This window comes from Lutra lutra, chromosome 14 (genome assembly GCF_902655055.1).
Source record: "Lutra lutra chromosome 14, mLutLut1.2, whole genome shotgun sequence".
Classification (NCBI taxonomy): domain Eukaryota; kingdom Metazoa; phylum Chordata; class Mammalia; order Carnivora; family Mustelidae; genus Lutra; species Lutra lutra.
The window spans coordinates 62,095,395-62,151,504 of NC_062291.1; the positions used below are offsets into that span (position 1 = coordinate 62,095,395).

Here is a 56,110-nt window from a genome sequence, read left to right on the forward strand (position 1 = left end):
GCTGGCAGGCTGGACGCTGGGTAGGGACAGGAATTTCACTGACAAAAATAGGACCAAGTCTCCCAGTCACTCTAACCACCCAAAGCTCCTCCAACCCAAGCCTAGGCAAGGATCCCGGCCCTGACCCCCTCCCCCAGAAGTCTGATCCAGGGCCTTCCATCCCAGGAAACCTGCCTCAGAAAGGCCACTGGTCTGGCAGCCCCATGGCAGTTGGGGGTGAGGAACAATTGTCCCAGGGGACAAGGAAGTCAGCTTTTGAGGGAGACAAGGGCCAGTCTGGGACAGGAGGAGCAAGGGCAGAAGAGTGAGGGGAAATGTGAGGTGAGACTGAAGGGGGATCCATAAGCAGTTCCTACTTCCTTCCTAATAACTGATTTTAGGGACCATAGGAGGAGCAGGGGTGGGGGAAAAGACTGCTTGGGACTGAATTTTTAGGCATCAATGACCAAGACAACACTCTCAAACCAAAAAGTCTCTTTATTGATCAGTACCATACATGACTCAAATGGCCCAAAAAAAAAAAAAAAAAAAAAAAAAAAGAAAAAAGAAAAAAAAAAAAAAGGCATTACATTTAGGGTGGGACATCCATCTTCCCCACCCCTTCCCTCAGCTCCTGACACAATACCCTCTCAACAGTGGCAGCTGGAGTGAAGGAAACTGGGTGCGGGGGGGCCCAGAATCCAGAAAGAAGAGTAGGGGAGAGAGGTGGTGCTAACACTTCTGGAAGTGGCCACAGGAAAAGGCAGCGAAGCCACAGAGCTGGGCCCAGACCCATGGGACCCTACTCCTGGCCTCACCCTGGGCCCAGAGCCTCCGAGTGTCCAACTGTGAAACAGAGCTGAGGATCCTGGCTGCTTCCCCCCTCCCTTCTACGAGGAAGGGGATGGAAGTGATATTGGAGATGAAGACCCTTTACTTCAGCTGGTGACTAGAGGTCTATTGTTCCCAGGTGGGCTTAGGGTTAGGACACCCTCCGTGGCTCCTTCTTCTCGGTGGAGGACAGGGGAGGACTAGATACACAGTCTGAGGAGCTGGGGGGAAGAGAGTACTGGAGAGAGTGGGTGAGCCCCACCCCCTCCGTCCCATGCCTGCCCAACTGAGACAAAACAAAAAAACAGCAACAAACACTGCGCTCCCTTCCCTCCACACTTCCCAAGGGAGGCCGCCTCCCTTCCCCCCATCCAAGACGGCTGCTCTAGTGGAGGACTTGTAAGAACATACACACCATGGGGGAGGGGGATGGGGATGGAACAGTGGGGGTCACAAGCACTAGGACAGCAGGCCAGAGTCCTGGATGATGGGGAGACAGAGACAACAGCAGGGGGTTGTCACAAAGATGAGGCCATCAATGGCCTCCTACCCCAAGGCATGACTTCCCCAACTCCAGTCACACCAGAGGAAAGGGAAGAGAGATGGCAAAGTATGTCCTTGGTCTGAAGCTCTCCAACTGTAAAAAATGGCAATGCACACCTCCACCCCCACACTCACCTCCGCCTGGGCCCCAAGCCCCACATCTGCCAGGAGTAGGGAGGTAGCTGGACTTTTCAATAAGGGAAAGAGGGGGTACATGAATGATTTTTTTTTTTAAACTTACATTTTTAATAATATTATTTTTTAAAAAACTTGGGAGCTGGGATAGGTGACTGCAGGGAGGAGCCAGAGCTTCAGCCCTCTACTACCAGCCACCTAGGGGAAGGCTTAGGAAAGGGGCACTCAACCACGCCCCATAACTTTAAGTCCCTAAGGGTTGTGGGATAAACAACCCCAGGCTTGAAGGGGGTGGGATCAGGAGGATAGGAACCCAGAACCTGGGGTGAAGATGGAGGCAAATGCCCTGGGGGATGGTCAGGACATTTCTGAGAGGCCCAGGGTCCACGCAGGCATCCACATGAGTAACCCCTTCCCCCAAAAGGCTCTGCAGAGGCCAGGCCCAGCCCAGGGCCACTGGGGGGCAAATCTTGGCACCTGCCCCCAGCGAGTCCAGTTCCTCCCTGAAGTGGGTGGATGGAGGCTGCCCATTTTAGATGCTCAGTCTCTTCATTCTGTCTTCTGCTCCCTGGGGCTGCGAGGGGTGGGGCAGGCAGGCAGAGCACTGGGTGGCCATGGCAAGGCCTTTACTGGGAGGCCTGTGACGTGGGGTTCTCCGATTTGCTTTCTTGGCTGGATGGAGGCTTGCTGTTCCAGGGGCTGTTGGCGCCCAGGGCGGGGGAGTTGTTAAAGCTGTCCTCGTCGTCAATGCCGTTGGCCGCGTCAAACTGGGTGTTCTCCAGCCGGGTGATGAGCCTCTCGTCCTCGTCCCCGAACTCCCCGCCCATCAGGGTGGGCTCCCCCACCACCATCACATCCTGAGAGTGGCGGAGGTCCCCAAACATAATCGGGGCAGGGGCTCGCCCGGCCCAGGGCAGCAGAGAGCCCCAATACCCACCCAGGAAACTCAATACCCCCAAGCCCTTCTCACCCCAATTTAAAACCCCAACTCCTCTGACACCCTCAGTCCCTGGAATCCTTCCCAATGAAGGATTGCAGAGCGTCACAGCCTTTAACCCACAAACACTAGGTTCTAGGAGAAGTCAATCTACTCCCCTTGCTCCCTAGTTCATCTCCCCCAAACTTCAGAGGGCTCCTAAACTTCGTCCACATGTAAGACAGAGGAAGCAGATAGCAAAACGCCAATGGGGAAAGTGTGTGCATGTGCATATGTGCATATTCTAGAATTGCACACGTTCAAATTCGTGTGTCCCTCTGTCAGTGTGTGTCTCTCTAATGATGTGTGTGCCTCCAAGCTGTCTCTCCTGAACATCCACATTCTCACGGCTGTCTCTGTCCCTTCGTGTCCTATGTTCTGAGTCTGTGATCACAGCCATGCCATGGGACTGACAAGGACTCTCATCAGTGACAGGAGCCAGCCCATGCTGGCAGAGTACACCAGGAAAAACTGTCTTTGCTTCTACGCCTGCTAGTGAGCTCAGGCTGGGGCAGGGTCAAGGGTTAGGGGTCAGCAGTAGGGCAGCCCAGAAGAGAGAAGAAAGCCGAGATGCTTACAGGTACCTGGCTGGAGAGGGCGAAGGTGCTGGCTGGGCTTTTCTTCTTGCTGTTGCTGTTGTTGGTGTTGCCGCCCCCAGAGCTCATGGTGCTGCCCCCTGACATCTTTCGTTTCCGCCGCTTGCTGGGCTGCTGCCGTGCGGGCTCCGCTGTACCAAGAAAAGGAGATTTAGGAGGGGAAAGGCCTCCAGTCCCTTGCTCCCCATTCTGGTCCCTAAAGAGCTTGAGCCTACCCTGATCCCAATCTCGCAGACCCAGGAGTGAGGAAGGGGCTTTGCGAGGGGACGGAACCAGGGGCGGGGAGTGCCACTGGGTCCCAGTAAGAGCAGGGGCAGGTGGAAGGCACTTACCGGGGGGTGCTACCATGCGCTGCCACTTCTGGAAAAGGCAGGTCTTGAGGCAATCACGGGGGCTGAGGCTGTAGGTCTTGTGGCGGGACATGAGCTCCTGCATGGGCTCGAGTATCACACAGAGCTGAGGGGAGACCACGAGGTGGCTTGTCAGGAGAGAGCTGACGAGGAGCAGACACCCAGTGGGATGGGCAGAAACTGCGCGGATCAAGGACTCACTCGGAGGTAGTTGAGAGTGGAATTGGACAGCCCACACCGGGTGATATTTTTGGAGAGCTGATCCAGCATCTGGGGGTCCTGGGCCTAGGTGAGGAGGAGGAAGAGAACACTAGCACCTGGGCTGCACCTGCTCATCTGACCTATCACCTGAGCCTTGTGACGCTCCTGAGGGAGAAGAGGAGCTGCTATGAAACCCATTCTTCAGATGGAGATACTCTAACCCTCTGTCTGAGGTCATGGTCATACAACGCCAGACCCTGTTCCAGCCACCCTCCCCAGTGCCTGCCCTCAACCCTGGCAGCCTGGGCGCCACCTGCGACTCACATGCATGGCAAGGATGCTGCGGGGGATGAGCTCGCGGTGCTGCCGGATGCTGAAGTGCCACGTCTTTATCCGCATCATGTCGTCAAACATGAACTCTAGGTACAACCGGCCCTCCACACACACCTGGAGACAAGCTTGTCACGTCCCTGCCCCCTCCCCACGTACCTGAAAGTGCACCTGTTCTCCCATTTGCTCACAACCCTCCCACTGAATACACTTCTGCCACTTGCCCCTGAATCTGGGCGCATAACGGACCAAGCCCACGTGCTCACACACCTGTCAACCACCCCCCCACATACACACGCACAGCAGCAATGCCAAATAGACCCTTGTCCTCTTCCCAAGTAGCTAGTGATACACTCATCTGCTATAAGCTCAATGAGGGCAGGTTCTCTTTCACTGGTGCACCCCTGCGGCCCAGAAAACCGTCCGGTGCAAACTCGGTAAACGCCTGATGGATGCTGTGCATGCCTACCCTCCCTTCTCGTCTTGGCACTTCCCGTTCTGCCTCCCTGGGGAACAGCTGAGCATATTTTGGGAGAAAGGAGGGGAATCAAACCCAAGTGCTTCAGTGTTCCACATCCAGCTGGGCTGCTGACCTGGGTGAACATGGGTTTGCCGTGCTGGGTCACCATGCTGCCTTGGTCACAGTCGAGGGACACAAAGTTGCTGTGGAATGCCTCCTTGGGATGCTTAAGCACATAATACAGCTCCGTAGCACCCCCTTCAAAGATGCTGCGGAAGTAGCGTGGGATCAAGGTCCGGCCAATGGCTGTAGAGATGGGACAAACTCAATAGAACAGAAGGACTTCCAAAGGGGTCAGGCAGATGCCATCATTGACAAAACAGATCCCCGGAGACAATACCTACTCCCAGTCCTTAGATGGACACAGGAGGTATTACTCTCACAGCAGAACCAGCAGGACCCCCAGAGGCCACTCACTATATCTCTTTGGTCCATCCTCCAGGCAGAAAGTGATGGTTAACATGGCATCATCCTCAAAAAACTCAGTTGTGAAAGCATCCCACCAGAGATTGTCACACTCCTAAGGAGCACAGGGCAGGATGTTTGTATGTTTGTGTGTGTGTGTGTTAGAAGACAACCCACAGGGGTTCCCAGATAGTCCTCCCCCTCCCAGCCCTCTTCCCCTGGTCATACCTCTGTCCAGTTTTGAAGCCGTTTGTTAAGCTCAAATATTCTGTAGTCAGTTTGGTTGCCATATGGTGTGTGCCTCCTGGGGGAAGTGAAGAAGTGAGGTCAGTAGGAAAAGAGCATTCCCACCCCACCCCCCACTTCTGCCTTCAGCGAAATAATGGAAAGCACCTCCCTCCTTACTGGACTCCACTTACCCAATCCCAGGCTCCAGGTATGTAGGCGGGTACATGGGAGTTGGGCTGTGTAAGGGAAGAGGCTATGAGAATGGGGTGGAAGACAGGAATTATTGGGGAGTGTCACTCCCTCCCCCTTTCAGGCAGGATCCCATCTGAAGAAGAGATGGGAAGTGGATAAGACTCACCCCACATCCCGATCTAGCATGGTGCCGGGATGGAAGGGGGGGAAGGCGTTGCCGTTCGGGGGCTCCTTCGGTGAGTACAGCTTGAACGACTTTGAGGAACAACCTAGAAGGCAAAGGAAGAAAGGGTCCCCTGAGTCCCAGGATCTTTCCTGGAAGTCTCCTAGACTGTGCGGACAGGGACTTGTCTTCCAGAGCCCCCAGAGCAGGTGGACTGGGGATGGGGATGACCCAAAGGAACACGTACCTCTGCTTCTAAATCTAGCTTCGATTTTGTTTTATCATGAAACCAGAAGTACTCAGCCCTAATAACCAAGACCACATTCCTTCATATGGCTGAGTCCTAGATAACAGAACTGAAACTGGGAAGAAATGTCGATACCACAAAATAAATGAATATCCAAACATTAGAATCTAATTTTGATAAATCCCCTTTTCAGCTATATTATATTGTTCAATCATCACAGCCACCTGTGAGGTAGCAGGGTCAACTATAAAAATCCCCATTTTACAGATGAGGCAACAGGCAGCTCAAGGGGTCTTGCCAAAATCACAGAGCTAGTAACTGTGGCAGAGCCAGGACTTGGGCCTAGATCTGATTCCCATATCCTGTAGTATTTCCACCCCTCTATTGCTCTCTAGAGACCAAGCTGGGGGAGGGGATACGGGTGTGTGTGTGTGTGTGTGTGTGTGTGTGTGTGAAATTTGCCAACTCCCTGCCCCTCCTCCCCACCCCAGGGTCTCAGGAGGGCAGGGGATAGAAAGATAAAGGGGAGTGGGTGTCTGCTGGGTGCCTCCCACCAGATAACCAGTTGGGCCTTCTGCCTCCTCCACCAACGGACACTCCCTTATCAGCCCAGCCCCCTCCCCCACACCCACCGTGGGTCTAGTATTGTCTCCAAACCAGAAACCCAAAGCCTCAACCTCCTTTCATGTCTGAGACTTGCAGTGGAGAAAAGAGACAGGCCTCCAATGGATTCCACTCTACTTACAAACCTAGACCTGGGAAGGAACCTAGGCTCAAGGGGCCCCATCTAGGAGGCAACTGGTAACTAGACAGAGGTCTCTGCTTATGTTCTCTATGCATGGGCACACGTGTCCCCTATCCACCTCAATGAGCAGCACACTATTCCTGGTGTACTATTTCCTGGAAATCTTACATTCATAGTTGGATATGAACCAGGCACCCCTACAATCCTATCTTCCCCCTCTCTACCAGATAGGAGGGGAAACTGAGGCACAGGAAGGAAGGTCCTAGCCCCTAGGTGCTTCCTGGCATCCCTAGAACTTGATTACGTTTGGAAGGGTGACCATATTGGCTGTATCTAACCCCCCTCCCCATATTAGATGCAAAATCTATTTTGTTCCTTAGGGGAACAGACAAAAGAAGACCCTGTGCCAACATGCATCATTTAATTATCTCTCCAGGGCCCCCTCCTCACAATATGGGCAAAAGGAGGGTCCCAAAGGGGCCTACACTACACAGTTCCTGAAGGTGCCAAGACTCAGAGCCTGTGTGTGCCTGTACACGCGTGTGCCTCATCCTGCCTAGCAGGCTTCCACCCTCAGCTCGCCCTGACATGCCTACCAAGAACTGGAACCCAGCAGCCCCAGGCAGGACCAGGGCTCCTGCAACAGGCCCTTGCCCAGTGCATGATCTCTCACAGGCCATATCCACATGCTCCCAGCACAGCACACAGCCTTCACATGCCCGTCTGGACTGAATGAGGAGCCTGTATCCTTAGGAAAGAGACAGTCCTCCCCGCCACCCCCCTCACCAGTCCCAAGTCTCCCCACTCCGTAGATGGGTAGACTAAGGCCACGTAAGAACCCCCAGCTCTCAGAGACTACCAAAGGCCAGGTCTGGCCAATGAACCCAAGAGTCTAGATTATAAGACCTGGTCCTTGCCCCCTTCCTAGGCCATCCGTTCCCCAAAGCATCACCACCTCTGCCCCACAGTTTCCGGGCTACTTGATTGTGTCAGCTCAAGACCCTCAGAAGATAGGAAGCACACCTGGGTTCTCCCTAATTCTGAAAAAAGTTCCAGAGCTTCAATTTCTCTCACCAGAGACCTGGCAGACATTGCCTGGGGCTGGGTAACAGTTCTGAAGAGCTAAAGCCCAAAGCTCTGAGACCTCTATTTATACGTCCAGTGAATGGACACAAACAAACTCAGCATCTCTTCAGAGCCATAGCAACTCCCAGTAGCCCCAGCACAAGGGCTTGGGAGTGAGAAGAGAAGGGGAGGGAACATCACCCAGACCATCTGTCCCTGTTGCTGCCTGTCCCCAGCAGCAGGGGTAGAGGGAGCAAAGAGGGGGTGGGGGTGAAGGGGATGTGTCATCAGCCTTGGAGTCAGACATAGCCCCCCCTTCCCAACCCTGCACACACACAACCTCTAGCAATCTGGGAGCCCTTAGGAGGAGGAAGAAGAGAGATAGAGCCCAGAACTAGTAAAGTTTTCTCAGGATGGAAGCTGCATCCTGGGGCTGAGGGGGGCACCTCCAGCTGGGCATTTCCATGGTAACCAGCCTGACCTAAGGGCAGGCCCCCTCCCTTTGGGGGCTGACCACAGGTCAGCAGGCCTGAGAGCCCTGGCCTCTATGAGCTGGGGCACCTCTCCCCCAGCTAGCATACCAGGCCGGGGCCAGACCCAGGATCTTCCACCCACTCCCAATAGGCTTGCAGGGTGCCCAGACTTACCTGGGAGAACTGAGGGGGCCAGGAGAGGTGTAGGGAGCGGCTGGAAGCCCAGAGGGGCCTTGGCAGGGGTGAGGACTGAGGGGGCCAACTTCAGCCGCTCATGTCCCGAGTGGGACAGGCAGGCCTGGCTGGGAGCTCCACTCTGCCGGCTGCACAAAGACTCGCACGCACAGCCTTGGCCCGCCCAGTGGCGGCCACAGCCCCGAGGGAAAGTTACAATGGCCACTGGGCCGGGGGCCGGGGGCCAGGGGGCCGGCCTGGGGGGCGGGGGGCCGCGGGGAGTCCGGAGCCTTCTTTGTTTGCAAGGTTTCCCTCAACAATGGCTGCTCCGCTCTTTCCTCTCTCCTCCTCCTCCTCCTCGGCTCTCCCCGCCGCCGCCTCTCGCTGCCTCTGCCTCCAAGCAGCCCGCCCGCCCTCCCCAGGCCAGCAGGCCCCTCCACTGGGGCACCAGGAGAGGCAGGGCCCGGAACTCACACTCACTCACACTTGCACACGCACAGACACACGCAGCGCCCGCCGGCTCCCTTCCTTTTCTCCCTTTCTATCCCTCCCTCCCCGCTCCCTCTCGGATCTCCGAGCCTCTCTCAGAATGAGGCCCCAGGGCGGGCGGAGGGTGGAGCTGCCCCCACCGGCCCCGCCCCCTCCCTGCGAGGAAAGGGGAAGAGGGAGAGAGGGAGGGAGGGAGGGAGAGACCGAGGCAGGCAGGGAGGACTGCTGAGAAAAACAAAAGAGAGACAGAGACCGAGAGAGACAGAGGGAGAGATGGAGACAGAACAGATTGGGCCTGGAGAGACCTGGATGGAGGGGAGGTGTGTGAGGCCAGGACCTGAAATGCCCCCAAACCCCAGCTCCAAGCCTGGTGATCGGGGTGAGCAGGCTAGCCAGAGCCAGTGGCAGGGATGGAAAAGGGTGCTCTCCTCTCTGAAGACTCCCAGTATCTTCAAACTGCCTCCCCAACATCCCCCAAATCTCTCTTCCTCTCCCCCTGTGATCTTCCAGGTTGGAAGGCTGGCCGGAGCTGCCACTCTGGGCTTCTGCCCCTGGTGAAATCCCAGAGCAGCTGGGGGGAGCCTCTAGGGGGTTATTTTTGACAGAGACACACTCTGCTTCAGTGGGTAAACAGTGACTGGAGGGAGGGGGACATTCCAAGCTCCCTCTCCCCAATCCAGCTAAGTTCCTAACCCCCTTCCCTAACCCCCACCACCAGAGTCTCATGGGTGCAAGGGAAAGAGGCACTGTCACAGCTAGGGAAGGCCAATTTGCTCACCCAGCAGTCCCCAGAAAGGACCTAGTGTGCTGCTGAGTCCTACCCTCATCCCAGGGGGGAAAAAATGGTATGTGGTTACTGAAGTAGGGCCTGCTTTCTAATGCAAGGGGGAAATCCCAAGACAGGAAGTGTTTCTAAAACTTGGATAGTGGTCCAGGCCCTACTACCTGGACAGATAGGAAAAAGGAAAAAGGAAACACACACACACACACACACACACACACACACACACAGGAGGGGGTGAAGCCATACAGACCTCCTATTGCTTTGCAATTTGAGTCTCTGCTCCTTATTCCTTGCCCTGCCCCACCCCCAAGCACACTCACACAGCCCCTGGCAAGGTTTCTCATGACAAACACCCTGGCTGACTTGCAGTCCTACTGCACCTGGCTCCCTGAACACCCTTCACAATGAATAACACCTCTTCCTTTCACCTAAATCAGAACCTGATACAGACTTCGACCTGCGACATACCTCAAAAAACAAATAAACCCAAACCCAAGACACACACACATACACACAGTCTATGACAGCCCTGACTTCTGTACACACTGGGACCTGTGACACATGCCCTTTGACCCCAACACACACCCCCCCAAGCTGCATTATACCCCCAAAACCTGTGACAGACTATTATATACACAACCTGATCGTCTATTACCCAGGGACTTACCCCATACACCACCCTCCCTGAAACCTGCATACCATTCTCCATCATGTTCTGACCATAGGATATGCTCCAGCTTTCACAAACATACTGAAAACTAAGACATTCAGCCAGACCCTGAAACATACTGCCTACCACCAGGAACTAAAATATTCCACTGACTCCCAATAAACAGCCCAACTCTGAGATGACCACACTTCTCCCCTAGTGACAGGACAATTCCTGTCATTTGTTTCATGCCTTTAAACTTCCCACAAAGTGCATTCATAAGGCAGTACCTCAAGAGATCCCTACTGAATACAGGGCCAAATACGATGCTAACTTGAGCAGATTATAGTGAGAAAGGAGGGCCTGAACTGGAACCCTGGACTTCTAGCCCCACTCATACAAGCCCAGCCCTGGGGCACAGCAGCCATTCCTATTCCCTTCCCCCTCCAAGGAATGGCCACTCCAGGTTCCAAATGACTGTCTACATGAGGAAGAGGGATGGGTGTGTGCTCTGGCTTCTGCCCCCAGTTTAGAGCTCAGAACCCCCACCCAGTTTGTCTCCTCAAATTTCAGACAGGCCCCCAAATACCAAGAAGTATCAGGACTCTGGCCCATCACTCAAAAAGGGGCCCTGCTCCTGGTTCCCCTTCTCTAGCAAGTCTGCTCCTTTCTCAGTTCTGACTTAACTCCCCCACTTGTACAGAGGCAAAAGAGGTCCAGCTAAAGAAACAAAAGTTGAAGTTAGAAGGCCCTAAAATTGGTGGTGCAGGGAAGGGGAGGGTGCAGTGGGGAGAAAGCACAGAGCAGCAAAATATGACAAAGGTGATGGAGAGAAGAGCACCCTCCTGGAGGTGGAACTCTGAAGGGCAGCAGCCTGTCCCAGCCCACAGGATAAGGTACCAGCACTGCCCCCTGCCCGGGCCCCTGGGGCTCCCTGACCCAGGCCTCCAGTGTGCCTGCCCCCCTTCCTTTGTCTGTGCCCGGCCTCCCCGTTGGCCTGGCGCTCTGCCATCCTCCTCTCCTGGCTCCCAGCCGCCACCACTGCTGCCTCCTCCCCTCCCCCTACTCCTCCCTGCCTTAACCCTTCTGAGCCACATGCTGCCCCAGACAGGCCCAGGCTCTCTCAGCAACCTGCCCTGCCCCGGTGATGCCCCTTAGCAGAGGTTCTCCCTGCTCCTGACCAAAGCTTCAGAAGCTATTACCTACTCCAAAAGCATTATGGGAGCTGGGGGGGTAGGGGTGTGTACGTCTGTATCTTGTGGTGTTTCCTTCCGCGTTTGCATGTGTGTGGGTCTGCGTGTGCTCTGGCTTCCCTCAGTCACATGTGTGGGGCATGTGCTGTCTCTGCTGGGCTGGGGGAGGAGGAGGAGCCGGGAGACAGCAGAGCACAAAGGAGAGACTCAGACAGGCAGGCAGGCAGCAGGCAGGCGGCCTGCCAGGGCACCTCGGCCCCCACCCCAGGCCTGCTCAAGTGTGGGGGGTGTATCTGGGCCTGGACTGTACATGCTGCCATGATGCCCTTGTGTTCAACCATGTGCTCCCACCCATCCAAACAAGCCTGGTCCCCTCCTTTACTCCAACTCCCAACATTCCCCACCCCCAGGCCACTCCAAGGCCCCTCCCCATTTGGTTCTCCTTGAAGTCTAACCTCCAACCACTCTCTGTGCTATCAATCCAAAAGACTTCTTCACATTCAGGAAAAAAAACTCCCCACTCATAGCCATCTTTTGCCCCCCTTTCCTCCAGCCAGGAGTGTCACCCAGACACACAAAAGGAACATGTCTTTTGGGGCATTGACTGAAGCTGTCCCCCACCACACACACACACCCCTGTGCATGGGTCCTCTTCCCATCCCCATGCTGCTCCCAGGGAAACTGAGGGGGAAACTTTATCCTTTCTCCTTCTGGACCCAGGCACCCTGCCTCAACTTTAGTACCAACCTCTCATTTACCTCTAGCCTGACAACCCTTCCATACACACCTCCTACCCACTATTTGTAGGAACTATGAATCAAAATTTAAGACTCAGCCCTCTAGCTTGTTCAGAGCCTTAGTTTCTGCTAAGTTCCTGTGTGGTGATGGAGGATGAAGGCCATGGGGAGGACTCACAGTGTGTATGGATCTGAATGGATACCCAGCATAGGGCAATTATAAAGAAAATACACATATAAACATGCACACCAAGCTGGTAGGAGGAGGAAGGGCCAGGCAGAATTCCAGCTTGGTGAGCTCTTCCCTTTCCTCCTCTCCCCCACCCTCTGCAGCAGGAGCCAGGGGTTCCCACACCCAGATATTCCAGGATCCTCAGGCTCTCTCTACTAGTCCTCCCTCCCTTAAGGACTCCCCCATGGCCCTTAAACGTCAGCCTCAGCAGGCACTTTCAATGTATGCCCAGCCCAGCTTGGCCTGTGTCACATGATTTTCAAGGAAGCTTCAGCACTGGCAGCTCCCCTTGGGGATTGTGTGTGTATGTTTGTTTGTGAGTGTGTATGTGTGTGTGTGTGTGTGTGTGTGTGTATGTGTGTGTGGTGTAGTGGGGATTCAGTTGTGGAGTATGGGGCTCCCCAGAGAACAGGGCTTGTGGAGAAGCCAAGGATCCAAACCAGACTAGATGCTGGGACACCTGACTTTCAGAAGAAAGCTAACTCCAGCCTGGGACAAGAGGAGGTCCTGCACATAATTCAAAAACCCAGAGTCCTGAGGAGGAGGATAAACAATGTTCTGAGGACCTCTGAAGACCACCTCTCCAGTGACATAGCCTCTCTCTTTCCTTCTGGCAGTGAGGCAGAGCCTTCCCCCTCCCCAGGAAAAAACTCAGACCCAGGCTGTCACTAGCAAGAGCTGGTAAGTGTTTTGGGGAGACAGGGATCTGGGCCTGAGTCCTCTTCCAAGTTCTCACTCTGGGGTCAAGTATTGCTCCCCTGAACTTGACTCCCACAAATCACTCTATTTCCTAACTTGCTTGTAGCCACCATATTACCCCTCCCACTAGGGTGAAGATGCCAGACCCCGAGGGCCCAATTATCTGCCCCCCCCTCCCCAGGGTACCTCTTGTCTCTCAGGAAGGCTAACCTCGCCTGGCAACAGGCAGGAAAATTTGGAAGGGGGGGGCAAGATGGGCCCCAATCAATCCCTCCCCCCAAACACAGTCCACAGAAACAGCCTGGAGGGGGGTATCACAGGAAAAGTAAGAGGGAATAGGCTGCAGGGAGGGGGGGCAACCCAAACCAGCCAATCACAACTCTAAGATGACCTGAGGGGGGGGTCAAAAGTCCAGACTCACTTCTGATTGGCTAACACCCTGGAATTCTGGGAATTTCAGCCCCCCCCCAAGCCCCTCCTCAATTAGCGTCCCCCACCAAAACACACACACACACACAGCCCCCCCCCCCCGCCACGGACACACTGACTACCCCTAGCACCCCCTTCCCTGCCTCTGGGCTTCTACGTATCTGCATTTGAGAGCCCTCCCCCGGACTAAGGCCCCGCATACCCCTCACAGCCCCGGACCTCCGCCATGCCATCGACGCTCCCCACACAAGTTCTAGCCAAACAAGGGGTGAGGGATCTGTCGGGAGGGCTTGGGAGGGAGGGGCCGGGCGGCCGCGCGCCCCACTCACCAGGACAGGCACAGCCCACTGACATCTTCACATCGCCCGCCGCTGGGGGCCCAGCCGAGTCACGGTGCCCGCCCCGCGCGGGGACAGGCCGGGCATGAGCCGCCGCCGCCGCCCGCGGCCCCGCTGCCCTCGCCGCCGGCCCGGCCCGGCCTCGGCCCGGTGCTGGCGGCCCCTGGCTGCAGCGAGGGGCCTGTCAGGCGCGGAGCAGACAGGAAGGAAGCCAGGCAGGAAGGCGAGCCGCCTCTGCGTGTATGCGCGCGGGTGTGCGTCTCCGGAGTGTGTGTCCGTGTGTGCGCGTGTGCGTGTGCGTGTCTGTGCGCTCCCGCCGCCCTCCCCGCCGCCAACGCCGCCGCCGCCGCCGCTCACCCCCTCTCCCTCCCGCGTTCGCTCGCGCTCTCGCTGTCTTCCGCGCTCGCTCTCCAGCCTCAGGCGGGCTGGGCCGGGCTTTATTAATATGCTAATTGCCTGCTAGTGGGAGGGGAGAGCAGTGTCAAAGTGACCCGGACGGGCGCGCAGCGAGCGGCGACGTGCGTGCGCTGCGCGGCGGGCGGGTGGCGAGGGGCCGGGAGCGTTGAGGGAACAGCATGCATGTGACGCAGCTTTTAAAAAAGGAGACGGAGGCTGAGACCCCAGAGGGGAAGGGCGGGGGGAGAAAGAAGAAGCGAAGCCTAGCGTTCGGTGTCCGTCCTCCGGGTGCCGCCGAGTTGGAGCGTAGCTGAGCCGGAGCGGGAGCCGGGACTGGGGGAGGCGGAGCCAGGGTGGGCCGTGAGGTGTAGCTCTCCTCTCCACCTCGGGCGCGCTCGGGGAAGGAAAAGGGACTGCTGACACCCCCTTCCTCCCCCTAGCTCTTGCTCTCTGAGACCCCAGTCTTATTCTGGAAAGCCTTTAAATCCCATCCCCTCCCCCCCGACCTGGGCGGGGAAAGCACTCTCCTAATTCCTGTAGCAACCCAGCTCACCTCCTCCCTAAATTAACCACCCCTCCCGTGCCTGCTAAACCAGTTAGGACTAGAGCCAAAAGGGTTAATTAAGTGGGGGTCCCCCCTCCCCCGCCTAAGGGCTGGGATCTGCATTTTGCTGGGGGGAGGGGGGCAGTGGAATGACCGCCAGGTTGGGCTGGGGAGGGGGTAATCCGCAGGCCTTCCTTCCCCATTGCGGGCTCTGACTCATCAGTCAAGACACTCTCCTCCCTTCCCCCTTTCTCCATCCAGTCTGGGCCTCCCCCCCACTCCCCCCTCGCCTGCCGGCTGCTCTCCTTTGGGGGCCTCGCGACTGGGGAGAACAGGAAGGAGACCCCTTCAGTGACCCCTACCCGTAGGGGCTGAGGCGTTGGTGGGGGGGTGGGAAGGATGAAAGTCTGCCTGGTCAGTGTAACGAACACTTCTTCCCCAAGGAGGAGCCTCCCAACCTTCAGGCACTCCTCAAGGACTCCCCAGCCCAGCCCTAGGAAGGGGGGGGGCCTCCATCTCCATCCCTTCCCAAAAGCCCAGCCTTAGCAGCCTCATAAACAGGAAATACCTATTAGCAGGGAAGAGGGAGGGGAAGGGAGCTGTTTGGGAGAGCTGGCCCTTTTCCTTCTGGGGGGTCCCCAGCTGCCAGCTTAACCTTTAACGTGGGCTCTGGAAGTAGACACTGGGGACCTGGGCTGGTGTCCCCTCTCTAGGGCATCTGGCCCAGACTGGGTAGGAGATCCTCCTCCCCTTTGTAATTTGGGGGAGGGGATGCTTGATTGCCCTCACTCCTGCCCAGAGTTTGCACAGCTGGCTTGACTAGGTGGGGGAGGGTTGCAGATGTGGACGTTCTAGTGTTTATGAGACCCCCTTCTCTCCATCTTTGTTTTTGCTGAGGGAGCATGAAATGATGGGGAGACACATAGTCTGGGGATTGAAAAGAGGGCCTGGGGGCGCCTGGGTGGCTCAGTGGGTTGAGCCTCTGCCTTTGGCTCAGGTCGTGAATCTCAGGGATCCTGGGATCAAGCCCCAAATAGGACTCTCTGGTCGGTGGGGAGCCTGCTTCCCCCTCTCTCTCTGCCTGCCTCTCTGCCTACTTGTGATCTCTCTCTCAAATAAATAAAATCTAAAAAGAAAACGAAAAAAAAAAAAGAGGGCCTGCCTAGAGAGGCAGACCCCCTCCACCTAGAGAGGGTGGAGGAGGAGGAGCTGTGATCATAGCCACACTCTTAAGGCCTGCATTCCCAACCACCTTGTGGATTCCCCCACTCCAGGGGTGGGAGGGGAGGGGGAGCTGTAGAGACCCGACTGAAGCCATGCATACTTAAGCAGGTGTTTCTTTGGCAGCATCCCCTGCCTGTATCTATCTCCTCACATTCCCCCAGGCAGAGGTCAGCACTAGAGGGAGTAAGGGGAATCTAAAACAACAGAACCCACACCTGGAATTTGGGATACCGAGTTTTGAATTCCAGCTTTGCCCCTCTTTAGAGCAAATGACGAGACAACTGACTTCCTTACTCTGAGCTCTGGCCTTACCTTCTGTAATTGGTACCTGCAGCTTGGTGAGAATCAATAGACAAGGTATGTCCAGTCACCTAGCCTAATGCCAGCCATGTAGTCAGTTCTCAGTATACTTTAGCTCTTTTCTGCTTTCAGTGAGGTTATCTCTTATTTCTAGAGTGTCAGGAGTGGGCTGGATTGGACTGGAAGACTAGACATAGTGTGGAGGAGAGGGACTGCTTGCTTTGAACCTTTTCTTTCTCTACTGTCCATGAGATTGCCTTCCCCCAATCTTGTGACCTCTTACCCCTGAGGCCACTCATTCCAAACAACTAGCTTGGCCAGATTCCATGGTGATCACCAAGCACCTGGGTGGACAAAGGGGCTTACAACCCACTGGATAGGGACTTTGCCTTCTGTGAATGAATCTGAAGTTCCATTCTAGATTACACATATGGAAGTTGGAAGTCAAGAAAGAAGCAAAACTGTGTCGAGCATACAGTTTGTACCCGGCACTGTGCTAGGTGTTTCATACCTGCGATTCCACTTACTTTTCATAACGACCTTAGGAGGAAGATACTCCACTGAACAAACAAAAAACCGAGATTCAGAGAGATTAATAAATTTGAACTTGTCTGTAAAACATTCTTCTCCTTCTTCTTGCCTACTAATAAGTTAATGCCTCCTTTAAACCTCAGTTTCCAGCTTCATCTCCCTCTGGGAAGGAACCCCCACCCCCACCCCAGGTGATCTAGCGGCCCCGTTTTCTTTAAGGAAATACCATCTCAGTTCCCTTGAATGGATGATTAAGGTAAATGGTTTAAGTCCTTGAGGAAGCAGACTTAAAGAGGTTAAATATCTTCCTCAAGGTCACACAGTTAACAAGTACTCAACCTAGTGCTCTTCTCCCTGGTTTACTTTTAGTTATGGACCAGACCTGGGGAAGGAGAGAACACCTTGGAGCAATTTTCAGAATTGTGGTACTGGCAAAAATGGGAAGTTAAGAGCTGCCTGGCAGGTGGACCTGGGGTGTGGTAGGGAGGCAGAGAGCCTATGTAGAAGGACTTTAATATAATGACATGTCCAAGAGGATGGCAAGCTTAGCTGATTGGGATGGATGGATATGAGCACCTAGTATTTTTTTTCTTTTTGAGGTGAAATTACATGCCATATATTAATCATTTTAAAGTGAATAATTCAATGAACATTCCAGTATTTTTTAATACCAATCATTATCGTAAGATGGACTGTAGACATGGGATGAAGTAAAGTAGGAGGTACTGAGGAGAAGAGGTGAGGTGAGGAAAGGAAAGAGGGAGGGGAGCCCTACAGAGAGGCAGGCAGCAGAAGCAACTAGGTCAGCTTGTTCCCAAAAAGAGGTGGGCTCCTGCTTCTAGCTCCTAGAACCTGTCCCATCCAACTCCCTCTCTTGACCTTGACTTTGCCCTGCTCTATTTTCTCCCACATTTCTTTACCCGTGAAACACCCACAAATATTGGCATCACTCTCTTTCAAGGACGAATTTTCTTTTTCCATTGAGGATGTAGATGACTTATGTCTTAATGACTATATCCCTAGCACCTAACAGAACGCCTAGAACCCGGTATATGTCCTACAACTTTGGTAAGTGATATAAGAATTTGGACAGGATTTATCCTCCTCTGCCCGAGCACATGATGCCTTTCCCTCTTGTCCATTTACCGTCATTATCACCATCACCATATACAACCACCACTTCTTTGTCTGCCAAAGCAGTTTTCTAAAGTGTGTAAGAAACTCCCAGGAAGGGGCGCCTGACTGGCTCAGTCTGTAGACCATGCAACTTTTGATCTTGGGGTTGTAAGGTTGAGCCCCACATTGGGTGTAGAGAAATAAAATAATAAGAAAAATCATAAGAAAAAAAACCACTCATAATCTCCCAGGAAACCTGTTAAATATACAGAAGTCCCCACCTTCGGATAGAAGAAATCTTTCCTGAGAAGGAAGAGGATCTGAGTAGTCTGCATTTTATTTATTTATTTATTTATTTATTTATTTTTAGTAGTCTGCATTTTAAAGAAATTTCTCTGATGATTCTTATGCATGCCTATGTTTGGGAACAGTTCCTTTTTTTTTTCCTAAAAGGGTCCCTGCCCTTCAGAGCATTCCCACCAAGTGGATGAAACCTATTCATTCATTTCTCCTTCAATAAGCACCTGCTTAGTACAGTCATGGAACTAAGGATCCTCACTGAGTGCCTCTGCCCCAATGGATCAACCCTTCCTTAGTCTCAATTTTTCCCTCAATAGAAGGGGGATAGTAATCTTTGCTTTTCTACTTATTCCGGGGATATTGCAAGACATATGGCAGCAAGTGGAAGACTAAACTATTCCTTAAAACTAGGTTTTGGGGGGCACCTGGGTGGCTCAGTGGGTTAAAACCTCTGCTTTCGGCTCGGGTCTCGATCCCAGAGTCCTGGGATCGAGCCCCACATCAGGCTCTCTGCTCAACGGGGAGCCTGCTTCCTCCTCTCTCTGTCTGCCTCTCTGCCTACTTGTGATCTCTGTCAAATAAATAAATAAAATCTTTGAAAAAGAAAAAAAAATTGGTTTTGGGGGGCACCTAGGTGGCTCAGTGGGTTAAAGCCTCTGCCTTTGGCTCAGGTCAGGGTCCCAGGGTGCTGGGATCGATCCCCGCATCGGGCTCTCTGCTTAGCAGGGACCCTGCTTCCTCCTCTCCTCCTCTCTCTCTGCCTACTTGTGATCTCTGTCTGTCAAATAAATAAATAAATAAATAAAATCTTCAAAAACAAAACAAAACTGGGTTTTGGGAACTAAAAATTAAGCGCCAAAAGAGAAAGTGCCTGAAGGGCTGCAGGTCCCCAGCAGAGTAACTACAGTCCAGGTATATAAATTATCTAATGCGGTGGAATAAGTTATCCTCAAACTTAGCATTTTAAGACAATAAACTTCTGTTATTTCACTCAATTTTTTTCCAGTCAGGAATCCAAAAGTGGCTTAGCTGGTGTTTTAGCTCAGGGGCTCTCACAACATTATAGTCAAGCTGTTGTCGGGGTCCACAAGGTTTGACTGGGGCTAGAGAATCTGTTTCAAGTTCCCTTTCATGGTTGTTGGTAGGCCTCCGTTCTTCAGTGGCTGTTGGACAGAAGCTTCAGTTTTTTTGCTTCGTGGACTGTCCATAAGGCTGCTCTCACAACATGGCACATTACTTTCAGAGAGAGAGAAACAAGAGCACCTGGGCTGAAAGCCTTAGTCTTTTGGTAACGTCATCTCAGAAGTGATAGATCATCATTTCTACTTTATGGTATTGGTCATACAGATCAATCCTGCTACAATATAGGGATGTGGGAGGGGGCTAAGAAGAGTGTGAATAAGAAGAAGCAGAGATTATTGGGGGCCATCTGAGGGTTTCCAAACACACCATGTCTGGTCTTCAGCATTGGTTACAGGCCTAGAGATTCAATTTAAGTAGTGAATCAGAACATACCAGATTCAGGAGACTGACTCACACAGATTAAATACACGTGAAACATTATCTTGGTAGACTCTCCCTCTTCTCTGGAATGCTTTAGTTAAACTCGTCTTCCTTTGAAACACAACACATAGGTTATGGGTTCCCACTTCACAGCCTATGTGCTGACTGTTCTTCTGACCTCAGAATGCTCTTCGAATGGCTAAGTCCTCTGTGTGCTTCTGGTCTTACTTCACATGTCTCCTCAAAGGCCTTACCTGTTCACACCATATAAAATTGTTCCCACTTAACCTTTTACACTCTCCATCCCAAATATTTTTTTTTTTAAGATTTTTATTTATTTGGGGCGCCTGGGTGGCTCAGTGGGTTAAAGCCTCTGCCTTCGGCTCGGGTCGTGATCCCAGGGTCCAAGGATCGAGCCCCGCATCGGGCTCTCTGCTCAGCAGGGAGCCTGCTTCCTCCTCTCTCTCTGCCTGCCTCTCTGCCTACTTGTGATCTCTGTCTGTCAAATAAATAAATAAAATCTTTAAAAAAAATTTTATTTATTTATTTGACACAGAGAGAGAGAGAGTGAGATCACAAGTAGGCAGACGGAGATGGGGGGGAGCAGGCTCCCCGCCGAGCAGGGAGCCCGATGCGGGGTTCGATTCTAATACCCTGAAATTATGACCTAAGCCGAAGGCAGAAGCTTAACCCACTGAGCCACCCAGGTGCCTCTAAAAAAATTTTTTTTAATTTTTTTAATTTTTTTTTTTTGTTAAGATTTTATTTATTTATTTGACAGACAGAGATCACAAGTAGGCAGAGAGGCAGGCAGAGAAAGAAAGGGGGAAGCAGGCTCCCTGCTGAGCAGAGAGCCCGATGTGGGGCTGGATCCCAGGACTCTGGGATCATGACCTGAGCCGAAGGCAGAGGCTTAGCCCTCTGAGCCACCCAGGTGTCCCCCCCAAATTTTTTTTTAAATTAGTGTCTATGTCCAACGTGGAGTTCGAATGCACAATGCTGAGATCAAGAGTTGCATGCTCTACCAGCTGAGCCAGGTAGGCAGGTACCTCTGAGGTTTTCCTTTATGGCTCTTGGAAATGCACCTGCCAGGGGTGCCTGGGTGACTCAGTTGGTTAAGCATCTGCCTTCAGCTCAGGTCTGGGATCAAGTCCTGCATTGGGCTCCCTGCTCAGCTAGAAGCCTGCTTCTCCCTCTCCAGCTCCCCCTGCTTGTGCTCGCTCTCCCTCTGGCTGTCCCTCTCTGTCAAATAAAATCAGGAAGAAAGAAAGAGAGAGAGAAAGAAAGAAAGAGGGAGAGAGGGAGGGAAGGAAGGAAAGAAAAGAAATGCACTTACCAGGCACCTGACTGGCTCAGTTGGTGGACCATGTGACTCTTGATCTCAAGGTTGTGATTTCAAGACCCATGTTGTGTGTAGAGATTGCTGAAAAATAAAATCTTTAAAAAAAATAAGAAAGGAAGAAATGCACCTGCCAAGGAGACAAGAAACCATGACACACCTGTCTGGGAGGCACTGGAGATCCAAAGATATATTCTTACCTTTTTAAAAAAATATTTTATTTACTTATTTGACAGAGAGAGTGTGAGAGAGCACAATCAGGGGAGCACAGTGGGAGCGGGAGAAGCAGGCTTCCTGCTGAGCAGGGAACCCGACATGGGGCTTAATCCTAGATCCTGGGATCATGACTTGAGCTGAAGACAGATGCTTAATGAATAAGCCACCTAGGCACCAACCCCTCTTTTTAAAAAAAAAGGATTTTATTTATTTATCTGACAGAGAGAGAAAGAGAGAGAGCACAAGCAGAGGGAGCAAGAGGCAGAGGGAGAGGAAGAAGCAGGTTCCCTGCTGAGCAAGGAGCCTTGTGCTGGACTGGTCTCAGGACCCTGAGATTGTGACCTGAGATGAAATCAAGAGTTGGATGCTTAACCAACTGAGTCACCTAGGTGCCCCTATATATTCTTATCTTTTTGAGTAGATTCCATGCAGACATACTTATGAGAATAGACTGTTTCATCGGAAGATGAAAAAACAAAATGGCACAGTTTTCTGCTTTAATATTAATGTTCTTCCCAAAGCCCTATCACCAGAGTAATGACCATAATTAGAGCCCAAATCACCCAGTATTTATTGGGCATCTCTTAGAATTTGTTTCTTCCAGGCTGCTTTTTCTGACCATGGGTCCTGTCCCAGTGCTATAATAAAATCACTTTTTGGAAGCGGGTGTGCCTGGGTGGCTCAGTGGGTTAAGCCTCTGCCTTCTGCTCAGGTCATGATCCCAGGGTCCTGGGACTGAGCCCCGCATTGGGCTCTCTGCTCAGCGGGGAGCCTGCTTCCCCACCCCACCCCGCCTGCCTCTCTGCCTACTTGTGATCTCTGTCTGTCAAATAATAAATAAAATCTTAAAGAAAAATCCCTTTTTGGAGGAAAAGGATATGTTTCTTCCATAGAGGAACAATTGTGCCATCCCGTATTGGTTCTTAATGATTTCTCATAGGCAAATTATTTCCAAATTCTTGGAAATAAAATTTGACAATTTTATGAAAAAATGGTGAACAGATTCAGTTTCTGAATTTGTGGCTTTTAAAGCCCATTTAGAAAGACAAAACTAATACAACTGAAATATTAAGAAAATAAAAGGAGGTTGTATTAATTTACGCAGGCTGCCATAACAGAATACCATAGACTAAGTGGCCTAAACAACAAAAAAACTATTTTCTCATAGCTTTAGAGGCTGGAAGTTCAAGATCAAGGTACTTGCAGGGCTGGTTTCTGGTGAGACCTCTTTCCCTGGCTTGCAGGTCTCTCTTTCTCTTCTGACACCAGTCCTATTGGATTAGGCTCCCATCTTTATGATGTCATTAAATTTAATTACCTCCATAAAAGCTGTATCTCCAAATACACTCATATTGGGGCTGGAGCACTTCACCATATAAATTTTGCCTGGATGAGGAGGAGGGTTACCATTCAGTCCCTAACAGAGGTCCTTTCCTTTCATGAATTTTTTTTGTGTGTGTGAGAATGTATGTTGATATAACCTTCCTAAAGAGCAGTTTGGCATTATCCACTGAAATTTCAATCGTATACCTCCTTTAACTCAGCAATCTCTTTGGAAGGAACCTATTCCATAGACAGAATGTACAAATGGGTGAAGATACATGTACACATGTGCAAGATTATGTTCACTGTAACTTAATCTGTAATAGTGAAAAATTTGAAATAACTTAAATATAATTTAAATAATAGTATAGTCATATAATGGAACTGGTACTCACTAAGGTATTAGTAAATAAGATCTCAGTAAAGACTAGTATATTGTTACTAGTATATTGTTAGTATATTGGGAAAAAAGCAAGTTATAGAATCATATATATGGAATGGTCACTTTTTTTTTCTTGGTATAGACTTTTCTTTTTTAAGATTTTATTTATTTATTTGACAGACAGAAATCACAAGTAGGCATAGAGACAGGCAGAGAGAGAGAGGGGGAAGCAAGCTCCCCTCTGAGCAGAGAGCCCGATGTGGGGCTCCATCTCAGCACTCTGGGATCATGACCCGAGCTGAAGGCAGAGGCTTTAACCCACTGAGCCACCCAGGCACCCTAATAAAGACTTTTTAAAAAAATATTATTTATTTATTTGTCAGAGAGAGAGAGAGAGAGAGCACACGCACAAACGGGAAGCAACAAATACAGGGAGAAGCAGGCTCCCTGCTGAGCAAGGAGCCCTATGCAGGACTCAATCCCAGGACCTGGGATCATGACCAGAGCTGAAGGCAGGAACTTAAGTGACTGAGACACCCAGCCATCCTGATTTTTTTTTTAAATTTTTAAGTAATATTTACACCCAATGCAGAACTCAAACTTTCCCTATATATTTTTATATGCATACAAAAAGTGTGGATGAAAACACACCAGAAGTGACAAAGATTGAATTTATGGAGTAGAACTGGAATTTGCAGGCCGAGAACATTTTCTATATAGTTTTGCACCATATATACATATATATATACACACATGTACACATATATGTGTATATATATGCATAGTTTTGTGCTACTTGGTTTTTATATTTATATTTTATTATATATATAATATGCAATATTATGTATATATATTATGGTTTTGTGCTATTTGATTTTTTTAATATTTATTTATTTGAGAGCGAGAGCGACAGCAACAGCGAGAGCATGGGCACACGGGGGGAAAGGGAGGGGCATAGGGAAGGGGAGAGAGAAACTTAAGCAGACTCCACCCTGAGTGCCAGCGCAACTGGGGCTAGATCTCCAGATCCCCAGATCATGACCTGAGCTGAAACCAGAGTCAGATGCTTAACGGACTGCACCACCCTCTTCAGCATCATTGAAAAGATTTTTAGACTTTTGGGGCGCCTGGGTGGCTCAGTGGGTTAAGCCTCTGCCTTCTGCTCGGGTCATGATCCCAGGGTCCTGGGATCGAGCCCTGCGTCGGGCTCTCTGCTCAGCAGGGAGCCTGCTTCCTCCTCTCTCTCTGCCTGCCTCTCTGCCTGCTTGTGATCTCTCTCTGTCAAATAAATAAATAAAATCTTAAAAAAAAAAAGATTTTTAGACTTTTTAAAATAGAAAACTTTATTTATTTATTTATTGGGCAGACAGATCACAAGTAGGCAGAGAGGCATTTTTCGAATGTTTCGAATGTTTCGAATATTCCAAACAGAAAAACAAACGCAGGAGAACACCAATTGTCTTTGTAGGACAGCAAGATACTGTGCAGCAGCAGGAAATACCTTTGGTAATGAGGTGTCAGTGTAGGTTTCTGAGTAGCCCAGAGAGACCCCAAGAATGTATTTTAAGATTAAGCTCTACAAACTTCCATTTATAAGATAATTTAGTAGTAGATAGGTAATGTGCAACAGTAGGTAATGCACATAGCTAATACTGCTGAATGATATATAGGAAAGTTGTTAAAGAGTAAAATCTCATCACAAGGAGAAAAAAAATTTTACCTATGTGAGAAGATGGGTTAGCTGAACCTATCTATGGTGCTAATCGTTTCACAGCACTTGAAAATCAAACAATCATATTCCATGCCTTAAACTTACACAGTGGTGTATATTAAATATTTCCTAATGAAACTAGAAATAAAGGAAGATTAAACTATAACAACAACAAAAGATTAAACTAGCGGTAGTGGCGCAATGAGAGATTAGGTGAAAGTGAGCTCCTGGGGTGCGGGTGCCCACTAGGGGGTGCTGACTCAAAGCATAGGTGCACTTGTGCTACGTCGTAAAAGGAAAGCGCCGCACGATAGAATGTCAGATAAAGAGGGCGTTTGGACAGTTGGACAAATTAGGAAAATAAAGAGATGTGTAAATGCTAACGCTCCCTTTATTACCGCACGCTCCCCAACCCACAGAACACGAAACTGAGCATGACGATATTACTGTAGCACGTGCCACTGAGGTACCACTTAAAGCAACTACTATTCCCAGGGTCCCTTGCGAAGCTAGAGCCCTCTTCCCAGGTGGGAGTGGGTCTCGCCGCAGGGCCTTTTGGGATCCGTAGTTTTGCAGTGTCTTCCGGGAATTGTAGTTCCCTTCCCACAATCTGCTGGGCGAGGCGGCGCCGGCGACCAGAGCTGCGCTGGGTGTTCAGGGGCCAAGATGGCGGCGCGCCGGGGACGGAGAGACGGAGTCGCGCCGTCTCTGAGTGGGGGCCCCGGACCTGACCCCGGCGGTGGAGTCCGCGGCAGCAGTTGGGGAAGTCGGAGCCAAACGCCGTATGGGACTGTGGGCTCTGTGAGTGGCGGGGAGCAGGTGAGAGGCTGGCGGGCGGCCCGCGGCTGGCAGCAAAGCGGCGTGTGCCGGGCGGTGACACGTGGACGCCACAGGAAAGGGAGGAAGCGCTTGGGAGGCGATGCCGATGGCTGCGGGAGACGGGTTGGGCCGAACGGACCTGGGCTGTTTGCTGGAGGGACGCAGGCAGAGACGGGGGTCCCCACAGCCATTCCTTCGGAACGCCGGAGGGGCATAGACGGGTGTTGGAAACATGGTCCGTTCTGGGGGTCAGAGATTGGGACTTGGAATCCAGGGTTAAAACCTCTCTCTAAGGATGCCGAGTGGGGGTGCTCCTAGCACCGCGCTGCAGTGCCTTTTCGAAGCCACGTGGGGTGGGGGGAGCAATTTTCCCGGGAGAACTTGTCGGCTTCCCCTCCCCCTCTAGGCGGCTCTGGCACCCACGTGGGTTGGGCTTCTGGTTGGGGGGGGGGTGACCCGCGGTTCCACGTGGGGGCGGGGAGGGTATGTCCACGTGGCTCCCGCTCCAGGCTGCCGGGCATCTCGTATCGGCGTTGGAGCCGCACTGCTGGGAACTGGGTGTGTCTCAGCCCGTCCCGCCATCTCCGACCCGGTTGGGGGCCCCTGGCCGGGAAGGGAGGTAGGGGCTGGTAGAGTCAACTTTGCCAGGGTCTTGGAGTAGTTTTTTTCTCCTGCATTGTCCACGGCCCCTCGATAGCGAACGGTGAAGGACCTTCCAGATGTGCGGGGAGTCAGTTCCCTTGCGGATGGTGGAGTGTGTTGGGGAGGGCAGAAGGCTGAGGTTAAAGGGTTGTGGAGTAAGCTTGTGGTGGCTTCTGTCTGACCGGCTTGTGGTGGCTTGTGAGTCATGGGCACTGGCGTTTTGGTTGCCTGCGGACCTGGCTCATTCGTGATTCAAGGTGCACGGGGAGTGTCAACGTATACATGGGACAAGTCTAAGTAAGGGAAAGAATCCTTTCTCTTTCCGTTTTTCCTTCAGCCTCTCTTTTGAGGAAGCAGCTAAGGCTTGCTTCTGTGAACTGACACATAAAAATTGAGGTGATCTGTATTTAAAGCTCTTTGGAATTTTGCTAGGGATGGGAAAAATTGGAGGCGATTTAAGAACTATTCAACACTAGTTGGAACATTTATTGGATGGGGGTGGCTTCTTCTGTCAGATTCTGTTTCCTTGGTCTTCATTTCTCCATACTTAGAAAGTGTTATCTCACTCCTCAGCAGAGGGCTTCTTAAAAGTTGCCACCTAGAATGGTGGGCAGGACTTAGTCTGAACTGTTATCTCTTAAGCAATTAAGCTGAGTCCTTGAAAGCTTTTGGTTGTTTTGTTTAGCTTGGGTTTGGTTTTGGTTCTAGGTGGGAATTGGGCTGCAGGCTACCAGGTAATGTTAGTTCCAGCAGATCAGTCCAGGCCCTTGCTTCTGAAGCCCTAGCTTGGGAGCTGCTCACCTTTTAGGGGAGAGGCAGGAAGGATCCATGGCCCAGCTGTAATCCAATTTAGGTGGTCATCTGGGGTTGGAGAGGGTCTCGTGGAGAGATTGTTTCTTCTCTCACCTACCCCCTAAGAAAGGTGGATGTGTGGAAGCTAGTCAGTCAACCAATATTTATTGAGATACTATGTTCAGACATAAGGGATCCTGGGGTAAACAACACATAGTCCCTGGTCTCTAGGCTCATATGGTTTTATTGGGATAGACAGATAATAAATGATGAGTGCGGGACGCCTGGGTGGCTCAGTTGGTTAAGCAGCTGCCTTCGGCTCGGGTCATGATCCCAGCGTCCTGGGATCGAGTCCCACATCGGGCTCCTTGCTCATCAGGGAGCCTGCTTCTCCCTCTGCCTCTGCCTGCCATTCTGTCTGCCTGTGCTTGCTCTCTCTCCCTCTCTCTCTCTGACAAATAAATAAAAATAAAAAAAAATTATAAAAAAAATAAATGATGAGTGGGACAAAAGGAAAGTGCAGCATATTTGGGCTTGAATAATGAGCAGGGTCTGGGAAAGGACATTTTAAGTTGAGGCTTGAAGGCTGTGTGTTGTGGGGGAGGAAAGCTTTCATCAGAAGAAATAGTATAGGAAGGCCTTGAAGTGGGAGAGAACCTGGCTTATTGAAGAAATGGAGAGACCTGTATGTCTGTTGCATAGAGAGAGAGGCCCAGTGGTAAGAGAGAACACATACTGGAGCAGAGGAGCCTGGTTGGGAAGAGTGTAAGTCATATTAAGGAGTTTAAATCTAGTGCTAAGAGCAGTAAGATACCATTGGAGGGGTTTAGGGAGAACCTTAAAAAGTGATCAGATGTGTGTTCTTAATAGTTTGTAGTTGGTTTTGAACCCTGTAGGGACAAGACTGCGTGTGAGAGAGCCAGTTGGGAGGTTGCTGAAGTTAGGGATGCTGGTGGCTGGCTTTTAGCCTGGGTTTAGCTCCTAGATGATTTTGGTAGTCTGAGTGCTGTGCTCTTTGGGGATTGAGGGATAGGTGATGTTAGGGGAAGAGAGGGGGTATCTGTAATTGGGGCTCCGGTACCTGCCTAATGGGGGTGGTGAGTGGGTCCCAGAGCTGGGCATTGTTTTAAGATTCTGGCCTAGTGGCTGGGTCAGGTAGGTGGCAGGGCAAGTTGAGATGCAGCGTCCTTGCTCATGCAGGAGTGTTTGCTGAGCTAGGTGCTATTCAACTGCTGGTTGTAATTACAGGATTGTGAAGGCTTGGGAGGAGTTAGTGCCAAAAACTCGCCACCTTTCACTTCCTCTCTGGAGCTGGCCTCCTAAAATGTATCTAGCCTTTCCTCTCTCTGGGCATTGGAACTAACTCCTCAGCTTGGTTAGGATGGTGGGTAGGGGTTTATAGTCACATTTGTTGCCTTCCTCTTCCCCCCTTGGAAGAGGTACAGAGTTGCAGAAGGGGATGGGGCATTAGCTTGTCATTGTTTGTTCCTGTTCTTTGGCCATCATCATCTGTTTCCTATAGTGGAGATACCTTTGGTTCTGGCCTCTGGTCTTGCCAGCCCTTTTCTAGCTACTTCTGGCCCTGCCCACGCCCACGCTCTTGACAGGCCTGGGCGGGTGGCTCCCTGACTGTCAAGGCTGAGGATGTTGCTAGTTTTCAGGCAAGTAGTGGGGTGGGGCTTTTCTGTGCAGTGAATCAGCGAATCAGGTTTTCTCTTTTGTGCTCACAGGGTTGAGGTGGGGAACTTTTCCTTTGGGACTACCACTGATAGATTGAGTGGCACATTGTAGGGCCTTCAAAAGAAAAAAAAATGTGAATTAAGTGTGTATGTTAACTCTGTATAAGACACTGTGCCAGGCATCATAGATCATCAGGAAGTAGAAGCACAGTTTAAACCCTTCCAAGTTCCAAGAAGGATATAGGCTAGTATGGTACAAAAGTTTATTTGGCCCCAAAGGAACATAGAATCTGGTTTTAGTAATGATGCAAAGAATATAATGATTGCCAGAAAAATGAGTGCTACAGAAACCTAATTGGATTGGGTATGAGGAGAGATCAGCATGGGTTGGGGAAGTCTGAGTTGTCTTGAACAAGGTTGAGTTTGAGCTAAGCAGAGGAGAAAGGCCTGAGTGGGACTTGAGGAAAGTAAGGTGGTTGGAGCTGAAATTGCCTCCTTGCTGACCACCTCTCCTTTGGTGTACCCCTCAGACTGTCTGCCTTTACCATTGCCAGCAGACAACTTTTCTGAACAATTTTGATCTTTCTCATGTTTTTACTCCCTAGTTTAATAATCTGTGGCTCCAGCTGTTTCTGGATGAAGACCAAACTTTTTTTTTGCCCAGAAGGCCCTTGAACATTGCCATCCTGACTGGTGTTTTGGCTCATGGGTTGAGTTGTACTTCTCTCTGCCCACCAAGTCCGGAGGTTTGGTTGGCTTTGGTGGGGCTTCAGCTGAGTCTGAGGTGATTGGTGGAGCTCCTGGTTTAGAGAGCCTGTCACACAGCTACCCCAGAGGTCCCATACCTTGCAGCCCTTATGACCATCCTGTTTGCCCCAGGTGCTGCTGCACGAGGAGGGGGATGATTCTGGTTTTGTCAGTCTGTCTCGGCTTGGCCCCTGCCTGAGGGACAAGGACCTGGAGATGGAGGAGCTGATACTGCAGGATGAGACACTGCTGGGGACCATGCAGAGCTACATGGATGCCTCCCTCATCTCCCTCATCGAGGATTTTGGGAGCCTTGGGGAGGTGAGCTGGGGCTGGGCTTAAATGTCTTCAAGTGGGAGCTTTGCATTTGAGGCTGTGGCTCAGTGGTTCTGTTTTCTCAGGATTTTGGTTCCTGGATACCCAAACCAAGTCCTTGAAGTGTGTTTTTTGTCTCTCAGTGAGAGTTGGGCTGTAGGATGCTAGACCATGTCCAATGCGAGGATGCCCTGGCAGGCTTGCACAATAGTCCAAGGCCTTTTCCCCTGCATGGGCCCCCATCTTACATGTCTGGAGAGTTCCAATTTGTTTTGAGTCCAATTCCAGCCTAGCCAAGGGTTGTCTGTTGAGCATCCACATCATCCCCGAGGGTGGAGGGAGTATGTGAAACATAAGCCTAGTCTCAATTCTGACAGGCCTGTCTTGGCACTAGGAAGGTGGGAGATGGCAGTGAATGAGATTGGAGTCCATACTTTCTGTCATTCAGATCTCTCTGGGAAATTGAGCTGAACTCAGCTTGGGAGACTATTTCTCTTGGTGTTCAGTCCTTTTCAGTGGCCAGTAGATCATTAGGGATGATGGTGGAACCTTCCTGTTGTCTTTCTGGAGCAGAGCAGGTTATCTCTGGAGGACCAGAATGAAGTGTCGCTGCTCACAGCTCTGACAGAAATTTTGGACAATGCAGATTCCGAGAACCTGTCTCCGTTTGACAGCATTCCTGACTCAGAACTGCTTGTGTCACCTCGGGAGGGCTCCTCTGTGAGTGTGGGACTGCCGTTGGGGGGTGGGATGGTGTTGGTTGCTGCAAAGGATAGAGCCATGACTGTGGGCCTTCTCATATAGTTGTGAAGCACCAACTCATCTCAGGTCTTTTCCTCCCTCTCAGCTACACAAGCTGCTCACCCTTTCCCGGACACCCCCGGAACGTGACCTCATCACCCCGGTTGACCCATTGGGGCCCAGCACAGGCAGTAGTAGAGTGAGTGGGGTAAGCCTGACCAAGGGAGCCTCAGAGACTCCCAGGAGGGAGGAGTGTGTGGGGACAGGCCTAGAAAAATGTATCCCCGGAGAAAACTTCTGCAGCTTCTCCTCTTTCCTACAGGTTGAGATGTCTCTCTCAGATCCTCCTTGGGACTTCTCTCCACCTTCCTTCTTAGAGACCTCATCCCCTAAGCTTCCTAGCTGGAGACCCCCAAGATCAAGAGCCCGTCGGGGCCAGTCACCTCCTCCCCAGCAGCGTAGTGATGGGGAAGAAGAGGAGGAGGTGGCCAGCTTCAGCGGCCAGTTGCTTGCTGGGGAGCTCGACAACTCTGTGAGCAGTATCCCAGACTTCCCTATGCACCTGGCCTGCCCTGAGGAGGAAGATAAAACTGCAGCAGCAGAGATGGCAGTGCAGACAGCTGGTGATGAGAGTATCTCCTCTTTGAGTGAGCTGGTGCGGGCCATGCATCCATACTGCCTGCCCAGCCTCACTCAGCTGACATCACTCGAGGATGAGCTTCAGGAGCAGCCGGATGATTTGACACTGCCTGAGGACTGTGTGGTGCTAGAGATTGTGGGCCAGGCAGCCACAGCTGGTAATGACCTGGAGATTCCAGTTGTGGTACGGCAGATCCCTGCTGGGCCCCAGCCTGTGTTCCTGGATGACTCGCTAGAGGCCAGTCCAGCTTTGAAGCTGCTCATGCCTACGCTAGAGTCGGAGACAGAGGCTCCTGTGCTCAAGGAAGACCTCTGCCCTGAGAAAGAGGGGTTGTCAGTGGACTCTGAGGAAAAACTGGAGTCAGTCTGCTTGTTGGACCCCAGGGAGGTCATGGAGCCAGTGATGCCCAAGGGGCCTCAGAACCCACCAGCCAACACAATGCTGAGCTCCCAGAGAGCTCGAAAGGGCAGGAAGAAGAAGAGCAAAGAGCAGCCAGCAGCCTGTGTAGAAGGCTATGCCAGGAGACTGAGGTCAGCTTCTCGTGGGCAGTCTACCATGGCTACAGAGGTGACCTCTCAGGCAGGAATCTTGCCTCAGGAGGAACTTCCAAGAGAGGTTGGGCCTCCTCGTAGTAGAGGGAAGCCCCGGGCTTGGGCTCGGGCCTGGGCAGCTGCCTTGGAGAAACCTAGCTCTGGGAACTTGGAGAGTAGTGCTGGGCAAGCTAGTCCTGACAAAGAAGATCCTCTAGACCTTTACTCCAATCTGGTTGACAGCATCCAAGCCAACCTTGTTCCAACCCATGTCTCTGGTCTAACAGACTCCATGCCACTTGACTCTGTTGAAACCAATCCTACTGCAGTTAATCCTGTTCTAGCTGATCCTGTACCTGTTGATCCTGCATTGGGTGACCATGATTCAGCAAACTCAGAGCTGGTGGACCCTCTCACAGCTGACCCAGTGCTGATTGACCCAGTCTTGGCTGACTCAACAGAAATTGACTCTACAGTGGTTGTTCCCATCTCAGATGACTTGCCACCAGGTGACCCTGTCCCAGTGAGCTCGGCACCAGTTGACTCTGTTCCCAGTGACCTGGGTCCAGTTGATTCTGTGCTAGTTAAGTCTAGGCCTTCTGATCCCAGACGTGGTGCCATGTCATCAGTCCAGGGGAGTCCGGCTCCCCAGATCCTTCCAGAGTCAGAGTCCTTGGACTCCCTAAAGGCCATCATCCCTGAAGTCCAGGAGGTTGTGGGTCCTCTGAAGGTAGAAAGTGGTACCAGTGCTACAACCCAGGAAGCCAGACCTCGGCCTCTTAGCCTATCAGAGTACCGGCGACGAAGGCAGCAGCGCCAAGCAGAGGCAGAAGAGAGAAGTCCCCAGCCCCCAGCTGGGAAGTGGCCCAGTCTCCCAGAGACCCCCACAGGACTAGCAGACATCCCTTGTCTTGTCATCCCACCAGCCCCATCCAAGAAGATAGGTCTGCAGAGAAGCCCTGAGGTTTCTCCTGAGGCTTGCTCTGTGCCTGTGGGTCCCAGTCCTGCTTCTCCTAGTCCTGAACCACCTGCAAGCAAAGCTATGGCCTCAACTCCCACAGAGCAGCTGCCATCCCAAGAGCTGCCACTACCAGCAAGACCCCCACCTCCTACTGTGCAGCCTATGCCTCCCACAATGCCCACTGCTTTGCCTTTCCCCCCAGGTGGGCTAGGCATGACCCCCATGCTGCCCCTTCCTACAAGCAGGCAAGGGATCCCCAGTCTGCCCCCACCACCGTTGCAGCCTCCCAGTCTTCCAGTGTCTGTGGGCCCAGTGCCACGTGATCCCTATACTCACTATGCTCCTGTACCACCTTGGCCTTGTTATCCCCCTGTGTCTCCTTCTGGCTATCATTGTCTGCCCCCCCCACCAACAGTGCCCCTAGTGTCTGGTACTCCTGGCACCTATGCTGTGCCCCCCACTTGCAATGTGCCTTGGGTACCCCCTCCAGCCCCAATCCCACCTTACAGCTCCAGCTGTGCCTATGGGCCCTTGGGATGGGGCCCAGGGCTGCAACACCCTCCATTCTGGCCTACTGTGCCACCACCTCCTTTGCCTCTAGCATCTGTTGGGAGAGCTGCTCCTCCACCCAAGGTGGAGCCCAGTGGCATTCCAGCTGGCCCTTCTGAAAGTGTACTTCCTGGACCAGTGGCTCCTCCCCTTAGTCTTGGGTCAGCTACCCAGGGAGCTCCACAGATGGAGCCCACCAAGGTGGAGGTCAAATCAGTGCCTGCGTCTCCCCATCTGAAACACAAGGTGTCCTCCCCAGTACAAAGCCCCCAGATCAAGGCTCCACCATGTCTGTCTGCTGAGAGTGTGGCTGTTGAGGAGCCTGTATCAGAGAGGCTAAATCCTGAGACCCAGGAGACCAGGCCCAGAGAGAAGCCCCCCTCTCCTGTTGCCAAGGCTGTTCCCACACCCACACCAACATCAAAGCAGAGCACTGTAACTAAGCTGCCTGCTGTCCACCCAGCCCGTCTAAGGAAGCTCTCCTTCTTGCCTACCCCACGTACTCAAGGCCCTGAGGACGTGGTACAGGCTTTCATCAGTGAGATTGGTAAGTGCTGCACAGTTTGTTGATGTGAGTGAAGGGCATGGGGGTTAGATGGTGAGCACACTCTAGAACGGGACAGACCACCTTGATGGGGCTGGGCTTTGTGGATTTGTTTGGAGGATGGTTTGTTTTGTTTGGAGTATTCTCCAGAGCTCTGGATTGGTTTGATTTCTTCCTGCTTTCTGTTGTTGTCTTTGTTTCCTTAGTATAGTGGACAGGGAGAACATAAAGGGAGAAGGGAGGTGATTGGGGAATTCTAGGACCTGGGTACTTCCATTTCCAATCCTGTGTTCTGTGCTTCCACAGGAATTGAGGCGTCGGACCTGTCTAGTCTACTGGAGCAGTTCGAGAAATCTGAAGGTGAGGAGCCTGGGTAGCTATGCTAAACCCCTTTCAGTTACTATTTTCTTTGGGTCCAGCCCTGTAGTTAACTTAGATGTAAGGAAGGGAGTGGTGGAGGGGCAGTCTCAGAGAATTAATCTCATTCTGATAGGAGTGGGGAGATAAGGTTCACTGCAGTGCAACCTAAGCCTGGGAGAGGGTGGTAGTACAGCGTGGCAAGAACTATCAAGAGTGAATGGATGTGGCGATCCAAGAGGGTCAAGTTGGTTGGGGACATTTTGTAGAGGATAGTAGCTCTCAAGCTGAGCCTTGAAAGGCAGGATGTGTGTGTGTGGGAATAAAGGCCAAGGGATAAGAAGGATGGTGTGTGGTGTGTTTGGAAGGCAAGGGATAGCTCAGCTTTCTCAGTACAAAGCAGGGCCCTACGTACGTACTGTGAGGGTATTGTGTCCTGTTCTCAAGGAGCTTATGGTCTGATTGGGGAGGAAAACAACAGAAATGACCCCTGAATTAGTAACAAATATCTATATAGTACAAGGAAAAATATAAAATATAAGTGTAGAACAAATAGACCACAAGTCCAGGAAGTTAGGTTACATAGAACCTCACATGCTAGGCTTAGAAGTTTGGGCTCTGTCTTGGATTCAGTGAGTAATTAACAGATGTCTCTGAGCAGAGACGTGATTAAAAACAGTATTGGCATACCTACTAGCAGACAGTGGATCTCTGGGGGAGAGCCCAGTGAAATATGTAGGTAAAGTGGATTTTCCTTCTTTGGGCCTCAAAGCAAGCCCTTTTGCACCTTCTCTGTCTGGAACATCTGGTTGGCCTTTTCACTAATTTGGTTTCTTTGCAGCCAAAAAGGAATGCCCTCCCCCGGCTCCTGCTGACAGCCTGGCTATAGGAAACTCAGGGTGAGTACAGAGACATACAAGTGAGTTACCCTCCAGTTGCTGGTCAGCAGCTGGCTGGCGCTGCAGGACTGTCAACTGGATGCCTGTGTTGCAGGGGCTTTCAGTTAGCTTTAGAGTCTCTCCCTGTTACCTCACTCAGCCCAGCACTATTGGACACTGTCTTGGATGGTGAGATAGGCGGATGTGTACCATCCTCTGCTGATGCCAGTCTGGGATTCCAAATGTCCTGGAGGTACTTTTTGTCTTCTGGCAAATTGTGCCTTTGGGGATTTCTTTCCTTTCTTTAACAAACTTTAAGCTTGCTCAACACTGGTGATGGTATAAGGTCAAGTGGGGAAGATGTTCATGGCTAGGGCTCTCCTGACTCCTTGAAGGATGCACCCTGGACATACTTGTTCCCCAGTCTTCCAGCACTGAGAGGCCTTTTTTCATATATCATGTTCATGCTACCCTGTCCTGTTCTGCCAGGCACCCATCCACATTGATTTTGGGTTTTGAACAAGGCAGGCAAGGTTCCTGGCTTAAAGGAAGTGGGGGCTATTCAGGGTCATAGCCAGCCTGCCTCCTAGCATTGAACAGAGTGGAGTTGAGACCCAGTCCACATTTCGGTCACTAAGAGCCTGTTGTGCTGGAGGAGAGTAATAGGGGCAGTTTTTGTATCCCCCCCCCTTTTTTTTTTAAAGATTTTATTCATTTATTTGACAGAGATCACAAGTAGGCAGAGAGGGGGGGGGAGGAAGCAGGCTCTCTGCTCAGCAGAGAGCCTGATGCGGGGCTCGATCCCAGGACCCTGAGATCATGACCTGAGCCGAAGGCAGAGGCCTCAACCCACTGAGCCACCCAGGTGCCCCTTGTATCCCCTTCTTCTCTGCATACACCCCTCTCCCATTCCTTTGTAAGGAAAACAGATATGCAAGATGTTGAGGAGGCAATGAACCAGGTTTTCCCTTTTCCCCCCCTGCCAGCAGCGTTGACACTCCCCAGGAGAAGAGGCCCCTAGACCGGTTACAAGCCCCAGAACTGGCCAACGTGGCAGGTGGGTTCAGAGCGGGGAACTCTGCCTTTGATTAGTATGCAGCAAATGTTTATAGAGCCTGCCCTGCACCGGGTGTGTGTAGATGTTGGGAATACAGAGCTCTTGATCTTCATTGTTGAGGTTCTCAGAGTCCAGGGAGCAGATGTATAAGCCAATGATCAGAGAGATTGTATGTTAAAGATGTTAAAGAAGCTTTTGTGGTTCATTTATTTATTTTTAAAATTTTATTTATTTATTTGACAGACAGAGATCACAAGTAGGCAGAGAGGCAGGAAGAGAGAGAGGAGGAAGCAGGCTCCCCGCCGAGCAGAGAGCCCGATGCGGGGCTCGATCCCAGGACTCTGGGATCATGACCTGAGCCGAAGGCAGAGGCTTTAACCCACTGAGCCACCCAGGCGCCCTGCCTTTGTGGTTTATTGTGGGGTCTGAGATGGGACAGTCAGGGGAGGGTTATATATAGAAGGTGTAATCCTTGAAGCAGAGGTTTGAGAAAATCAATCAGATAGATTGATTGGTAATGAGATAGATTACCAATCAGATAGATTTAGGGGATGGGGCATTCTAGGGAGATGGAGCAACTGGAGTGAACGGAAGAAACAAAACCAGTCTGGTACGTTTGGGGGAGTTGTTTGGTTTGGCTAGAATATAGTGGCTGATGGGAATGGTGGGTAGAACTTAAGCAAGAGATGAAGCTGAAGTGGTAAGTAGGAGGTCAGATTATGGGAACTTTGAATGCCGTGTTAATTTGTTTGGACTTTATCTCGTGTATTTAGGAAGCAATTGATTTTGGGGTGCTCCCTCTAGTGGGAATGTAGAAGACAGGATAGATGAGTGTGAAGCCTGAGGTAGGAGATTATTGGAAGATGATTACATGAATGAATCCAGGCAAGATGCAGCCCTGAAATCAGGTAGTGCTGGGGGAGGGCTGGGTCTAAGAATGGAGAGGTGGACCAGGCAGGAGCTGGTCATAGCTAGGTTTGGGCAGTGAGAGGTTGAGGGGTTCAGGAGGACCCTAGCTAGCTGGGTTTCTGTTGCTTTGTCCCCAAGATAGGGAACTTGGGGGAAGGAGTAGTTGCAACAGTGGGAGAAGTTGGGCTGTTGACTATTGTTGGTTACTTTGTGACGTGAGGTGGGGGTCTGTGGAGCCTATGTACGCAGTGTTTAGAAGTGTAGAATCAGATCTCATCCTGCTATCTCCATCCTCCCTCCCCTCACAGGGCTCACCCCACCAGCTACCCCTCCCCACCAATTATGGAAGCCCCTGGCTGCTGTCTCACTGCTGGCCAAAGCCAGATCTCCTAAGTCTACCGCCCAGGAGGGAACCCTGAAGCCTGAAGGAGTTACAGAGGCCAAACATCCAGCTGCAGCCCGCCTCCAAGAAGGGGTCCATGGCCCTAGTCCAGTCCATGTGGGCTCTGGGGACCATGATTATTGTGTCCGGAGCAGGACTCCCCCCAAAAAGATGCCTGCCTTAGTCATTCCAGAGGTGGGCTCCCGATGGAACGTCAAACGCCATCAGGACATCACCATCAAACCTGTCTTATCTCTGGGCCCAGTCATCCCCCTCCCGCCACGCACAGCTGCCTCACAGGAGCCACTTGATCACAGGACTAGCAGTGAGCAGGCAGATCCCCCAGCTCCTTGCCTCGCCCCATCTGCCTTGCTGTCCCCTGAGGCCTCACCTTGCCGGAATGACATGAACACTAGGACTCCCCCCGAGCCCTCAGCCAAGCAGCGGTCAGTGCGCTGTTACCGGAAAGCCTGCAGGTCAGCCAGCCCCCCAAGCCGGGGCTGGCAGGGCTGTCGGGGCCGCAGCAGCCGTTCTGTCAGCTCTGGGTCCAACCGGACCAGCGAAGCATCTTCCTCTTCATCTTCATCGTCGTCTTCCTCATCCCGGTCCCGGTCCAGGTCCCTCTCCCCCCCACACAAGAGGTGGCGAAGGTGAGCTCTGATGGCCTCTTAGGTCCTCTTCATGTAAGAAGTCCTCTCCTCCAGTTTACTTTGAAAGCTTTTGCACATTGAGTTTGATACTTTCAGACTCTAAGGCTTCCACTTCTGTCCTTGGCTTTTGTCTTCTCCCCCTTTCTTGAATTATTGAAGGAGGCAAGCTGTGAGAAGATAGCTTCTATCCCCTGTTTGAGTTTGGGGTATCCCTGAAGTCTCCTGCTTCCTTGAGCCCTGCCTTGGGGAGACCATTAGGGTTGGATCTTGCCTGTGTTTAATCTGTCACATACTATATCAGTTCTCACTTCTGCTCTTTTCTTGGTGGGCTGTTGGAAGGTGGGATGGTGGGTTGTTGATGGCAGTTCTTCTAATCATCCGTTGAGGACAGAGTCTGGACAATTCCTTTGTTATTGTGGCCTCATATTTTCGGGCAGTACCTTTTTCTCCATAACAGACCCAAATTTTCCTGCTTAATGAATGAAGAATTCTTGGTTTTGGAACCAGAATGACCTCTTGAGAAATGATCTCTATTACAGGTCTAACAAGTCACCTCCCTTTTATGCCATGGTCACAGCACTGCTCTGAGACATGTTAGGGGAGCAGGAACCCAGAGACCTAGGCCTGGCACCCCCAACTAGTTGTAAGACCTAGGGCACAGCCCTTTATCTCTGAGTCTCCATTTATTTTTCTTCTTACCGACTTGTTAAATATTTTTTTAATTGCATGATTGAAAATAACTATGATCTATGATTTGTGCCAAAACACTCTAAAACATTCCAGATACATCTAAAGTTCATGAGGGCCTCAGTTTTGTCGTCTGTGGAGTTCTTCTAGACCTCTTTTGCTCTGCTTTGTTTTTGGGCCTGAGCTTCCTGACAGGGAGGCAAGGCTGGGGCCGAGGTAAGTTAAGTAAGTAGAATATTTCTGCACCGCTCCCAGCATTCCCGCCTGCCCCTTTATCCTCCAGATCCAGTTGCAGTTCCTCTGGACGTTCCCGAAGATGCTCTTCTTCCTCCTCCTCTTCATCTTCCTCCTCATCTTCATCTTCCTCATCCAGTTCCAGAAGCCGGTCCCGCTCCCCATCACCCCGACGGAGAAGTGACAGGAGGCGGCGGTGAGTATGTGATTATGGAGTCTGTGCATCTGGGATGCAAGTGCCTGAGAGTTCTGAGACTTGAGGTATCTATGTCTGGGGGGCTGATGGCTCCTTCTTCTTATGTCAGGTACGGCTCTTACCGTTCACATGACCATTACCAAAGGCAGAGAGTGCTGCAGAAGGAGCGTGCAATAGTGAGTAGAGGAACAGGTCTTGGGAGAATGGGGCTTGCCCCTGGGCCATGAGCTTTTGATTGTCTCCTACACTGGTAGCTCTGGGTCACGATGTATCAATTTTCCTTGTTCAACATAGGAGGAGAGAAGAGTGGTCTTCATTGGGAAGATACCTGGCCGCATGACTAGGTCAGAACTGAAACAGAGGTTCTCTGTTTTCGGAGAGATTGAGGAGTGCACTATCCACTTCCGTGTCCAAGGGTAAGCTTGGGCCCTAAGGTCAGAATGTCCTTTCCTTCCCATTCATCTACCGTGATGCTTGTTGGTCTTTCCCCCTTGCTCTGGTGTGCTTGGCAATGTAGGATGATAGCTTCACTCCCACAATCAGAGGGTTGGCCATTGGGGAATAAGAAGAACCACCCCAGTCCCTCTCTGTACCCTGGGAAGTACCTGTTTTCCATGGCATGTGCCCAGTTAGCCATCCTAGCCTTGCCTCATCTTCCTCACCAGTGACAACTACGGCTTCGTCACTTACCGCTATGCTGAGGAGGCATTTGCAGCCATTGAGAGTGGCCACAAGCTGAGGCAGGCAGATGAACAACCCTTTGATCTCTGCTTTGGGGGCCGCAGGCAGTTCTGCAAGAGAAGCTATTCTGATCTTGGTGAGTGGAAGAAACCCTGAAGCTTTAGTATACTTCATACTGTCCCCAGAAGGGTTCCCAGCCTTTTTGAGAGTGGGGCTCTCCTTCATGGCGCTAACTTAATGCTGAATGTGACACACAAAGAACCTGGGGGTGGGATGAGAGGAGAAATGGGGGCTCTTTTGTTTTGTTTTTTAATTAAAACCAGGGTGATATTATTTCTGTCCATTATTGGGGTGGGAGGAGGCTGGCTGTTTGAGGACCCTGTGGTAGAGAAGTGTTGTCAGAGACCTTGATGTCTGTCTCTATTTTTATAGACTCCAACCGGGAAGACTTTGACCCTGCTCCTGTAAAGAGCAAATTTGATTCTCTTGACTTTGACACATTGTTGAAACAGGCCCAGAAGAACCTCAGGAGGTAACCCTGGGCCCTTCTCCCCCTTCCCTTTTTCTTTGGAGGTGTCCAACCTCCTCTACCCCCCCTCCCCCACTTTAGGGGAGAGAGCTGCTAGTGAGGAAATGACTGTTTTATAAAGAAATGGAAAAAAGTGAAATAAAAAATGTGTTAAATCAGATTTTTTTAAAGGGTTATTCATTTTTTATAACAGGCATTGAAATAAGTTAACTTGCATTCCTATGTTCTGATGGGGCTGAGGGGTACCCCAGTGTTTGGAAGATCTAAGTTACTATGCAGACTAATAAACATGAACTAGAGAGAATTCCAAGTGCTGTTGTGCTTCTTTTAATGGTGCTAGTGCCAGACATACTCACTTTTCCAATCTGAACACAATCAAGGACATGGTTATCTCCGTTTAGTTCCTAGGACCTCTCTTTGGTCAGGTGCAAAATCCTATTGGACTTAAAACTTTGTTCCTTAGCATGTGTTGTCAGTGAAATCAGTTTTCTAGGGCAGTGCTTCTCAAGTTTAAAAGGAAATTTGAATCACCTGGTGATCTTTTTAGAATGTAGATTCTGACTTCTGGGGTGGGGCCTGAGATTCTGCATTTCAAACAAGGGGATGCTGATGCTACAGTCCCAAGGAAGGGATTTTTACCACTAAGGACCTAGAGGAAGCTCATACTTGTTCCAAATAAAGGTATTCTAAAGCGAGGCTTATGTGTACATGTATGTACCATTTTAGCTTGAGCATAATGCTTGGCACACAATAGGTATTAAGAAGAATGCATACATGTGAATAAACATGGGTAAGAGGGAGATCTGTAGGAGTTTATCTAGGAGAGTGCCTATTTTGAGAAGAGCAAAGGAGAGGTATGTCCCCCCAGAAAGTGGATCCTTACCTTTCCTGACAGGTATTAATGGGGAAGCAATTAAATGGTAGTGGGTAAAGGGATTGATGCCTGCTGATGTGAACTGAAATGTAATGGAACATTGGAATTAACTTGGCAGGCCTGGGCATTAATTTTTGAATACTCAACGACAGAGGCATTGGGAGGGTTTTCTAGTTCTCCCACAGGGAGAGTTCAAGTGTGAACTGTGATTCAGGAGATAGAAGGATAACTTCTAGGATTATAGGTTTGCAGAGATTGCTACTGTGTCGCGCAGGGTTCATTCACAATGGCTTTTCCCTTCGTGGAGCTGACTTAATGCTGAATGAGTAAGTAAGGGGGAAGGGGTTGTCTCAAGGGCAAATCATAATTGAAAGAGAGGCAATTTTAGGGATTGTCTGTTACCACTATTACCATGGATAATCTGAAGAATTCTCTGCAGTGAAGGTGAGAATTGGAATGGTATCGGACATAGAGAGCCTCTCTGGGTGTTCGAGGAAGGGAAAATGAAGGGTGGGAATCGGTTGGCGCGCGAATGGGAGTGGTTGGGAGATCCTGTGACCGAGTCTAGAGAGTCCAAAGACAGCTCAAGCCTTCCGGTCCACTCTACTCTGGAATGCAAATCCCAGTTGCAGCAACTCTTAAAAAAAAAAAAAACGGCGGCTCCAGCTGAAAGGGCGCGGGAAATCTAAAGTTTTCCCGCCACTGGCGAGGGCGTGAGCCGTGACGTCAGGGCTCCGCCTTCGCAAGGTGGTGGACAGAGGGCTCCGCCCTCACCAAGATGGCGACGCTTGTGGCACCGGAAAGAGTTTATAGATTTCGCCTCGATCCTGCCACCAAATTGGAGGCGGGACTGCCCTGCGGAGTATGCCCGCCCCTTCCGCCGTACGTCCGCGCCGCGTGATGACGTCATAGGGGTCAACCCCCATCCGTCCGGGTTCCCGAGTTCCTGAGTCCTGAGCGTCGGCAACGGTAGTGACGCGTGTTGCCCGGAGGATGGCGGACGCCAGCTTGCGCCGCGTGGTTCCCAGCGACCTGTATCCCCTCGTGCTCGGCTTTCTGCGCGATAACCAGCTCTCGGAGGTGGCCAATAAATTTGCCAAGGCAACAGGCGCTGTGAGTGCGGGCTTGGGACAAGGGCTGGGGTGGGAGGACCACAGGTCTTCGGGCCCTCACTGGGTTAGGTTTCCGGGTACCGGGGTCTCTAGGGTCTTCCAATCCAGTATCTGCGGGGCCTTTGTGCCGAGCTCTCGGCGGTGACCCGGGAGTCTGGAGTCTCGGCAACTGATACCCCACGAGGTCTCACTAGGTAGCGTTGAATCTTGTTGCCTTTTTCTGTTGAGCAGTGCAGCGACGGCAGCGTGGGTTCCTCGTGGCCCAGGTCACGTGGCTGGCGGAGTGCGGCGAGCTGGGGGGAGCGTGGTGTCCCACCGGAGGCATTGGAGGCTCTTGGTTCCTTCTTTGGTTTTACGTTGGTTGATGCAAAACGTGACTTGAACTGAACTCAGTCGAATTTACCCAGGACTCAAAGATGAAATTGCTTTAGAAATGGGGGATGGGATTTTCGTTAGTAAAGAAGAAAGTGAGAGTAGAGGTATACCAAAGCAGAATTGAACATCACAGCCCTACCAGGTAGTGGGCTTGGATCTTTGACTTCTGGAATCAAGCACATCTAGGTTTGGGACCAGGCTCTCTTACTTCTTAAGATGTGTAACCTGAACAGCTTGCTGAACCTCTCTGAGTTTGTTTCTATTCCTACAGAGATGCCATCATCCATCTTATAATATTTTTGTGAATTTCAGTAACGTGATAAATATGAAGTGGCAAGCCCAGTGCCTGGTGCTCAGGAAGCATCAGTGAGTGAAAGCTGTTATCATAGTTCTGGTAATAAATATTTGTGGTAATATAGGATGGTCCAAACACATGTAAAAAGTGGACCAGGGATGTGAAAGGGTTGGAATCTCCGGCAAGAAAAGCAATCATGGGTCGCCTGGGTGGCTTAGTCAGTTAAGCATCAGATCATGATCTCAGGGTTCTGGGATCAAGCCCCACATGGGCCTTGCTTCTCTCTCTCTGCCACTCCCCCTGCTTGTGCTTGCTTTGTCTCTGTCAAATGAGTAGATAAAATCTTTAATTAAAAAAAAAATCCTGATGCATGGGAAAACATCTTGAAAGAAGGTAGAGTGTAGTCTTCGACAGTCTTTTTAGCCTTTGACTCAGAAGTTAAATTTATTCTTTGTGGCAGAATCAGGCTGCACAAAGACAGAATCAGATCAGTTTCAGAAAGGGTTACCTTAAGCTGGGACAGCCTGCCTTGTGATCCCCTACAACTGCTTTCATATTGGAACTGTTTTTTAATTGACCATTAGGGAGTCTGCAGAAAGTATTTTCGTAATGGGCTGGATGGAATTGGGTCTTTTTCAGAATCAGGATTTTTTTTTTTTTTAAAGATTTTATTTATTTATTTGACAGACGGAGATCACAAGTAGGCAGAGAGGCTGGCAGAGAGAGAGGGGGAAGCAGACTCCCTGCTGAGGAGAGAGCCGGATGCAGGGCTTGATCCCAGGACCCTGGGATCATGACCTGAGCCAAAGGCAGAGGCTTTAACCCACTGAGCTACCCAGGTGCCCCAGGATTTTTTTATATAACAAAAACTAATCTTTTTGCAAAGCTTACTGAAGGCCAGATGGTGTTTCCAGATGCTAAGTCCTTTATATGCATTATCCCTAATTCTCTCAACAACTTAATAAGATGTACAGTATTATCTCCATGTTAAAGAGAAATAAACAGTCTTGAAAAGATTAAGTTTTTTGCTCAGGGTCACACACAGGCAGAGGTGAGTTTCACATTTATACACATGTAACTGTGAGCCTGTACTCTTGATGGTACTGCAATGTTTTGCTTTTTTTTTTTTTTTTTGTATCAACTTACAATCTATTATCAGTGTAATTAATAGTTGAAAGTAACTTTTGTACTGAGTATATAACTTAGCTTTTTTTTTTTTTTTTTTTTTTAAGAATTTAGTTATCTATTTGACAGAGATCGCAAGTAGGCAGAGAGGCAGGCAGAGAGAGAGGAAGGGAAGCAGGCTCCGAAGCGGGGCTCGATCCCAGGACCCTGGGATCATGACCTGAGCGGAAGGCAGAGGCTTCAACCCACTGAGCCACCCAGGCGCCCCTATAACTTAGCTTTTTAACCAGTTTTGGAGGTTGGTTTCCAATGATTTGGTATTATAAACCATATTGCAGGAAATGCTCTCTTCTGTTAGTGTTCTTGTTTCATGGGTAAGGATGAATTCCTAGACAACGAATGCATTGCTAGCTTAAAGGGAAAGCACATTAAAAGATTTTATTTTTGAGAGAGAGATTGCGCACGTGTGAGCACAAGGGGGGACAGGGGCAGAGAGAGAGAGATGTAGACTCCCTGCTGAGCAGGGAGCCTGTCACTGGATCCCAGGACCCTGGGATTATGAGCTGAGCTGAAGGTAGACACTTAACTGAGTCACCCAGGTGTCCTGGGAAAGCACATATTTTAAAAGGCTTTCATAAATAGGATTCACTGGGGATAGATGGTGACAGAAACTGAGTATCCCAAGTTTTTGATGTCGAAAATTGGAAAGTACATAAATAGATTTTTTTTCTCTTAATTTGTGCAAGTAGGAGAAGTCTTACAAAGATGTAACATTTACACCAAATACAGCAGGTATAGAAGAGGTCACTTTTTTTTTTTTTTTTTAAGATTTTGCTTATTTAGTTGAGAGAGAAAGAGAGTAAGTGAGTGTGAGCAGAGGGTAGAGGGAGAAGCAGACTCCCTGCTGGGCAGGGAGCCTGATGTGGGGCCCCATCCCAAGACCTGAGATCATGATCTGAGCTGAAGGCAGATGCTTAACTGACTGAGCCACCAGACACCCCAAAGCAGGTCACTTTTAAAGAGAGAATAAAATCTGATTTCCTGGGGCGCCTGGGTGGCTCAGTGGGTTAAGCCTCTGCCTTCGGCTCAGGTCATGGTCCCAGGGTCCTGGGATCGAGCCCCACATCCGGCTCTCTGCTGAGCAGGGAGCCTGCTTCCCCCTCTCTCTCTGCCTGCCTCTCTGCCTACTTGTGATCTCTGTTAAATAAATAAAAAAATATTTAAAAAAAAAATCTGATTTCCTGCTAGAACAACCAGGATAAAATTTTCTTACTGAGTTATTTTTTTTCTCTTATAGACCCAACAGGACGCCAACGCCTCTTCTCTCTTAGACATCTACAGCTTCTGGCTCAAGTAAGTCTTCCCTATATCACTGTGACTGGTTTTCCCCCAAGGAGTTGGGCTGTGTTCCTTGGTGTGGGAAGATCCTGATCCCCCAAAAGTTAGCCTCATCTACCTCAGCAGGTCCGCCAAGGCCCCAAAGCGGAAGGTACAGGCAAATGGACCAGTGAGTAAGAAGGCTAAGAAGAAGACTTCATCCAGTGATAGCAGTGAGGACAGTAGTGAGGAGGAAGAACCCCAAGGACCTCCAGCTAAGAAAGCTGGTAAGGCTGGGCAAGGAGTTGGTGTTAGTGATTCCCAGAAAGGTATTTGTAGCCTGCCTGTACCACGTGGCTGATTCTCACTGGGGTTTGTGGTTCTGTTCAGCTGTACCTGCCAAGCGGGCCAGTTTGCCTCAGCATCCTGGAAAGGCTGCAGCCAAAGCATCAGAGAGCAGCAGCAGTGAGGAATCCAGTGATGAGGAGGACGATGACAAGAAGAAAAAGCCTGTTCAGGTTTGCATCTTTGGGAAGGAAAGAGGTTGTTGAAGGGATTAGGAAGAAGAAACCTAGAGTCCTGGCTTATAGCTTGGAACCAAGGGATGCCAGTGGGTGTATAAGAGGTGACTACGGGGGCGCCTGGATGCCTTAGTCAATAAAGCATGGGACTCTTGATTTCGGAGTTTCATGTTTTTTGAGTCCCATGTTGGATGTAGAGATTACTTAAAAGGTAAATAAATAAGGGGCGCCTGGGTGGCCCAGTTGGTTAAGCCTCCTACTCTTGGTTTTGGCTCAGGTCATGATCCCAGGATTCTGAGATCAAGCACCGATTGGGCTCTCTGCTCAGCAGGGGTTCTGCGACTCTGCCTCCCTCACCCTCTGCCCCTCCTCCCACTCCCAGGCGTGTGTGAGTGTGCATGCCCCCTCTGTCTTTATAATAAAATGAATTTTTATTTATTTTTCAAGGATTTTTATTTATTTGACAGAGAGAAGATCACAAGTGGGGGGGGCAGGTTCCCCGCCAAGCAGAGGCCCCAATGTGGGGCTCAGTCCCAGGACCTCGAGATCATGACCTGAGCTGAAGGCAAAGGCTTAACCCACTGAGCTACCCAGGCGCCCTATAAAATGAATCTTTAGATACATAAATACGTAAAATAAATAATAGGTGACCATGGTGGAGAAAATAGAAGTATGAAGCTTGGAAAGGGTATGTGAGGGTGAAGTTGCACTCTGAATCTAGAGGAACCCATTCTGTTTCCAAGGTGGTGTTTGTTTTTTCTGGGACACTAAGATCCCAAGAGTAAATAAGAGTATGTTTTGTAGACAGATATTGGGAACTCTTAAGCAGGGAATGACAAGGACAGGGTTGGGTTTTTCTTTCTCTTTCTTTCCTTTTTTTGTTAAGGTTAGCTTTTTAAAATTTATGTGACAGAGACACATCAAGAGAGGGAATACAAGCAGTGGGACTGGGAGAGGGAAAGCAGGCTCCCCACTGAGCAGAGAGCCCAGTGTGGGGCTCGATCCTGGGGCCCTGGGATCAGGACCCAAGCCAAAGGCAGACGCTTAAGAACTGAGCCATCCCGGCATCCCTTCTTTCCTATTATTAGAAATATTTTATTTATTGAGAAAGAGAGCATGCACGTGTGCACACATAAGGGAGGGCAGGGGGCAGGGGGAGAAGCAGACTCTCCACTGAGCAGGGAGCCGGATGTGGGCTCCATTCCAGGACCCTGATGTCATGACCTGAGCTGAAGGTAGACGCTTAACTGACTGAGCCACGCAGGAGTCCCTTTTCCTCCCTCACTCCCTTTCCACCTTCTTTCCTTCCTTCCTTCCATCCATCTGTCCATCCGTCCTTCTTTCCCTTTTTCTTGAGATTTTAAAATTATTTTTAAGTAATCTCTGTTCCCAGTGTGGGACTCAAACTCATGACCCCAAGATCAAGTTTCATGCTCTAACCACTGAGCCAGGCAGGTGCCCCAATATTTTTGTTTTCCATGAAGAATTTGGTGCCCTTTTCAGATGCTGTCTTTTTTCAGTACACTCTGTGTCACACATGGTGCTTGAACTCATGACTCCAAGATCAAGAGATGCATACTGTACCGACTAATTTATCCAGGTGCCCTCAGATGTCGTCTTGCTCAGCATTTATTTGCTCTTACTTCTCCATTAACTCCTAAAAAATAAAAGTAGTCTAGGATGGTTTCCACCTTAGGATGCCCTTTGGGTACCTAGAACCTCTTGCTGATTCTCTTCATTGTGTGTTTCCTCACAGAAGGGAGTTAAGCCCCAACCCAAGGCAGTCAAAGCTCCTCCTAAGAAGGCCAAGAGCTCTGATTCTGATTCAGACTCAAGCTCAGAAGATGAGTCACCAAAGAACCAGAAGCCAAAGACAACACCTGTGGCAGCTAAAACTCAGACTAAAGCCTCAGCCAAACCAGGTACTACTTCCATTCCCAAGAGGCCAGGCTGGGGACTAGTTTGCTCTGGGGACTAGTATTAAAATTGCTCATTCAGGGGCACCTGGGTGGTTCAGTCAGTTGAGCTTCTGCCTTTAGCTCAGGTCATGATCTCAGGGTCCTGTGATTGACCCCCGAGTTGTGCTTCACGCTGGGCATGGAGCATGCCTAAGATTCTTTCTCTCCCTGTTCTTTTTGCCATTCCCCATCCCATGTGTGCATGCTTGTGCCCACGCTCGCCTGCTCTCTCTCAAAAAAAAAAATTGCTCCTTTAGCATAGGGGTGAAATGGCACTGGTTGTTGAATTAGAAATACTGCTTAGTGTCTTTTTTTTTTCTTAAAGAGGGTTTTTATTAATAAGTGGAACATTTCATAATTAGGGATTAGTAGCTAAAGAAATAGTCTGCAGTGAGGAAAAATGTAGTTTTTTTGTTTTTTTGTTTTAAATCTTTGCTTTTTATTTTTATTTATTTATTTATTTTTAAAGATTTTATTTATTTATTTGTCAGAGAGAGAGAGAGAGAGCAAGCACAGGCAGACAGAATGGCAGGCAGAGGCAGAGGGAGAAGCAGGCTCCCTGATGAGCAAGGAGCCCGATGCGGGACTCGATCCCAGGACGCTGGGATCATGACCTGAGCTGAAGGCAGCTGCTTAACCAACTGAGCCACCCAGGCGTCCCTAAATCTTTGCTTTTTAAAAAAAAAAATTTATGGGACACCTGGGTGGCTCAGTGGGTTAAGCCGCTGCCTTCGGCTCAGGTCATGATCCCAGCGTCCTGGGATCGAGTCCCACATCGGGCTCCTTGTTCTGTAGGGAGCCTGCTTCTCCCTCTGCCTCTGCCTGCCACTCTGTCTGCCTGTGCTCGCTCTCTCTCTCTCTGACAAATAAATAAATAAAATCTTTATAAAAAAAAAAAATTTATTTGGGGCTCCTGGGTGGCTCAGTGGGTTAAAGCCTCTGCCTTCGGCTCAGGTCATGATCTCAGGGTCCTGGGTTCGAGTCCCGAATTGGGCTCTCTGCTCAGCGGGGGGCCTGCTTCCTCCTCTCTGCCTGCCTCTCTGCCTACTTGTGATCTCTGTCTCTCAAATAAATAAAATCTTTAAAAAAAAAAAATTATTTGCCAGAGAGAGATCACAAGTAAGGCAGAGGCAGGCAGAGAGGAGGAAGCAGGCTTCCTGCTGAGCAGAGAGCCCAATGCGGGGCTTGATCCCAGGACCCCGAGATCATGACTTGAGCCAAAGGCAGAGTCTTAACTTTCTGAGCCACTCAGGTGCCCCCCAAAAAACGTGTTTTAAAAAATGGTATCCAGAAGCACCTGGGTGGCTCAGTCGGTTGAGTGTCCAACTCTTGATTTCAGCTGGGGTCCTGATCCCAGGGATGTGGGATTTAGACCCGTGTTGGGCTCCACTCAGCAGAGAGTCTGAGAAATCTCTCTTTCCCTCTCCCTGTGCCTTCAGTCTTGCATGCTCTTTCTTCCTCAAATAAGTTAATCTTTATTATTATTTTTTAAATTTATTTTCTCTTAAAGATTTTATTTATTTGAGGAAGAGAGACAGTGAGAGAAAGCAAGAACAGGGGAGGAAGAAGCAGGCTCCCCACTGAGCTGGGAGCCTGATATGGGGCTCGATCCCAGGATGCTGGGATCATGACCTGAGCCAGAAGCAGATGCTTAACAACTGAGCCATCCAGGTGCCCCCTAAAATAAATAAATCTTTAAAATAAAAGGTATCCCAGGGCACTGGGGAGCTGAAGCCTCTGCCTTCGGCTCAGGTCATGATCCTAGGGTCCTGAGATCAAGCCCCACATCGGACTCTGCTCGGCAAGGAGCCTGCTTCCTCCTCTCTCTCTCCCTGCCTCTCTGCCTACTTGTGATCTCTGTCTGTCAAACAAATAAAGTCTTAAAAAAAGTATCCATTTGCCATTCTTGTTAATAGATGATTTACATTCCTATAAATGCCATTTTGTTATGAGCACTTGTACATCTATGTTTTGTGCTTTTCATTGCCACCATCTGTCCTGTGCGTTTACTCTGTAGGAGCTGTGAGAATTTAAACTCTTTCTTGTAGTATTCTTGTGATGACAGGTTATGATTTATAGGAGCTTCTCTGAATGAAGTCGGAGTAAAAGATTTCATAGAGTACATTTGAATTGTTTACATATTTTTTTTCCTTTTTTGCTATTTTATTTATTTGAGAGAGAGAGAGAATGTTCACACATGAGCTGGGGGAGGAGCAGAGTGAGAGGGACAAACAGACCCCCACTCTGAGCCCAGAGCCCGATGCAGGCCTTGAAACTGTGACCCTGAGATCATGACCCGAGCTGAAACGAAGAGTCGAATGCTTAATGGACTGACCCACCCAGGAGCCCCACTACATCATATCATTTATTAAAGATAGTTTTATGTTTGAAATTGGTCAGGAAGATCATCCTTTGATAGTCAGCCATGGCGGTTTCCCTCATGCCTTCTGTAAAGGCAAGAGAATTGGGGCACCTGGGTGGCTCAGTTGTTAAGCGTCTGCTTTTGGCTCAGATCATGATCCCCAAGGTCCTGGGATTGAGCCCCACATCGGGCTCCCTGCTTAGCAGGAAGCCTGCTTCTCTCTCTCTCCCACTCCCCCTGCTTGTGTTCCCTCTCTAGCTGTCTTTCTGTCAAATAAATAAAATCTTTTTAAAAAGTAAAATGAAGGCAAGAGAATCGATAGACTCCTAGGCTCTAAGCTAATAGGTTTCCAGGGTCCATTAAGGCCTTGGTATTTCTTACCCAATTTTTTTTTCCTTCCCAGGTACGCCAGCTCGCGTGGTACCTAAACTAACCAATGGGAAAGTGGCCAGCAAGAAGAGCAGCAGCAGCAGCAGCAGCAGCAGCAGCAGCAGTGATGAGGAGGAGGAGGCGGCAGTGGCGACAGCCATACCTAAGAAGGTTTGGGCCATAACTTCTACCAGGGGACGGATGGGGAGGTGGGGGATTGAGGGTGTCTCCATTTCCTGGCAAGATTAGTTGGACCAGCTTTTTCCTGTGGTAACTAAATTTCTCCATATGACGCAGACTGTACCTAAAAAGCAAATCGTGGCCAAGGCTCCAGTGAAAGCAACGGCTGCCCCTACCCAGAAGAGTTCCAGCAGTGAGGACTCTTCCAGTGAGGAGGAGGAGGAAGAGCAGAAAAAACCCATGAAAAAAAAACCAGGTGAGGGTTTTTTTTTTTTCCTTAGAGTTATTTATTTGTTTTTTTTAGAGAGCACGAGCAAGCATGTGCACAAGGCGGGAGTGGGAGGGGAGGGGCAGAGGGAAAGTCAGAGAATCCCAAGTGGACTTCCTGCTAAGTAAGCATGGAGCCCCACCACAACACTTGTCTTTTTTTTTTTTTTTTTTAAGATTTTATTTACTTATTTCACAGAGAGAGAGCATGTGCACGTGTGCATAAGCAGGGGGAAGCAGGTCCCTATGGTTTTTTGTTTTTTTTTTAAATATTTTGTTTGTTTATTTGACAGATCACAAGTAGGCAGAGAGGCAGGCAGAGAGAGAGAAAAGGAAGCAGGCTCTCTGCTGAGCAGAGAGCCCGATGCAGGGCTCGGTCCCAGGACCCTGAGACCATGACCTGAGCTGAAGGCAGAGGCTTAACCCACTAAGCCACTCAGGTGTCCCTTGTTTTTTTTTTTTTTTTTTTTTTTTTTTAAACAGGTCCCTATAGTTCAGTCCCCCCACCTTCTGCTGCCCCATCCAAGAAGTCCCTGGGAACCCAGGCTCCCAAGAAAGCTGCAGAGAAGAAGCAGCCTGTGGAGAGCAGTGAGGACAGCAGCGATGAGTCTGGTGAGTCCCCTCTGTGGAGAATGGGCCTGGGGGAGTAGATGAGGAATATAAAAGACAAAAATGCCTCTGTGCCTTTTGTTTTTCACTGAAGCAAGACAGGGCTTAAGTTTCTGTGTGGGTCTTTGCAGCCTCCTTTTTGTTGCTTTTGGTTGGGTTGGGACTCTGGTCCTAGCCTAATGCCATAGGTTCTCTCCAGATTCAAGTTCTGAGGAAGAAAAGAAACCTCCAGCTAAGCCAGTCATCTCTAAAGCAACCTCTAAACCAGTTCCAGCAAAGAAAACACCAGAGAGCTCTTCAGATAGCTCAGGTGAGGTATATGGAGGCCCTCAGGGTGGTGGGAGCTCCAGGGGCTCTCTTCAGTTTGATTTCTATATATTCTTTGCTCTCTGTCTAGACTCTGACAGTTCTGAGGATGAAGCTCCTGCCAGATCAGCCGGTACCACCAAGAATCTACCAAGTAGGCCGGTTGCCACTCCCAAGCAACCTGCAGCTAAACCAGCCACAGCTCCCAAGCAGACTGTAGGTAGTGGCCAGAAGCCTCTCATCAGAAAGGCTGATAGCAGCTCCAGCGAGGAGGAGAGCAGTTCTAGTGAAGAGGAAAAGACGAAGAAGACTGTGGTCACCCCCAAGTCTAAGGCAGCGGCCAAAGCAGCTCCGTCTTTGCCTGCCAAACAGGCCCCCCAGGGTGGTGGGGACAGCAGCTCTGATTCAGATAGTTCTAGCAGTGAGGAAGAGAAGGAGGAGAAGATGTCAAAATCCCCAGTTAAAAAGAAGCCACAGAAGGCAGCGGGAGTTGTAGCCTCTTCCAAGGTGGCTTCCACAAAGCAAGCAAAGGCCGAGAGCAGCAGCAGTTCTTCCTCTGATGATTCCAGTGAGGAAGAAGAGAAGGAGAAGCCTAAGGGCAAGGGCAGTGTAAGGCCACAAGCCCTCAAGACCAATGGGACCTCTGCAGTGACTACGCAGAATGGAAAAGCAGACAGGGATAGCCATGAGGAAGAAGAAGAAAAGAAAAAGGCAGCAGTAGCAGTTTCTAAGCCAGGTCTATATCCAAAGAATCTGTCTCCTTGGTTTGTCCCCCCAAGTATGGGTGGGATATACACTTGGGGGATGGGGTAGGGAGAGGGGGCCCACAGTTAGGCTTCCAGTTGGATGCCCTCAGTGTGGGAACCTGGGAGGAGGAATAGGAAGCTGGTCTCCTGAGTCTGGCTTTTTGTTTTGTAGGTTCAGGAAAGAAGCGGAAGCAGAATGAGGCTGCCAAAGAGGCAGAGACTCCTCAAGCCAAGAAGATAAAGCCCCAGACCCCCAACACATTTCCAAAAAGGAAGAAAGTAAGTTACCTTATTTTCTTGTCTGGAGCCAGCCTTTAAAGAGTAGAAAGGGGCACCTGGGTGGCTCAGTTGGTTAAGCCTCCAACTCTTGATTTCCCCTCAGGGTCGTGAGGTCTTTTTTTTTTTTTTTTTTTTTTTTTTTTTAAGATTTTATTTATTTATTTGACAGAGATCACAAGTAGGCAGAGAAGCAGGCAGAGAGAGAGGAGGAAGCAGGCTCCCTCTGAGCAGAGAGCCCGATGCGGGGCTTGATCCCAGGACTCTGGGATCATGACCTGAGCCGAAGGCAGAGCCTTTAACCCACTGAGCCACCCAGGCGCCCCTAATTTCTTTCTCACTTCATTTTTCTCCAGGGAGAAAAAAGGGCATCATCCCCTTTCCGAAGGATCAGAGAGGAGGAAATTGAGGTAGATGCTCGAGTGGCAGACAATTCCTTTGATGCCAAGGTGAGGGGAGAGCATGTTTGCTGTTCTTAAGGGGGCTGGGCGGAAGAGAGGGCAGCTTTTTGGCTCACGTTGCCTTGAGCAAGGAGAAGAAAGTAACAGGGCCTTGGTGTTGTCCTTCTGTGTATTAACCACTTCTCTCTGCTTACCAGCGGGGTGCAGCTGGAGACTGGGGGGAGCGTGCCAATCAGGTTCTGAAGTTCACCAAAGGCAAATCGTTCCGGCATGAGAAAACCAAGAAGAAGCGGGGCAGCTACCGGGGAGGCTCCATCTCTGTCCAGGTCAATTCCATTAAGTTTGACAGCGAGTGACCTGGGGCCATGTGTGGTGAAGCAGGGGTGGTGACCCATTGCCACTTACTTTCCCCAGTGGACCTGGGAAACTCTCAGCTCTATTAAGGACGGGTCTTGGCGAGGACAGCAGTTTAGAAGAGGTCCGAAGACTTTGCATTGTAACATCCTCTCTGACTCTTTTCTGTGTTCGTAGTTTTGTACAGATTTGTTTTTGAGTGTTGAGTAGCAAGGACAACATAAGGGGAGTGTTCTTTTTTAAGAAAAATAAAAATTTTAGTTGTCATTCCCTTCTCCCTGTTCTGTGGAAGTCCTCATGCTGAGAAATTTGTATATTTTATATTAAATCATTTCCTATTGATTTTCTTTGTGATTTCACAGGTGGGTACCCACAGATAAAATCTTAGCTATTGCCCAAGATGTAGTAAAGGTTACATTATGGAGTTTTTATAATTGGAGAATTCTGTCATTTGTTCACATTCATCCGTCCTACCCCTCACAGCTTTGGGAAGGGGCAGTTAAGAATGGTTAATGTATATGTTTGCTAAGCATGTACTGTGTAGTTCATCCTCTTTCATGGGGTTTAGGACTGATGTTTTCAGCGAGCATGGACTTAACTACTTTTGGGGATAAAATCCCCTTTTGTTACAGTTAAAATTCTGGTGTGGTGTGAATGCTGTGGGGTTAGTCTAAATATCTTGTTTTCTGTAATATTAACATTTAATGTTTGCAGTATATGTTTAGTTTTTTAATTTGAAAGCATAAACTTTTCTATTGTTCGGAGACTTTTTTTGATGACCCTTAGTAGTACTAATTTAAGGACTGCATTTCCTTGTTTTTTACATTTTAGAGAACAAAATAACATTAATCTGAAAAGTACGTATCACTTGGTATTTCTGTTTTAGTAAAAGTGGTGACACAAAATTAGCTTCATTAACTCCTATGTGATTGGAAATCACTGATCAAGAAAATGAAAGAATAAAAACTGTAACTAAAAATCTGAATTCTCAGTAGCAATTAGATTACATTAGGCAAATTTATAGGTAACCTGTGTATGTGCTTACGGAAATGGGAAGAACCTTTATGAAGTATATTAGGTGGTAAAACTTGGTGGGTTTGGGAGAGCATCCCAACAAGATTGTTTGTAGTTGGAACATGGGAGCATCTGAGGTGCCCCTTTCAGAACCTTAACTGTCAGTAACCGTGGAGGTAACAGTAAAAAAAAAAAAACAGTGAGCAGAAATGTGACTCTGAGGCCAAGGCAGCTGATCCTAAAACTGTAGGAGATGACAGTGCTTGGCCCGAGCAAGATGCGGAGGGAGGACGCAACAGCAAACTGGAGACTGGGGCTGTTTCTGTGGTGGGAAAGTGTGCCCTAGCTTTATGGATGAGGGAGGTGTAGGTTTTAAGATTAGCCTCCTCTTGTTCTGACTCCATACTTGCCAGGTAACTTGATAGTAAGTTGGTTTTCCATGTAACTGCCTCTAGGAAGAATATGCAGCTTTCATGCTGACATAGGCGCATCAGTCTGCATGGTAGGAGTTACCCATCTTAGTACAAAATAATAAACTGGCTGGTGTATAATGTGTCTTGGGAGTTTTTTATTGTGAGTCCAAAGCCCTCTCACCTATTTAAACCAGAACAATTTGGATGCCAGTTTAGAGGGCTGGAGTAAGACCTGTGAGTTCACAGAAGAATTTTCTTGACAGCAGCTTTCTGGCTTTTCGTGGCCATTCCTTGTGTCATGGTGCCTTGTTCAGGCCATAGTCCAGATCATGCATAGTCTAAACTGGGGTTGGCAGAATGGCCAATGGGCGAATCCGGTCCACAGCTTGTTTTTGTAATGCTTTGATGCTAAGAATGGTTTTTACATTTTAATTTAATTTATTTATTTGTTTTTAAGTAGGCACCACACACAACATGGGGCTTGGTTTTTTACATTTTAAAAGTGCTTGGAAGAACATGTGGCTGACTTTATGTGGCTCACTGGGCCTACCGTATTTGCTAACTGGCCCTCTACAGAAAACGTTTGCTAATTCCTGGTCTAAGTCAGGGATTTTGCAACAGTGGCTGAAAATTAGAATCATCTGGGAAACTTAAAAAATACTGAAACCCAAGGGCCCATCCCAGACCAGCTTGAGTGTGTCAGACCCTGGTGCTCTCTGGTGGGGCCTGGGTGTAAGGATTTTTTTTTTTAATCTTCTGAGTGATTCTAATATGAGCAGCTGAGGTTGAAAGCCACTAAACTAAGAGTGTTTGAAAATCATTGGGGCACCTTGGTGGCTTTGTTGGTTGAATGTCTGACTCTTGGTCGTGGATCATGGGATTGAGCCCTGAATTGGCTCTGCTCTCACAGTGCGCTGGAGATTCCCTTTCCCTTTTGCCCTTTCCCTGCTCGTGGGTGTGCTCTATCTCTAAAATAAATAAATCTTAAAAAAGAAAAAAGAATTGGTATTTTTTCATTATTCTCATGCTTTTGTTTTCGGATATACTTATAAAATCTGATATAATAAAATGAAAATTAAATTTCCATCTTAGCTGTTTCCTGGAACTTGATTCTGTATCTTCATAGTTT

General features: G+C 49.9%; 3 protein-coding genes across 11 annotated transcripts; 2 read left to right on the top strand and 1 right to left on the bottom strand.

Annotated features, from left to right (window-relative positions):
* Window positions 1–457: 457 nt before the first annotated feature.
* On the bottom strand, window positions 458–14,053 carry LDB1 (LIM domain binding 1). Of its 3 annotated transcripts, none has more exons than XM_047702216.1 (11): window positions 13,695–14,053; window positions 5,453–5,555; window positions 5,286–5,330; window positions 5,095–5,170; window positions 4,879–4,981; window positions 4,535–4,707; window positions 3,936–4,058; window positions 3,612–3,695; window positions 3,393–3,516; window positions 3,049–3,191; window positions 458–2,345 (listed from the first exon to the last, which is right to left on the bottom strand). In XM_047702216.1, exons 1-11 carry the CDS (start codon window positions 13,717–13,719, stop codon window positions 2,115–2,117), a joined length of 1,230 nt encoding a protein of 409 aa, XP_047558172.1. In that variant the 5' UTR covers window positions 13,720–14,053; the 3' UTR covers window positions 458–2,114. The 3 variants fall into 3 exon arrangements, with proteins under 3 accessions (XP_047558172.1, XP_047558171.1, XP_047558173.1); XM_047702215.1 differs by having other exon boundaries at window positions 3,043–3,191; window positions 13,695–13,966; XM_047702217.1 differs by lacking the exon at window positions 13,695–14,053 and adding an exon at window positions 8,154–8,460 and having other exon boundaries at window positions 3,043–3,191.
* Window positions 14,054–25,219: 11,166 nt separating this feature from the next.
* Window positions 25,220–40,267, top strand: PPRC1 (PPARG related coactivator 1). Of its 6 annotated transcripts, none has more exons than XM_047702440.1 (14): window positions 25,220–25,407; window positions 29,400–29,588; window positions 30,156–30,302; window positions 30,430–30,531; window positions 30,646–33,550; window positions 33,854–33,907; window positions 34,746–34,803; window positions 35,769–35,839; window positions 37,057–37,780; window positions 38,751–38,897; window positions 39,007–39,073; window positions 39,192–39,313; window positions 39,563–39,714; window positions 40,011–40,267. In XM_047702440.1, the coding sequence occupies exons 1-14, from the start codon at window positions 25,255–25,257 to the stop codon at window positions 40,112–40,114; spliced, it is 4,995 nt and encodes a 1,664-aa protein (XP_047558396.1). In that variant the 5' UTR covers window positions 25,220–25,254; the 3' UTR covers window positions 40,115–40,267. The 6 variants fall into 6 exon arrangements, with proteins under 6 accessions (XP_047558396.1, XP_047558397.1, XP_047558398.1 ...); XM_047702441.1 differs by having other exon boundaries at window positions 35,772–35,839; XM_047702442.1 differs by having other exon boundaries at window positions 30,430–30,522.
* Window positions 40,268–41,898: 1,631 nt separating this feature from the next.
* On the top strand, window positions 41,899–55,123 carry NOLC1 (nucleolar and coiled-body phosphoprotein 1). 2 transcript variants are annotated; one of them, XM_047702845.1, is made up of 13 exons: window positions 41,899–42,094; window positions 45,186–45,241; window positions 45,350–45,492; window positions 45,596–45,723; window positions 47,483–47,648; window positions 50,450–50,586; window positions 50,713–50,851; window positions 51,346–51,474; window positions 51,671–51,781; window positions 51,869–52,513; window positions 52,696–52,802; window positions 53,156–53,248; window positions 53,398–55,123. In XM_047702845.1, exons 1-13 carry the CDS (start codon window positions 41,975–41,977, stop codon window positions 53,554–53,556), a joined length of 2,133 nt encoding a protein of 710 aa, XP_047558801.1. In that variant the 5' UTR covers window positions 41,899–41,974; the 3' UTR covers window positions 53,557–55,123. The 2 variants fall into 2 exon arrangements, with proteins under 2 accessions (XP_047558801.1, XP_047558802.1); XM_047702846.1 differs by having other exon boundaries at window positions 45,353–45,492.
* Window positions 55,124–56,110: the final 987 nt, after the last annotated feature.

Bases quoted from the DNA above. Each gene is read 5' to 3' on its own strand.
- LDB1 (XM_047702215.1), bottom strand. From the start codon at position 13,719: ATGTCAGTGGGCTGTGCCTGTCCTG. The intron at 4,982-5,094 runs GTATGACCAGGG...TGTGCTCCTTAG, and splicing joins GGCTTCAAAACTGGACAGAG to GAGTGTGACAATCTCTGGTG. The intron at 4,708-4,878 runs GTGAGTGGCCTC...CCATCTCTACAG, and splicing joins GGATGGACCAAAGAGATATA to CCATTGGCCGGACCTTGATC.
- PPRC1 (XM_047702440.1), top strand. From the start codon at position 25,255: ATGGCGGCGCGCCGGGGACGGAGAGACGGAGTCGCGCCGTCTCTGAGT. The intron at 33,908-34,745 runs GTGAGGAGCCTG...GTTTCTTTGCAG, and splicing joins GCAGTTCGAGAAATCTGAAG to CCAAAAAGGAATGCCCTCCC. The intron at 38,898-39,006 runs GTGAGTATGTGA...TTCTTATGTCAG, and splicing joins AGAAGTGACAGGAGGCGGCG to GTACGGCTCTTACCGTTCAC.
- NOLC1 (XM_047702845.1), top strand. From the start codon at position 41,975: ATGGCGGACGCCAGCTTGCGCCGCGTGGTTCCCAGCGACCTGTATCCC. The intron at 51,475-51,670 runs GTGAGTCCCCTC...GGTTCTCTCCAG, and splicing joins GGACAGCAGCGATGAGTCTG to ATTCAAGTTCTGAGGAAGAA. The intron at 52,514-52,695 runs GTCTATATCCAA...TTTGTTTTGTAG, and splicing joins AGTAGCAGTTTCTAAGCCAG to GTTCAGGAAAGAAGCGGAAG.